Source organism: Impatiens glandulifera, chromosome 2 (assembly GCF_907164915.1).
Source record: "Impatiens glandulifera chromosome 2, dImpGla2.1, whole genome shotgun sequence".
NCBI classification, from domain to species: Eukaryota; Viridiplantae; Streptophyta; class Magnoliopsida; order Ericales; family Balsaminaceae; genus Impatiens; species Impatiens glandulifera.
This window is the reverse complement of record NC_061863.1, coordinates 35177199-35249287: the sequence shown is the minus strand read 5'-3', so window position 1 is coordinate 35249287 and position 72089 is coordinate 35177199. Positions and strand designations below refer to the sequence as shown.

The 72089-nt window shown below is 33.7% G+C and overlaps 3 protein-coding genes across 3 annotated transcripts; 2 read left to right on the top strand and 1 right to left on the bottom strand.

Moving 5' to 3' along the window:
* Positions 1 to 20092: 20092 nt before the first annotated feature.
* LOC124924606 (protein LURP-one-related 15-like) lies at positions 20093 to 20980 on the bottom strand. Its single transcript, XM_047464618.1, has 3 exons — positions 20681 to 20980; positions 20378 to 20611; positions 20093 to 20296 (listed from the first exon to the last, which is right to left on the bottom strand). Exons 1-3 carry the CDS (start codon positions 20948 to 20950, stop codon positions 20093 to 20095), a joined length of 708 nt encoding a protein of 235 aa, XP_047320574.1. The 5' UTR covers positions 20951 to 20980.
* An 11485-nt stretch (positions 20981 to 32465) lies between these two features.
* LOC124924605 lies at positions 32466 to 33104 on the top strand. The gene is made up of 2 exons (XM_047464617.1): positions 32466 to 32635; positions 32741 to 33104. Exons 1-2 carry the CDS (start codon positions 32466 to 32468, stop codon positions 33102 to 33104), a joined length of 534 nt encoding a protein of 177 aa, XP_047320573.1.
* A 3371-nt stretch (positions 33105 to 36475) lies between these two features.
* On the top strand, positions 36476 to 41763 carry LOC124925995 (replication factor C subunit 3). Its single transcript, XM_047466147.1, has 11 exons — positions 36476 to 36657; positions 36755 to 36865; positions 36950 to 36982; positions 37519 to 37690; positions 38126 to 38307; positions 38653 to 38789; positions 38912 to 39010; positions 40637 to 40706; positions 40788 to 40862; positions 41341 to 41386; positions 41606 to 41763. Exons 1-11 carry the CDS (start codon positions 36574 to 36576, stop codon positions 41662 to 41664), a joined length of 1068 nt encoding a protein of 355 aa, XP_047322103.1. The 5' UTR covers positions 36476 to 36573; the 3' UTR covers positions 41665 to 41763.
* Positions 41764 to 72089: the final 30326 nt, after the last annotated feature.

The window sequence follows — 72089 nt, the reverse complement described above, 5'->3', positions numbered from 1 at the left end:
GGGTCATTGATCAATTAGTCCCTTAGGAATCCATATCTGAGATATTCTAATGGATTTCCCATTTTGTGTTGTGATTAATGCGTATGATTTTGACTTAGCAGACGTCTTCATACTAGCCACTGATTCCTTAGCTTTTGAAGATGACTTTCTTTTAAAACTCCTTGCCTTAGAGTAAGGTTTTAGATTGCTAGACTTGTTAGCTGCTTCTAATTTATTTTTCAGCCAGCTAACGGTCGGTGGAACATAAATTATTTCATTCTTAAAAGCTAGTTCTTCATGAATGGGATCAGATTCAATATCAGTTAAACTCCCTTTAACAAAGCTTATTGGCTTAAGCTTGTTATTCATGAGTTTGACTTTTTGCAAGACCGGTTTGGGTCATCGCCATCAAATCCTAAACCGGATCTAGATCCAGTAGGTTTTAACATTCTCATCTGATATTTGACATCTTCTCCAGACCTTGTCCATGCACTAACAACATAGTTTAGCCTCTTGTTTTCAGCAGAAAGAGTTTGAATCTGTTCTTTGAGCATCACATTCTCGGATGAGATCTCTACTACTTTCTTTTCAAAAGAATTTGAATCTTCAGTTTAAGATAAAAACCGGTTGAGGCTCTTTGGGTAAAAATTTTGTTTCATTTAGGGATTCTGCTAGCTTTCTGTACTCTATGACCATGTCAAATAGTGCAACTACCAGTTGTTCCCTTGAAAACTTTTCAGAAGAAAATTCAAATACCTCAGTTTCCTGAGTCTCTTCTTCATCTTCTCTTGCCATGAAGTAAGCCACTTCTTCTTCATCACTATAACTGGATGAGAAGTAAGAATCACGGTGGTTTCTTCTGTTCTTCCTGTCTCCTACCATAAGAGCCTTCAGCTCTTTTTCTTCATCCTTCTTATCTTCACGCTTAGGGTTCCGGCATTCCGATTGGTAATGACCTGCAATGCCATAGTTATAAAATTTAACATTAGCTTTAGATTTCTTATTATCATTAGAATTTGAAGAGCTTTAGTTAGAGTTGCTCTTCTTCATGAAGTCGCCAAACTTCTTCACGAAGAGAGACATGGAATTGCTGCTCAGTTGCTGAGCCGCCGTCTTCACATCAGTAGCGACTAGTGGCTCTTCAGTAGTCACCAACGCTTTGGAAATGATAATGGATTTGGATTGATCTTGTTCAATCCTACAGTTCATCTCGAACTCGTAGGCCTTGAGATCAACAAACAAGTCAAAGAGCGGGTTCTTGTTGAGGTCTTTGGATTCCCTCACAGCCATCGTCTTTATGTCCCATTCCCTTGGAAGAGCGCGCATGACCTTAATATCAAGCTCCCTGTTGCTATAGGTCTTGCCAAATATAGATAAAGAGGAGACAATCTAGCTGAATCTGGTGTTGAACTCGTTCATTGTTTCATCGGGACGCATCTTGAAACTGTCAAACTGTTGAGTGGCAACCATGATCTTGTTTTCCTTGGTTTGCTCATTGCCCACACATAGTTGGGTGTCTGCCCCTGACCTATTTAGCAGTATCACACTCGATGATGTAGTTGAACATGCTGTCATCAAGAGATCTGTACAGAACATCTAAGGCCATGTTGTTGAGGTTGTTCTTCCTCTTGTGTTCACTGGTCCATTCGGATTTCTCCTTATCGATCTTGATAGGACCATCTGTGATGACACTCCACATGTCGTCATGAAGAGAAGAGAGATGAGCACGAACTCTCTTCTTCCACACTATATAATTTTCTCTAGAGAATGTAGGGATTGTAGTTACACTGACATCTTTGGTTATGTTTGACATTCTTGGAAAAGGGTTGAGAATAAAAATAAAGCTATGATACCAATTGATAGGATCGGCGTAATCGATAGAAATGGGGGTCTGGCTATTGATGACGGCTTAGGACAAACGATTTGATAGAAATTCTGTTATGGATTTAAATCACTTTCTATTTTGCACAAACCCTTGCAACTCTTGAACGATTCAAGTGCGGAAATGTTTGCTCAGGTTTGAAGCTAAGAACCAAGAATAAGAAGATGACAGAATGAAAAATACACAGAAGTTTGTTTATTGATGTTCGGAGCTAACTCTCCTACGTCACCCCTTCTTCCAACCACCGGAAGGATTCACTATAAGTTACTTTGAATCAAATACAGTTGCACGATTAGCTAACTGTTAAAAAGAACAGACTCAGTTCAACTTACAATATGATAAAGAATATCACTCAGTTAAAACAATGCTTTGATTCTAACTCTCTCTTGATTAAACACACAGTAAAACACAAGAAAGCAGCTCGTTTGTATGCTTATATTGAATAATTTGTAATTCCAGCAGTGTTCAGCAAATTCTTTACTAGGGATTCTTATGTTGTCCTTCAGAATCTTTAAATAAGGAACAGGTACCAACGGTCGAATCTTCCATAAAGACACACGACGAGCTTCCATTGGAACGCCTCTATAGTACACCTAAGACTTTAAGCACCAGGATCGTGGCCGTACCAATCTGGTAGTGCACCAAATATTCTTCAAGGATATTCCTACAAAAATAAGTAGTGGGAAGAATATTTGCTTACGTGACAATAATCAATTAGTTACAATTGGCTATCGTACTGATCTTCACTAGAAAGTGGAGTAGAAGTAGCATACAACTAGTTTATCGTGGGTAGACGGATGCTAGCTTCAAGCAACTACTTAAGCATAACATTAGACGTATTTCACTTAGACGACCTCGTCTAATGAAATTAGATGCCCCCGTCTAATAGCAGGATCCATTAAACCACCTAGTCTAATGGGATTAGACAACACGTCTAATAATACATCCCTTAAAACTAATCTGAAGGTGTTATACTGCACGTCTAACTTACATTAGTTAGACTGCACATCTAACTATACATCCCTTCAGACTAATCTCAAGGAGTTAAACTGCACATCTAACTTCCATTAGTTAGACTACACTAACTATACATCCCTTCAAACTAATCTGAAGGAGTTGGACTGCACGTTTAACTCTCATCTGTTAGACTGCACGTCTAACTACGTCTGTTAGACTGCACGTTTAACTACGTTTATTAGACTACACGTCTAACTATGTCTCTATTAGACTACACGTCTAACTACGTCTGTTAGACTGCATGTTTAACTTCGTCTGTTAGACTGCACGTTTAGTTGTGTCTGTTAGACTACATGTCTAACTACGTATGTTAGACTGCATGTCTAACTACGTCTCTGTTAGATTGCACGTCTAACTCCGTCTGTTAGACTGCACGTCTAACTCCGTCTGTTAGACTGCACGTCTAACTCCGTCTGTTAGACTGCACGTCTAACTCCGTCTGTTAGACTGCACGTCTAACTCCGTCTGTTAGACTGCACGTCTAACTATATATCCCTTCAGACTAATCTCAAGGAGTTAGACTACACATCTAACTTCCATTAGTTAGACAACACGTCTAACTATACATCCCTTCAAACTAATCTAAAGGAGTTAGACTGCACGTCTAACTCCGTCTATTAGATTGCACGTCTAACTCCATCTGTTAGACTGCACGTTTAACTACGTTTGTTAGACTGCACGTCTAACTACATCTCTGTTAGACTGCACATCTAACTATGTCTGTTAGACTGCACGTCTAACTCCGTCTGTTAGACTTCACGTCTAACTCCGTCTGTTAGACTGCACGTCTAACTCCGTTTGTTAGACCGCACGTCTAACTACGTCTGTTAGACTACACGTCTAACTACTTCTATTACACTGCACGTCTAATTACGTCTCTATTAGACTGCACGTCGAACTATGTCTGTTAGACTGCACGTCTAACTCCATCGATTAGGTTGCACATCTAACTTCGTCTGTTAGGCTGCACGTCTAACTCCGTCTGTTAGGCTGCACGTCTAACTCCGTCTATAAGGCTGCACGTCTAACTCCGTCTGTTAGACTGCACGTCTAACTCAATGCATTTAATGCCCCATTCTAATGAACCTCATTAAGACTTAGTCTAATATAACATGTTTTCGATACACCTGCACCAAAACCGGTTAGATGACATAGATTGAGTTATATATACATTCATCATCAAAATTCCAATAGTCAAACTACTTTGACACTTAGTCAAAATAATTTGACCCAACACGTCTTTACTTTAGTGGAAATTGGTGGCTCCTCAACAGTCACCAAAGCCTTGGTAATGATGGTGGATGTGGGGTGCTCCTATTCATTCCTAGAGTTCAACTCGAACTCATATGCCTTCAGATCGGCAAGCAAGTCAAATAGATCCATCTTATTGAGGTCTTTTGACCCCCTCATCGCCATAGTCTTGATGTCCCACTCACTGGGTAAATCTCGCATGACCTTTATAGCAATCTCTCTAATGTTGTAGGTCTTTCCCATAATAGATAGGGTGGTAAAGATTTTGCTGAATCTTGCATCAAACTTAGACATCGTTTGTCCAAGACGCATTTTAAAGTTATTGAATTGCTGGGTGGCAACCGTAATCTTGTTTTATTTGGTTTTCTTGTTGCCTTCATAGAGTTGAGTGAGTCATTCCTAAACTTCTTTTGCAGCTCACATGATATGATGTAGTTAAACATGTTATCAGCAAGAGATCTGTATAAGATATTCATGGCCAAGTTGTCAAGGTTGTTCTTCCTCTTGTCTTCATTTGTCCACTCAGATCTATCTTTTTTCTATCTTGATAGGACCTTTTGTGACAACACTCCACATGTCATCGTCTATGGACACAAGATAAGCACGAACTCTCTTCTTCCACACGATGTAGTTTTCTTTCGAAAACATAGGAATCTTGGAGGAGCTGGCATCTTTAGTCATGATTCAGGGTCTTGTTGGTACTTGAGAATAAAAAACGAGGCTATAATACCACTTGATAGGATAGATGCTACCAATAGAGACTAGGGTCTAACTATTGATAACAACTTATGATAAACGATTCGATAATAATCATGTGAAGGATTAATATCTATTTCTATTCTTCACAAATCCTTCGAACTCTTGAAACGGATTCAAGTACGGAAATGTTCGTCAGATTTAATGCTTCGAACCAATAAAAGATGAATGACAGAAAGTAAAGAACACATGGAAATTTTTATGGATGTTCACTGCAAACCCTCCTACGTCACCCCTTCTTCCACAACCGGAAGGATATTCAATAAATACTTTGAATCAAATACAACTTACTGAGCTAGTTAACTCTCTTTTGAATAGAACAACCTCTGTTCAACTTACAATATTCTCACATTTAGACAGTAAGTGAATCTTTCTCTCTCGAACTTAAAGAATGTAAGAAACCAGGAAGTGCAATTGTAAGCTTGTGAATTCAGTGATCGAGCAAGATTGTAAGCAAGTAAGTAGGATTATTCGTACGTTGTCCTTGAGCATCTATTTATAGTAGAAGGACACCAACGGTCGAATCTTCTTTGTGGACACGTGGTAAGTGTCCGTTGGAAGGCCTTCCATAGTACCAGAAATCAGTAGACTCTGAGCAAATGGATCGTGGTCGTACCGAACTAGTAGTGTGCCGAATATCCTTCTGAAATTGTCTTGTACTAAAAAATTGTTGGAAGGACATTTGCGTACGTGGCGTTCGTTCATTTGATATAATTAGTTGGCTAGTCAGACTACACAGAAGTGAGTGGAGCAAGAGTAAAAGACAACTAGTTGATCGTGGTTAGACGTATGCTTTCTTCCGACGGCTGCTGAAGCAAGGTAGTAAACGTGCTCCATTAAACCAAGTCTAAGGTAGTTAGACGTTCTAGTCTAACTGTGTGTCCCATTAGACCAAGTCTAATGGAAATAGACGTCCTCGTCTAACTGCACATCCCAATAGACCAAGTCTAATGGAGTTAGACGTCCTCGTCTAACTACGCATCCCATTAGACCACCAAGTCTAATGGAGTTAAACATCCTCAAAACTATGCATCCCATTAGACCACCAAGTCTAATGGACTTAGATGTCCTTGTCTAACTACGCAACCCATTAGACCAAGTCTAATGGAGTTAGACATCCTCGTCTAACTACGCATCCCATTAGACCACCAAGTCTAATGGAGTTAGACGTTCCGTCTAACTACGCATCCCATTAGACTACCAAGTCTAATGGAGTTAGACGTACTCGTCTAACTACGCATCCCATTAGACCAAGTCTAATGGAGTTAGACTACCACGTCTAACTACGCATCCCATTAGACCAAGTTTAATGGAGTAGACGTCCTCATCTAACAACGCATCCCATTAGACCAAGTCTAATGGAGTTAGACGTACTCGTCTAACTACGCATCCCATTAGACCACCTAGTGTAATGGAGTTAGACTACTACATCTAACTTTGTATTCCATTAGACTAAGTCCAATGGAGTTACACTACCTCGTCTAACTTCATCTAATTAGCCTGCTTAGACCACGTCTAAGTTAGCATAGTCTAATGCACCTACACAAAACCAAATAGACAACTTAGCTTCATTCACATCTAAACATCATCAAAATTCTGTTCTAAACATCGTCAGAATTTCGTTGTCTAATGTTTCATAGCTTTTGTTTATTTCTAATTTAATTACTTCTCACTTAATTAACTATTTTCTTTACTTTGTTTTTACTTTTTCCCAACAGACAATATTGTGCCTCCTGTATCGATCGTGCCTTTGTTCCTGTGCCTATTGTGCTATGCCTCCTTTACCCATCGCGCCTCTTTTAAAATCTCTTAGGTTAGATTTTTTTATGATGATCAATTCGTTCAAAACAGTTTGTGATAAAAAAAAATTGGGTTTTTGATTTTAAAGTGTAAGGAGATATCAAGTAGTTTTTAATACTATATATACTTGATTGGTACCAAAACAATAACATAGACAGTTTTTTTGAACCAATTCAAGAACTCAAAATTTTCAATTATTTTGAAATTTTTTATTTTGATCAAATATGATCCAAATAGTTGTCCAACATCATTACAATTATGTTGGAAAACTTTTTAGGCTGTAATTCAACATAATTAACCCTAGAACAACAAACCTGATTTTGGATTTTCAAAAATTCAAATTTGGGTTTTTGTTTTTAAGATTGATTGATCAGTTCTATCTTATCCAGATAGTTTCTAAATGATCCTAGGATCAATATTCAGTCATAAAACACCATAAAAAAACAAGCATACAATCTTATGCAATTTGAAATATAAAAATTTCAAATTCAAACTGTAAATATGAATTAGAGAGTTATTGGATCCTTGCCAAAGATTGGAGAACACTCATTGGACATTAGAAAAGTTATTGGGATGCTCAGATCCAAACTTTAAGGTCTTATCCAAAGTTTTCAAAAAATCTGAAAGCTTGAATCTTTAATGGCAGAATTCTGAAAAATTGAAGATTGGAAGGTGGAGAGTGGATCTCTTGCATTAGGATCAACTTAGGGGAGTTATTTATAACTGCCCAAGGTCGGTCGAAGGCTTCAAGTGTACTGAATCAACCAAAAATCATTTATGGTATTTTAGCTGATCTTCCTCAAGTTGGTCGGAATACGGATCAATCATTCCTATTATTGTAGGAGAAATGATCATCATCTTAGGGTAATCATTTCAGGCTTTAAATTATCTGAAATGGTTGACTAACGATGGAGTTCCAAAAAGAGAATATCAAAGAAGGGTCTTTGATCTTATCTACTCCAGCGTCGTGTTAGACACGAAGGTGGCGCTCAAAACAACGTCGTTTTGAGCGCATTTGAGCATTCCGTCTAACGTTGTTGTCGTTTGGGCATTTCGTTAGTGTCATGGCTAACGGGGTGTTACCCAATCCAATGGGATGCGCGCGCATGTTTCCTTGGCTACAGCAAGCTACGCGTACTACTTGTGAGCGTCTAATGAAAATCCGATGCTCATCTAATAGCTATGGTTTCGGCCATAGCCATTCAACAAAATTTTGGTTACACCCGATTACTAATTTAATTATTATAGTAAAACCTTAAGGGTTTGTTTGAAATTGATTCTTCTTTCACTTTTTTGCTTTAATTTTGATATTTTTAAATACACAAATTTTTAAAATAAATATATCAAATATTTTACCAATTTATTTAATTTTTTTTTGTATATTTTTAGGGTTTAAATAAATAATTCTTTAGAAGAAATGGAAACAACAATTCATCCAAAATTATTTATCCCTAATAATTTTGTTTGTATGTCACTTAATTTTTCTAAAATCATTTTGAGATAATATGGGTACAACATTTATCCCTAATAATTTTATTTTTGTTTTAGCCTTTACCTTTAATTAATTTGATTAATTAGTACAATAATTAATTAAGTTTTAAATGGGGTTTTGTCCATGAGGTTAATTATTTTGGTTTTATTTATTTAAAAATAAGTCAAAATATTTTTTTTATTTTATAAATTAAAGTGTCGATTTTTAGTGCTTATAGAGTGCCCCTCTCGAATCGAGTTTGAATACACCAAACTGTTTTTGAAAGAGTTGATTGGAGTATGACATCTAACATTAGGTTATCTAGTCCAATTTATAATGAGGGGGTTTAGAAAGATAGAACTTTTAGCGTGCTAATTATTGGAGTGACCTAGTAATATTGTGTTTAGCAGTTCGTCAAGGTGCTTCCAAGCGTTTCTGTAGGGATCTTGATTTGATTATTATACTAACAAGGATAATACCTAGAAATCATGTTTTAAAAAACTTAACAAAGTACCCATAAAATCCATAGGATAAAGATAATCATAGTGTTGGGAAAAAGTAAAATCAAAATAAAGAAAAAAGTTAATTAAGTGAGAAGTAATTAACTTAGAAGTCAAAAGCTATGAAACATTAAACAGGAGAAGTTTGATAATGTCTAGAACGGAATTTTGATGATTTTTAGTTATGAATAAACCTAAGTTGTCTATTCGTTTTGTGTAGGTGCATAAAACTATGCTGAATTAGACGTGGTCTAAGTAGGGTAAATAGACGTGTAGCAAAGTTAGACATTGTAGTATAACTCCATTAGATGTGGTATTCTAATGGGATACATATTTAAACGTTGACATTTAACTCCTTCAGACAAGTCTAAAGGGATGCAAAGTTAGAAGTTGTAGTTTAACTCCATTAGACGTGGTAGTATAATGGGATACATAGTTAGACGTTGACGTCTAACTCCTTCAAACAAGTCTAAAGGGATGTGAAGTTAGACGTTGTAGTTTAATTGCATTAGACGTCGCATTCTAACAGAAACTTAGTTAGACGTCGTAATCTAACAGATACATAGTTAGACGTCGCAGTCTAACAAATACATAGTTAGACGTCGCAGTCTAACAGATAAGTAGTTAGACGTTGCAGTCTAACTCTATTAGACTTGTTGGTCTAATAGAATGCATAGTTAGACGTTGACGTCTAATTCTCTTAGACTTGGCACTCTAATGGAGCACATCTAATACCTCTCTTCAACAGTTGTCTGAAGTTAGCATACGTCTAACCACGATCAACTTGTCCGCTACTCTACTCTACTCACTCTTGTGCAGTCTAACAAGCCAACTAATTGTATCTAATGAACGAACTCCATGTATGCAAATGTCCTTCCAATGGTTTGTCAATTACAAGACAATATTAGAGAGGATATTCGATGCACTACTAGTTCGGTAAGGCCATGATCCATTTTCTCAAAGTCTGATGTACTCTTGTACTATGGGTGGCCTTACAATGGACGCTTGTCACGTGTCCATGAAGAAGATTCGACTGTTGGTGTCCTTTTACTACAAATAGATGTTCAAAGACAATGGACGAACTACTGCATCACCAGTTATCAATCTTACTTGATTACACTCTTGCTCTTACTGATTTCTTACATCATTCAATCTCAAGAGAGAAAGAATCAAATTACTGTCTAGCTGTGAGAATATTGTTGATAATATTGTAAGTTGAATAGAGGTTGTTCTACTCAACGGAGTGTTATCTAGTTCAGTAAACTGTATTTGATTCAAACAATTTAGTGAAATCCTTCGGGTTGTGGAAGAAGGGGTGACGTATGAGGGTTTTCTCCGAACATACATAAACAACTTCCTGTGTTTTTACTTTCTGTTATTCATCTTTCATTGGTTCAAAGCTTCAAATCTAACGAACACTTCCGCACTTGAAATTGTTTTAAGAGTTTGAAGGATTTGTGAAGAATAGAAACATATATTAATCCCTCATAGGATCACTATCGAATCGTTTGTCATAAGTTGCTATCAATAACAAAAACCCAGTCTCTATTGGTAGCACCAATCCTATCAAGTGGTATCAAAGCCTCATTTTCTATTCTCAAGCCTCTAAAGAACCCAAATCATGTCTAAATATGCCAGCTCTTCCAAGATTCTTATGTTTTCGAAAGAAAACTACATCATGTGGAAGAAAATAGTTCGTGCTCATCTTGCGTCCATAGATGATGACATGTGGAGTGTTGTCACCGAAGGATCTATCAAGATTGAGAAAGACAAATCTGAATGGACAATTGAAGATAAGAGGAAGAACAGCCTCGACAATCTGGTCATGGATATCTTATACCGATCTTTTGACGATAGCATGTTCAACTACATCATATCTTGCGAGTCTGCCAAAGAAGTTTGGGAAATACTCACTCAACTATGTGAAGGCAACGAGCAAACCAAAGAGAACAAGATTACGGTTTCCACTCAGCAGTTCGACAACTTTAAGATGCGTCCTAAAGAGACGATGTCTGAGTTTGATGCAAGATTAGCCAGGTCATCATTACTCTTTCTATATTGAGAAAGACTTACAGCAACAAAGAGGTTGCAATAATAGTCATGCGAGCTTTGCCCAGGGAATGGGACAATAAGACTATGGCGATGAGGGAGTCCAAATACCTCAAGAAGATGGAGCTCTTTGACTTGCTTGCCGATCTGAAGGCCTATGAGTTCGAGTTGAATTCTAGGAATGAAGAGGAGCACCCACATCCACCATCATAACCAAGGATTTGGTGACTGTCGAGGAGTCACCAATTGCCACTGAAGTAAAGACGGTTGCTCAGCAGCGACGCAATGACTCTCCTCGTGAAGAAATTCAGTAAATTCATGAAGAAGAGCAATTATAACTCAAGCTCTTCAAATAATAACAATGATGATAAAGCTAAATCTAAGGCTCACGTTAAATGCTTTAACTGTGGTATTTTAGGTCATTACAAATCGGAGTGCAGAAATCCAAAACGTGATAAGAAGAAGAAAGACAATGAAAACAAGTTGAAGGCCCTCATGGCGGATGACAGCAAGGCCAAGTGGATGCAAAGCGACTCAGACTATTCATCATCCAGCGACAGTGATGATGAAAAGATTGCTTGCTTCATGGCAAGAGAAAAGGAAGATTCTGAGGGATCCAAGGTATTTAATTTCTCCTCAGAAGAGTTCTTACGAGATGAATTAGTGGTTGCACTAAATGACATGGTCTTGAAGTACAAAAAGCTATCAGAATCTCAAAATGAAACAAGTTCAAAATCTGAAAATGATGAATCTATTATTTCTCAAACCTCTAAAAAGTTTTTGAAAACAACATGGATGAGCTATCATTTAAGAATGAAAAGCTCAAGGAAAAGATTCAAACTCTTTCTTCTGAAAACCAACGTTTAACTTATATTGTCAGTTCGTGGACAAGGCCTAAAGAAGCTGTCAAATATCAGATTAATCTGTTAAGGCCTGTCGAATTCAAATCCGGTTTAGGATTTGATAGTGATGACTAAGACAAGTCCTGTAAGAAGTTAAACTCAACAATAGACAATCTTAATCCAATAATCTTTTTCAAAGAGAGTTTAACTAATAATGGAACTGATCCAAGATTTGAAGATCTAACTTTAAAGGATGAGATAATTTATGTTTCGCCAGCAGTAAGTTGGCTGAAACATAAGATAGAAGCAGCCAGCAAGTCTGGCATATCAAAACCTAACAAGAAATCAAGGAGTTTTAAACAAAAATCATCCTCTAAGGTTAAAAGATCAGTTTCTAGTAAGAAGACTTCTGCCAAGCCTAAATCATACACACTAATCACAACACAAAACGAGAAATCCATTAGAATAACTCAAATATGGATCCCTAAGGGACTAATTGACCGAGGCCCAAGTGAATGTGGGTAAAGAGCTATAAATACATTTTTATGTAGGTGATACAAGTAGCTAAACGTGGAGCACACTCTTTTGAGAACATGCTCTATAAGTTCAACAAGTGGCACATTTGCCATTTCCACAGACTAAGTGTTTATTCCTTAAAAATATTTTTGGTCTAGAGGACCTCAAAACATTTATTTATTCGTTCTTTAAATATGCATAAATTGAGGGGGAAATTTAATGTTTAAAATATTCAAACAAGATGCATGCTGACGAAAGCTTTAATTGGACTATTAGACGAGGACGTCTAACAGAAGAGCAAGTACTTAGACGTATACTTGCTTCCACAGTCTGTGCTTTTGAGTTGGATTGTCTTGGTTTAAAACTTAGGCGGTTAGACGTCAAAGTCTAATAGATGTTTAGACGTTTATAAGACTAGCGTAGTTAGATGCTAACGTCTAACTAGACACATGTCTTCCTCTCCTTGCTTCAGTAGTTGACTCCATGGCAAGACAAGGTATTCCTCTCCTTGCTTCTATTCCTATTCAATCCCTTTCACCATCCCCCAGCCCATTAAAGAAGCAGGCTAAGTCCTTTGATCCTATTATTGATCAGACGAAGGCGTTCAAGGCATCTAAAGCATCTAATGCGTCTAAGGAGTCTAAGACATCCAAGAAGTCTACTAAGGTAACTTCCTCCTCTCCTTTGGCCGCAGTTCCTAATATTGATGTTCCTATGATGGAACAAGCTGAACGGCCGACTGTTGAGCCAGTTGGTCTAAATAGTGAATGTTTTGACAGGGTTTTGTTGCATGTCCTCTTCGAAGAATCAATTGTTGTTGAGGCTACTGGTAATGCTAAGATTGTTACTAAAATAGAGCAGGTTATTGATCCAACTCCTTCTGCTGTTTTATCATCTAAATAGGCTCGCATTCAGTCGAATGTTGAGCCGATTGTGGTTAAATCTGATGAAGATCAACCCGAAGTTACATGAAAGGGTGTTTTGTCTGAACTCCTAGAAGAGGCCTTATCAAAGATTTTGTCCCTTATGAAGTTATGAGAGCACCTAGGGGATCTCCTTGCATTACTATCGGTGAACATTTTCCCACTCCCAAACCAATAGTTGTTCCTGAAAATGAAAAATGCATTGTAAAAGAAACTCTTGAGAAGGTTTCAGGATCCAGTTGTATTGTGAATATTATTATGGAGCAAGTTGAGGTGAAGGCTGATGAGAAGATCGATATCTTCGACACTTGGGTGAACTACAGGTTAGCCACTCAATTTGATGGATTATCTCGGAAAGGGAAATTGTGAAAGAATGGAAAACGTTGATAAAGATGGAGAAGAAAGTCCTGAAATAGGCTAAAACTGATGAGATCTCTAAAGACCTCAAAAGAAAGGATCTGGTGGTGGCCAATATCATGGGACGTATTCTTTTTCCCATGATTGAGAAAAGAAATGCCAACTTCAACTCGCTCGACAAGAATGCTCCTGCAGAGCAGAATGCTTTGAAGTAACTGGACCTGATTATGAACAACTATTGTTCAATAGTCCTTCAACATGTTCACAAAACTGAGACTTCCAGGTTGAATCTGTTTCATGATTTGTCTATTCAAGACGAGGCAATGGAGATCTTTGAAGATGATCAATCTATTTCAGAAGAAGATGAGCAGGTTGTTGCCCATCTTATTGAGCTGGCCAACATTTCTTTTGAAGAGAAGCGGTTAATGGCCCAGGAGATTGTTGAATAGACTCCGGTCTAAATTCAATCAGAAATCATCTTAGAAGAATAGGAGGTTGTTGTTGAAGATATTCAGAGGTCTATTCAACAGAAGGAGACATCTGAGGTGGCTCCTTCTATTCTTGAAGAGGAAGAATCTCCAGTGGTTGAAGAAAAATCAACAAATATTGTTGATCAGTCTCCTGAATTAGAAGCAAAGGGGAACCCTTGAAGGAGGCAGATTCCGAGAAGATTCCCTTTGCTGAGGGGGAACAAGCTGATAAAGATGAGTCTTCCTCATTCTCATCTTCAGAAGAATGTCCAATTCCCTCTCCTCCATCATCCCCTATCAAGACTCAGGATGTTGTTGACAAAGTGGCTGATTTACCTCTTCATTCTGAAGATATTTCGGAACGTATTCATCTAGTGTGTGTCGACATTCTCAATGATCAAAAGCGCATATTCTATGATGTACTATTCTGGCCCTCATCCAACCAAAATAGGACATGTGTCCTCTAAAGCAAATGTGTCTATTGTCTTTTGCCTATTTAAGGAGAAGATGGAGGACAATTTGCAACACCTTTGCAACACTCGATTTTTCACTACGCTTTCTTACAAGTCTTAAGATTTCTAAATCAATCTCTCAAGTGCTCAAACTCTCAAGTTATAAGAGTTCTCAAGTTTTCTGGATCGTTAAAGTTGTATTACATAATGATCATTATGTGTGAGGTTTTAGTATTGTAAGTTGACAGAATTTTTTTCTGTCAATAGAGTGTTGTGTACTAGGAGTTCGGAAATAGGTAGTGTCTAAGTCCTTGTTGTTCGACTGGGTTTGTGTACGCATTGTAATCAAACAAAATCTTCTAGTCAAATCCTTCTTGAGGTTGAGAAGAAGGGGTTACGTAGAGGAGTTTACTCCGAACATCCATAAAAACTTTTGTGTCTTGTGTTATTTCCATACAACACTATCATACTCTTTATATGTCGCTTCAAGTAAAAATAAACAGTTCCGCACTTGAACTCCGTTCAAAAGTTTGTGATGATTTGTGAAAAATATAAACAAATATTAACTTCTAACAGAGTTATTATCGAACGAAGGTTTTCACGGTTAACAATACTCGGTCAACCCCTGCTATTGTTGAATCCTTTCCTAATAATTATGATTTCCTAAAACAATGCTTGGAAGCACCTCGACGAATGCTTTGAACAACATCACCAGGTCACTCCAACCTCGACACGCTACAAGTTCCATCTTTCCTAACTTCCTCATTATAAATTGGACATGTTAACTTATTGTTAGATGTCATACTCGAATCAACGTTTTCAAAACCAATTTGTTGTATTCAAACTCGATTCGAGAGGTGCACTTTGTAAGAAATAAAAATCAACACTCCAATTTAAAATATTAAAATAATTATTTTGAATTATTTCTAAATAAATAAAATAAAAATAATTAACCCCATGGACAAAACTAGTTCAAAATAATTAATTATGATTAATTGTTGTGATAATTAATCAAATTAATTAAAAGTTAAGGCCAAAATAAATAAATAAAAATTGGGATAAGGGTTGTACTCATATTATCTCAAAATATTTTTTTGAAAAATTAAAGGACAAAAATAAATAATTTTGGTGAATTGTTGTATCCATTTTATCTAAAAGAATTATTTATTTAAATCATAGAAATATACCAAAACAATTTTTAAAAATTTGGTAAAATATTTGTCATGTTTATTTTTATATTTTGTGTATTTGAAAAAATCAAAATTAAATGCAAAAGGGTGAAAGAAAAATTGATTTCAAATAAACCCTTAAAGATTTAATTAAATATATATATATATATACATATATATATATATATATGATCTTGTGTGGCCGAAACTAAAGGAATTAGTTGCAGCACTAGCCAGGACAATCGGAATAGCGCTGAATTTTTATTCAGCACCTATAAAGACTTAGTGTAGCCTATTGTAGCCGAAGAGACGAGCGCCCGGGTCAATACAGGTGGTCGCTAGCTGGAACGTTAACGCACCTTCAAAACGCCAACGACGTTAAGATGAAATTCTAGGACGACGTCATTTGACCTCCGATCACCTTCTTCATCGTGACGTCGTCTAGATAAGCATGAATAACCGTGTTCATTTTGGGTTTTTGGAACTTAGCCATTGGTCCACCAAATGAGATGATTCAAAGACCAGAATGATCACCCTACTATGGTGATCATTCTCCCTATAAGTGTAGACATCATCTCTGCCTATTTCGGCGACTACAAGTCAAGAACAGTTAAAAGCCATTAATGGCTTTTGACTGATTCAACCAACATGGCTTCTCCAACCGACTTAGGGATGCTATAAATAGCTCCATAAAGTCATTTCTAAGCTAAGGAACTAACACACAATCCTCAAATTGAAAAAATCAAAATTTGCCAATAAAGCTTGAAGATTTCAAATTTTTTTGTTTGAGACCTTGAAGCTTGGATTTAGTATCCCGAAAGCTTCCTTAAGGATCAAGGAGTGTTCTCCAATCCTTAGTAAGGTTTCAATAAACCTCTAATTCAATTTATAGTTTGAATTTGAAATTTTTTATATTTTAAATTGCAATCTTGTATGCTTGTTGTTTATGATGTTTTATGGTTGAAAATTCATCCCTATATGATTTATAAACTATCTTGATAGGATAGAACCGATTAATCAATCCAAATAACAAAAAACCCAAATTTGAATTTCAAAAATAATAAAAAAACGGGTTTACTATTCTTGAGTTAATTCAGTTGAATCACAGCCTAGAAAGCTTTCCAACATGATTTCTTGAATTGGTCAAAACGAACAATCAATGTTCTTGTTTTGTTATTAATCAGGTATATGTGATATATAAAATTTATTGTATAGCTCCTTTCACTTCAAAATAGCTTTAAAATTAAAAACTCAAATTTTGATCACAAACTGTTTTGAACAAATTGATCATCATCCAGGTCGATTGATACCTTGAGATAATGATCAACATGTTCCTAGAAGCTTTGTGAAGCTACCCAAGCTCTTGGATCAAAGAATTAGAGTTAAAAAAATGAATTAGGACCAATGTTCTTGAGTTAGGACCGAGACCTCGAACTAAGATTTCTAACAATTGGGACCTAGAGTTCTAACCCTAGGACCGAGAGATTTAACCCTAGGACTGAGACTCCTTGACATTGGGACCGAGTATCCTTAATCTAGCACCGAGGAACTTAGCTTAGAGCTAGCCTAAGACCGAGAGATTTATAAAACTCGACTGAAAAACCTATCCCAATGTTAGTCCAAGACCAATAAGTTTCTACATCTAAACTGGTAAATTTCAGCCAAGGATTGAGTCCTTAGCACCCTGACCTAAGGACTCCAGTACTCAAACCGAGAGTCCCCGAGCCCAGACCGAGGGTCTTCAGACCCCGACCAATAAAATTTGACCCTAGCCTTAAGACTCCGGTCCTAAGGCTTGTTTAGTTCTACTTTTCAAAATTCAAAATTATTTTTATAATTTAGGAACTCACATCATTTTCTAAAAGTCCCAAAAATTAGAAAATGCATTTTAAATATTTTTGAGATATTTCCATAAAAATATTTTAACAGGCTTGTTTGGTGTTTATTTCTAAACCCCAATTCCTTTAAAAATGACTAATATTCTTCAGGTTTTTCCTCCATAGTTATCATCCGCAACAGGTATTAGCATTTAAATATTGATGTTTCAATACATTAAATAATGTTAAAACTAGAAGTATGACTAAGGCCAAAAGAATAAATAATTAAAACTCAAATGTTATACAACCAATTTTAAAAAAAACAAGTTTCATAAGTAGATACCATTCTTAAACGGGTACGGAGGACATAGCGCAAAAGCTCTTTCCTAAGTATCACCAAACTTCGAACCAAACGAAACTCTTGTGTAAAATACGTTTGTACATGTGCACCCACTTTAATTAATTTTTTGTCTATCAAATAAATAATATTTTTAAATTAATTATGTTTAATTAATTTATACTGGATTTCATAATCATCATTTGATTATAAACAAATTCTCAGATTATTAAAATTTGAATAAAATTAATTATTTTTATATAATTGATTTTAAAAACGGTCATGTATTATCAAAAAAAATGTTTTGTTTTAAAACGATGCCCGACACGCAAACTAATGTTAAAATCATCGAATATCGAGCCACTCCGAGCCCGCATGGGCACCTGCGTCGCAATGTCTGTTGCGAGATTCCCGAGGATACACTTATATGATAATATAAGAGAGAATATATAACATTTTGAGTTAATTAATTGAGTTTATAATATATTTCATAAGAAAATGAAATATGAAAGAAAAAATTAAGGAGAGAAAAGTGATAAATAACTAGGAGTTTGAGTAAAAAAATTATATATATATATATATATATATAAATTTAAAAATTATATTTTTTATTTATTTATTTATTTTTTCTATTATTCCTCATTTCGAAAACAAATAAATAAACTATAAAGCAAATGTATATTTATATTTATATATATATATATATATATATTAATAGAGAGAAATAATTAATTAAAAAATATAAGAATTTTATATTTAATTTTTTTATTCTCTTAAATATATATTAAAAGATATATATATATATATATATATATATATATATATATATATATATATATATATATATATATATATATATATATTTAATTATGTGATTTATTATTATTCCTATTATTACTTTAAATTTTTTATAAATAAATACGTTAAATAAAAAAATATATAAATATATATTTACAAATTAACCATAAAAATAAATTATTGATGAAGAACTAAAAATAAATTGTTAATAAAGAAAATAGAGAGAAATTATTAATAGATATAAATAAACATTTGAAATTATGTTTAGTCATCTGATCTAGTCGTTTATTTACTCCCAATTTCGTTATAAATATTTTAATCGTTCTATCCTTACTTATACTTAAAAAGATGTTAAATGTTAAAATACGGTCATGACTCATGACTATATAGAGTCTTATTATCTTCATAATAAACTATTATTTCAATATTCAAATAAAATAAAAAGTTTTGCTATATGTATTATGGGGTTATATTGGGTTGATTTGAGAGTATTATGGTTGGTTACATCGTTATAGTTCCAAATTTTCTGACCATTTCAGCCAAGTTTCGCTCCATATTTTTGTACGATTTTAGTTGCTTTGTTTCAATTTACTGCATGATTCGTGACAATTATATGTTGGTGGGCTACTTTAGTTTATTTTTTTCATTCTTTCTTGTCATCTCTAGTCATTAATTCATTTTATATTCAACATACATTTTTTTCATTGATTTTGTTAAAAAATATTAATTCAGTTATATATATATATATATAACAGTTTAAAATTTGATTTTTATGCTGTTCCCACACCATTCTTCTTAAATTAAGTTATTTGCATTACTCGTTTATGATGTTTGCAATTATTTTATTTTATAATGAGAATGGATAAATAAAATCTATTATATTTTAAAAACTTAAATTTTATCCGAATTTTGTTACATTAATAATCATTTTTTAAATTATTAAAACAAATAATAGCGACAAAATTTATAAATATAATGTAATTTAAGAAGAAAAATGAACAAATATCAAATGCTATTTTTTCTCCTAAGATTCAAATTACGTATTTGTTCAATAAAGTAAATGGTCGAAATTGCAAATTATAAACATACAAAAAAAATGTAAAAAATGTAAAATGTTTAGGTTAAATAAGATATTTTTTAATCTAACTAATTTGTTCCACTGATATCTAATTTAACATAAAACGTTTTAAGTGAGAATCAAAATTATGACATTTACTTTTTTATACCTAACTCTTTTAATTATAAAATCATAATATTCATACAAGTCCACTATAGAGATTAACAAAATACATTATACCATATCAATTACACTTCCCACTTCATTACACTTCCGATATAGATGTACCCAAATCGTTAGGACTGAGCGACTTTTTAAGAGGGTAGTCTACTCAACCTTTGGGCAGCCTATTTAATAAAAATTAAATAGGATTATAGTTAAATTTATTGTATTTTTAACATAATTGTGTAGAGGAGTAGTTGAAGATAAAAAAAAAATTATTTTATTTAGTTATTTGTTCAAATATATATATATATATATATATATATATATATATATATATATATATATATATATATATATATATATATATATATATATATATATATATATATATATATATATATATATATATATATATATATATATATATACACGATCTTTTATTTTTATTTGGTTATATTTCTAATTTTTTTCATAAAAATAAATTCTACAATGGGACGTGGCAATCCAATTTTCCTGCATTGGAATGAGAATGGGACATTTCCAATTCTCGAGACCGAGACCGACACTGAATATCGTCAAGAATGACAATGAGGGCGACGATGAAAGCGTAGTCTACGTTTGGATAGATGGTCACTCTGAAGTTGTCCTTCCCCAGTAATACACTTTTCACAGTATCCTTCTTATGCATCTGCCATAGCCAACCCATTTTTCAAATCATAAGTAATCATAAATCATAATAGGAAGAAATAGAAGAATTGTATTTAATTACTTGGGCAAGAATGGCTTTGGACTTGCCATCTCCGGCGTAGATGATGCCGGACCTCTCAGAATAACTGCCATCCAACCTGAAATCAGGGGTTTCTTGTTTGGTGTTATTTGCCAAGAAAACGTCCATCTTTGTCTTGAATTGCAGCCATGAGGTTGTTTTAGCTGTGAAGAGAAGGTCTTTCTCCTCATGGCTCTCTCCTTTGAACACCTGCCATCTCCCATGCATTGATCTGATCTGTAGATGGAAATATGTGAGTGAAAGCTTATATATCATCATCAAATTAATTAAACAGATAATAATTACCTTTTGTCGGAGAGTGACAATTGGATTTCCAGCTGGATCACGAAGGATCCGATGGTCGTGAAGAGACCATTGAGCTTCCAATTTGAACATTATATTCTCCTTTATATCTGTCACGGTGAAATTGCCAAGGCTTAAAGCCATGACCTTTCTCACAATCACAAGGTCAATTGGATACTCCAATATGCAGTATTGCCGTCCCACCACCGCAATCGGACTCGTTACGGCGGTGTAGCTTGGTGATGGAGCCGGCACCGGAATGGGATTCACCATCTTTTGAGAAAGAGATGTAATTAACTGATGAAAGAGATGAAACAGGAGAAATGTGGTTTCTGTTTTGTGGTCTGGTTTTCAAAAGTATTTATACTGCAAAATCATGAAAGTTCTTCTCAACTAGCAAGAAAGAAGAAAAATTCTCCTATATTTTGAATAATGGACAAAAGGGACCCCACTACTTTAACTATTATTTTCATTATTTTGCTAGAATATTAAGTTAGAATATAAAGTATTGCAATATGTTTAAATCTTAACTTAAAGTGTCTTTATTCAAAATGGGACCTAAGGATTTGTACGATGTTTATCTAACATAACCCTTACAATGGTTGATAAGTTTTCTTTTATAAAGGAAAGGATATTTTTTTGGGGTGAGTTTGAAAAATGTTTAGAAAAACTTTGAATGAAATAGGTAGATAAATGTATAATTTTGTCTATTTTTGAGAATTAGATAAATAAATAATAAATTATATTTAAAAAATTATAAAATTAAAGGATTATGTTGATTTTTAGAGTAAAAAAAAAAAAAATTTAACCCACTCAATCTTAACCTAGATCCAGTCCAACCTAGATTGGCTTTGGTCACAATCATATCAAAAACCAAGGCCTTGTTATGATTATTTTTTTTAAAAAAATTTAAAGGGTATTGATATATATGAATAAAATAAAAAATAATAATTTAAAATATATGGTATTTTAGTATTTTGGTTAATGAAATGAGTTATGTGATTGTTGAGAATTAATTGTTTGAAAAATGAATTTTGAATGAATTTTTTAAAATATACAATGAAAACAAGGCCAAATTGGTGATCCAAGGTAAAGAAATTCACATCCACAATCATATATAAAATTAGCTTAACTTAAACCATAACACTATACTCTCTTTTTAAATGAAGTTGGTCAATAATTCCTAAAATGAACATGTTAATCATTAAGCAAATTTAAATGGATCTTTATTATCTTTCAAGATTTGGAATTTTAATCATTTTCAATTCCTCTTTTGATGTATAACAAAGTGCATGACTGCATACATTACAACAAATTCATTTTTTAGATAAAAATTTTAATATCTAGACATTGAATGTAATCACGTTACACATATATAATTAATAATGCACAAATACATTAGATTATAATTAGGGATGATTGGTTGAGGAATATGAGAATAAAATAATAGAATTAACTTTTGGTTAATAAATTTGAGATCCTTTAAAAAACAATTGGGAATTACAAAACACACACACACAACAAAATAACTGGTTTAGAAACACATTCTAAATTTTACATTATTTTGTTTTTTATTTTTTTTCCCAGTTTTTCTAATAAAGAAAGTTCATTAATAATTAAGTTATCAATTATCTCCCTCTATATCTTATACCCTATACCAATATACTTCCCAAATATTTAGATAATATTGTGAATTAAATAAAATGATACTATAATGTTTTGTGCAAGTATTTTAGATTTAGTTGAATATTACTATGTATTTTGTAATATGAAATTGACAAAATATTATGCTAAAAAAATTCTTCAAAATACCATAAAGTAATTTTAGTGTAAAAATATATAATAAAAAAAATGAATAGAATTATCATATTTATTTTTAAATGTAAATTTAATTTTTGTTACATTTATATTTTTAAATTTTTAGTAAACTAAATATCAATATTGGTAATCATACATAATTTCAACTTATCGACTATACAACAATATTTGAATGATTAAATCATTTTGAACCTGCTAAAAAACTCATTCCTATTCTAATTCCAATTCCAACCTTCAAACCGAACGCCCCTATTAATTTTCTTCACACAATTAATTTAAATAATTTTCACACAGTTTGATCTCTAATAAAGAATATTACAAACATCAAAATGAACATTTAAACAAGTGTATATGTCAGATCAAATATCATAGAAATATGAAATTGTTCCCATAAATTACAAAAACATATCCTCTCGGACTTCTCTATGCCAGATATTTTGCTGAGCTCATTTGCACATTTCTATGATTATGAAAGGCAACAAGTTTATAGGATATAGAATATATTCTAATATATCACGTATAGTTAATTTCTAAGAGATAATTTTATGGATAAATGTTTGGATAACCAATTGGAAAGTGAATATTTTAATCTGAAAGTGTATTTCATGTGGAGTAGCTTTTACAAAAAAAAAAAATAATAATAATAAAAATCTCCACGTTTATTCTTTTCGGATAAAGATTTGGAAGAGTATGACAGAATATAGAAGGACGACTCTTTTCATTAATTTAGTGGACAGAGTACTATTTTAACTTCTATTTTTTAAGAAAAGGTGTCCTGTCATATTTGAATAGCATTATATTTGTACTTTTGAAAATAAATTTGAAAGAATACATCACTGTACGTCTGTATCATCACCTTCTTATTTAGATTTTTTGGTATGTATTTTCTCGTATAATTCAAACGGACACAAATATAAATAAAAAAAATATAATAATATATATTTAATGTTTAAAATTATTAATAAATTATAAATAATATATTAAAATAAAAAAATAAAACACTATCATCCCACATTTTATTCATTTCGGTAAAACAACTTATCTTCTTACATATCTCGTCACATATTTATTTTCCAATAAACATCTTCATATATATATATATATATTTATTAGTTAGTTAAGAAGTTAAACTTATATTTTTAAGAATGTCCGTCGTTAATCAAATTTGGTGTTAAATTTAAAATTTAAAATATAAAATATAATTGGTTAAAGGATTGTCATTGTTTGGATAGGTGGCAAATTCAAAATATACCTATAGTATTTTTAATTTTATTTTTAACCATTTTAAGTTTATGGGGGAAGGGGGTCAACTCACAATCCGACTAAGTATACATTTATTCTGACATATATATCCAAATTAAGCACAGACCTCTCGATCCGGCAATCCAGACAACATTATTTTATATATATATATATATATATATATATATATATATTTGAAAATATGTGATCTAAAATTATTTCAAAATCAACCCTCCAATAACACATTAAATTAGGCTAAATGCTTTTATATTTAGCGATCAGCGATCGGATGTTTGGGCTAATGGGGTTAGCGTCCCCGTTAGTTGATTGGGTGTAAACCCGGGCGCGCGCATCATTCGTTACATTTAGATGCATGAAAGCGTTTAAGGCGTTGATGATGCCTAGGCGCTCATCTGATGGCCATGAATTCTGCTGCAATATTTAAACATAATTTCTGTCACACAGGATCATCAGTTTAATTCATAATAAAAAGGTTATTTGAAATCAAACTTTAACCCTTTATTACGTTTTTTTTCACAAAATTAATACACAAAATATTTTTGATAACATAATAAAAATTATATTTATTTATTTAATTTTTTGGCATTTTGGGGTATTTATTTAATTGTTTTAAACCATAAATTATACATAATTTATGTTTAAAATCATACTTAAATTATTTTATCCTTTTTTTGGGTTTAATTAGGTAAAATAAATACAATATTTTAACCTCAAATTATTTTTGGATTTTTAATTAATTTTTCTAATTAGAATTTAATTATCACAATAATTAGCTCTAATTTGATTTTAACTTCTCCTTATATTATTTTGAATTATAAAATTCAAAATATTATTTTAATAATATTATAAAATAATAATATTATTATAAATGGGGTAAAATAATATTAATTAAACATAAGCAAAAAGGGAAAAATTGTTAGATTGAGTTAAATAAATAAAAAGAAAAATTAATTATTAAAGAAATAAATAATTAAGGAAAAATGCTTTAATTGATTTAAATGAAATTATGTGGATAAGCTTAAATCAATACGTCATAGTTTTAATGATGTGTTAATGAACAAAACTAAGTTGTGTAAATTGTATTTGTGTAGGTACGTTTGAAGAAGCGCGAAAAGATGTCTTGCTTCAATAGACGCACGAGAAGATGTATTGCTTTAACAGACGTGTTAGTCTGAAGAAGCGCGAGAAGACATCCTGATTCAATAGACGTGTTAGTCTGAAGAAGCGCGAGAAGACGTCTTGCTTCAACAGACATGTTAGTCTGAAGAAGTGCGAGAAGACGTCATGCTTCAACAGACATGTTAGTCTGAAGAAGCGCGAGAAGACGTCTTGCTTCAACAGATGTGTTAGTCTGAAGAAGCGCGAGAAGACGTCTTGCTTCAACGGACGTGTTAGTCTGAAAAAGTGCGAGAAAACATATTGCTTCATCAGACGCCCTAGTTTGAAGAAATGCGTGAGCAGACGTCCTACATCATCAGACGCCCTAGTTTGAAGAAGTGTGCGAGCAGACGTCCCACTTTATCAGACGCCCTGGTCTGAAAAAATGCGCGAGTAGACGTCTTAATTCATCAGATGCCCTAGTCTGAAGAAGTGCACGAGTAGACATCCTACTTCATTAGACGCCATAGTCTGAAGAAGTGTGCAAGCAGATGTCCTACTTCATCAGGCGCCCTAGTCTGAAGAAGTGCATGAGCAGACGTCCTACTTCTCTGGTCTGAAGAAGTGCACGAATAGACGCCTTGCTTCAGTAGCCGTCTAAAGAAGCGTGAGAAGACGCCTTGCTTTAGCAACCGTCTGAAGAAGCATCCACATATCTGCTTAAGCTGATCAACACAACGAATAGTAATGCTCGCCATTAGTCGTCTGTCAAGTCAACTTTCAACGCTTAACTGTCATAATACTTGATTATTCCTTTAGCCCGCATTGTACCTTCCAGTACACCACGATTCAATGAATATATTCTTGTGTACGATCCTATACACTTAGCGTACATCCAACGGAAAGCTGACACGTATCCAATAGACAAATCTGATCGTTGCCCGACTTCAATATAGAAGGTGATCAGAGTACAACAACGAATCTCTCGATTTCTTGACTTCTTGACTCTCACAAATTACGAATTATTAATCTCTATGTGTTTACTTTCTCTAAGATCATTTTGTAATTGACTAAGCTAAATTAAACTATTGTTTTACTGTATTACTTGATTGTATCATCAGTATTGTAAGTTGAATAGAGGCTGAATGTTCAACAAAGTGATAGCTAGTTCAGAAACAATCAGTTGTTAAGTCTTGTGTTTCTGACTAGGTTTGTGTAGTTTCTATACGAATCAAAGCTTCTAGTGAAAAACCTTCTAGAAATAGAAGAATGGGTGACATATGAGTTTTATCTTCAAACATGCATAAAACTCATTGTGTTATTTCTTTTCTGCATCTTCCAACTGTTTATCTGCTGCTTCAAATCGAGCAAGCATTTTTGCACTTGAATCCGTTCAAGAGCTTGCAAATATATGTGAAGAATAAAAACATATTCTCATCTCTAACTGTATTAAAATTAAATTGAAAGTGTCATATTGACTTTAAAAATATTCACCCCTGCTATTGTTTTACCCGATCCTAACACTACCCTTATCATTCTTCTATATTATATTATATAATGAAAATAAAATTATAAATTTTATTTTAGATAAATAATTTTATATTTAGTAAAATAAGTATTTTTTTTATTAACGTATCTATATCTATATCTATATCTATATCTATATCTATATCTATATCTATATCTATATCTATATATCTATATCTATATATATATATATATATATATATATATATAATAAATAAGTTAACATTTATTTATAGTTTAATTTTTCAATTTATGTATTTTTATACTTTTTTTTCACACATTTAATTTTAATTGAATTTATTAAAGAAATAAATAAATTAAATTTATATAAAATTAAATAAATATACTATACAATTTATTATCTATATTAACAAATAAAATAATAGTATTAACAATAAAATCATAACAAATATAATATTTTCAATTATTTATAATTAATTTGTAAAAATTTAAAAAAAAAATAGCATTTTCTAATATCATGTGATACAAAATTACAAATAATTAAAACATTATTATAATATCTACATATCTATTTTCATTTATTAATTTAATAATAATAGAAATACATGTAATATAAAAATAAAATTTATAACTTATTAGTTGATAAATAATACACATCTCTACTTAAAAAATATATTATTTTTTAATATTTAATATAATATTAATTAAAAATATTAAGCTAAAAATTACATTTAATAATATATATATATATCATTATATATATATTATATTTAAAATAAAAAATAAGAGAAATTATATAAATATATATATATATATATGAGAAATGATTAGGTGAGAGAATTTGGTGAGTGAATTTGGTGAGAGAATTTGGTGAGGGAATGACTTGACATAATTTCGCTAAAAAAATCAAATAATTTCTCTGTTTTCTCTCTTTTCTCTTTCCTCCCACTTTTACATTTTCTAACCAATGGAACCAATGGTGATGCAAGTCATTCCCTCACCAAATTCCCTCACCAAATTTCTTCTCTCTATCACTCCTCTCTCTCTATATATATATAAATTAATAAAGAAGAAAATATTTTTTATTTTTTATTTTTATTTTTTATTTAGGAGAATATGATAAAAATATAAATAATTGATCAAACTAATAATATATATATATATGTAATTTTTATTATATATAATTATGAGAAAATAGAATATATATTATAAATATTTTATATTAAGATATAAATAAAGAGAGAATATTTTTTTATAATTATGGGGAGAGATAACTTTTTTTTAGAGGAATGATAGGGCAGCGACTGACACAGGGAGGGAAGAAATGACAGAAGAAAAAAACAACAATGAAATATGGTTTTCCGCCCATTGGAAAATAGTTTCTCTCCATACTAGTCATGTCTCTTCGTTTGGTCTTGTCTCTTCCTTTTGCTCGCGTTTCTTCTTCTATTCTGGTTGATCTTCCATTATTTCTCTAAATGTTTATTTGCATGGAAAACGATATCTTAAATATTTTCTACACATTTATATTTCAAATTGCTTTTTTAATGAACAAAACTTTGTCAAGATAGATTCATTATCGTTTTTTTAAACTTTTAACATAATAAGACCTAACATATATATGGTACTAGATAACTATGTAGGAGAAGTTTTCATTCTTCATCATGTCAAATTATGAAGAAATATGTGATTGTAGTGGTTGAGATATATTTAACATTAGATTTAGGCTCCCCTTCTTTGTGGCATTGTTTTCTAGGCTATGAGATTATATCGAAGAATATTGCACTTAAATCATTGTAAATTAGAGTTTAATTATGATCTTGTTGAGGCTTGTTTATGGTGGATTTTATAATGTGTTTAGATGATTATTTGAAAACTCATTATCTTTTTATGGAGTTTACGAGGAGGTTCGGTTCTTAACTTGGGAACTAAAATGCATTGTGAAAAAGTACTTTTGAAGGAATTAACAATATAGAGTATATTTGGGTTGTTTTGCCATAACTGAACTTTATCATGGTAGTCTCATCTTCTTTTTATGACTATCTATTTTTGATATTAATGTTGTTAGAAAAACACTACATGATCTTATATTTTTTTGTTTGAAGGTTCAAATATTGAAGGCCTTCAAACAACAATTCTATTCGATCCACTCACAAACGATTTCTTAATCGACACACCCAACTACGGAGCGTTCAAATGGTGGATTGGAAATGCCGCTCTTCAAGAGAAATTCACTTCATTATTCGCAAGGTTGTTACTACCAACTTACAAATTCAAATAGAAATACACGATTGCGGACACAAAATCAGCCTTAACGGAGTAGATAAAAGTTGTATCTGCTTACATTATTAGCGGAGTAGATAAAAGTTGTATTTACTTTATATATCAGTTTCAAACATTATAAGTTGTATTTGAACATTTAATCAAGAATTTTAAATGATTTTAACAACTTTTGTTATAATATTTTATTTTTAAAACACTTAAGTAAATATCATTACATGTATGTATTATTCTTTATAAATGTGTAAATCGATTTATATGAAGGTATAAATCGTTTTATATGACAATTTGTTATATATTTTTTAGTTTTCAAGAAATAAAAGTTGTATTTATTTTATATATTTCAGGTTTCAATCAATAAAAGTTGTATTTACTTTATATAATTCAATTTTCAAAATTATAAGTTGTATTTGAACATTAAACCAATCATTTTAAATGATTTTAATAACTTTTGTTATAATCTTTTATTTTTAAGGCACTTAAACAATCTCATTACATGTTTATACTATGATTTATTTGAAAGTGTAAATTGTTTTATATAAAGGTGTAAATAGTTTTATATGACAATTTGCTATATATTTTTCAGTTTTCAAGCAATAAAAAACTTTATTTGCTTTATATATTTTAGTTTCAATCAATAAAAGTTGTATATACTTTATATAATTTAGTTTTCAAACATTATAAGTTGTATTTGAATATTAAACTAAGAATTTTAAATGATTTAACAATTTTTGTTATAATCTTTTATTTTTAAAACTCTTAAGTAAATCTCATTACAAGTCTATACTTTGTTTGATATGAGGTGTAAATCATTTTATATAAATTTGTAAATCATTTATATAAATGTGTAAATCGTTTTATATGACAATTTGTTATATATTTTTCAGTTTTCAAGGAATAAAAGTTGTATTTGATTTATATATTTTAGTTTTCAATTAATAAAAGCTGTATTTGTTTTATATAATTCAGTTTTCAAATATTATAAGTTGTATTTGAACATTAAACCAAGCATTTTAAATGTTTTAACAATTTTTTTATAATTTTTAATTTTTAAAACACTTAAGTAAATCTCATTACAGGTCTATACTTTGTTTTTGTTTTATATGAGGTGTAAATCGTTTTATATGAATTTGTAAATCATTTTATATGAATGTGTAAATCGTTTTATATGTCAATATTGTTGTATATTTTACAGTTTTCAAGAATAAAAGTTGTATGTGCTTCATATATTTCAGTTTTCAATTAATAATTGTTGTGTTTGCTTTATATAATTCAGTTTTCAAACATTATCAAGTGTATTTCAACATTAAACTAAGCATTTTAAATTATTTTAACAGCTTATCGACTTAAATGAGATAAATTTCCTTCAAAAACAAGTTTTCCAAAGAGTTGTTGATGCTACTAGTTTGGCTCGATATAGCTAGACCTGTCCATCTTCTTCCAGTCTTAAAAGCACTCCACATGGGCAAGAGACACCACATCATAACCATATTATATATATATATATATATATATATAATTAAGGACGGACCCAAAAACTAAATTTGGGAAATTTGGGGTGGACTTAAATGATATGTGTCAATGATATATATAACAAACTATTATATTATAATGTTCAAATAATTTAATTTTTTTTTTAATTAAATACAATTCAATATTAAGTGTCCAACCATAAACAAGAGAGACATCTTTCATTTTACTGGAACTTTCAATTGTTGTATTGCTAAAGTAAATAAATAACACATTTAGTTCAAGAAATTTTCATAAGTTTACAAAAAAAAATTGCATATATGAATATAATATGATAGAATTATTCTTAAAAAATGATAAATTATACACAAAAACTCGTTTAAACAACATTTCGATTAAATTAACCATTTTAAATAAAATTATAAACTTTATATACCAACCAAAATTTAGTTTTCTGCTCACCTAATGCCACATAATAATAATAATAATAACTCTTTAACAGTTTTAAATTTATAAATAAATAGGCTAAATATTTAATAAAAATAATAAATAATGATTTTGTTTGTCTTAAATATAAAAAGTTTTTACAAAAATAAAATTATTTACCATTTAGAACATCATTTATATGAAAATAAAAATTATTCACACTATTTATCTTTAAATATCATCTTAACCAATATAGACATAAAAAATCTCAATTATCCTATATTATTTGAATAAACTTTTAACTTTTCACTGTGATAATTTAACTTCATTATAAAAAATTATATATAAATTAAAAATTAAAAGACTTAATATATCTTCAGATCAAAAATAAGTATAAAAAATAGAGAAAGAGTAAAAGAAAAAATAATAAATTATATTAAGACTTAAGATAAAGAATAAATAAAAATAGAGATAGAGTAAAGAAAAAATAGTAAATTATATTTTAATATTGGAGAGAGAGAGTTGTACATCTAGAGCTAATTAACAATACAAAATTACTGTCTTCTTCTCTCTATCAACACGGATAATTATCATGAGTTCATGGCCATCATCAAGCTTCTTAACAAACAAAATTATATTTTTTTGGTGGGCTTACCTCAGCTCACACATGTATTCGTCTCTATTAATATAACAATATCATATTAGTGTCATATTCATTATTGGAGAACCGAGGCCTACTCCAAAACCTGTTGAGGTTATTAGAAAAGGCAAGGCCCTCGCAACCGAATCCAGTGAAGAGTTTTCAGAGGCAATATGTATAGTGAACTTGATGATGGATTAAGCCAACGTGAAAGCTGTTGCGAAGATTAACATCTTCGATACGTGGGTTATGAACAGGATGTCCAACAGATATGATCAGGTCATCAAAGGAAAAGGTATAAGCGAGAAATGTTGAAGTTGTTCAACATAGAGAAGCGAGTCCTGAAATGGGCTAAAACTTCTGAGGTATATGAAGCTCTAAAGAGAAAGGAGCTGGTTGAAGCCAATCTCAGAGATCGGGCTCTTTTTTCCAGTGCTCGAAGCAAGAAAATCTAATTTCAATCCAATGGAAAAGAATGTTGATGCAGAGGAGAAGGCCTTAAAGAAACTTAATGAAATCATGCAGGACTATATCTTAATTTTCCTCAGATATGTTCATGAAGCCGACTGCTCAGGGGTGAATCTGTTTGGTAATTCTTCCGACGAAGACGATCCAATGCAACTTTCTGATGACAATAACCTGATTCTACCGGAAGATGAGCAAGCCGCTGCTCATCTCATTGAACTGAGGAATTTGTCTGTTGAAGAAAAACGCCTTTTGGCTCAACCCAGATTTGAACAAACTTCGGATCCAGTTCAACATGATCCAATCATTGAAGAAGAAGAGATCAATGTCGAACTTGTTCAACCGAATGTTATTCAAGAAGCAGATGCGTTGGTTTTCCTTGTTCTTGAAATAGAGGCATCTCCACGTTCTAAGGGGGAACCCTCAAAAGAAAATGAATTTGATAAGAGTTCTTCCACTGAGGGGGAACAAGACAACAATGATACGTCATTAGAAAGTCTTAAAGTGATTCCTCGACCAACTCTAGAAATTACAGCTGCGAATATTTATGAGAAGATTGTTGACCTTCCTCTTCACTCAGACAGACCTTCTGATCAGATTCACAAGGTATGTAAAGATATTCTAGGAGATGAAGATAAGTCTAAAGATGCTTCTGAGGCGGATGAATCAGAGTAGTCGTCGCAGGTTCACACTCATGTCAGTCCAATTCAAACTGCTCCTGCCGACTCTCATGAAGTGTTATCAAATGAAGGAACATCCGTTGGATGAGCAAAGCTGTTAAAATCTATGGCAAAAATGATGAGCACTCTTCAGAAGAATGTTTTGGACTTGCAATAAAAAATGATAAGTATCGAAAAGAGTCAAAGATCAAACAAGAAGGAATTTGCCTCTCTTCTTGAAACTCATAAAGAAATGGAGAAGACCATGAAGAGGAACACGTATGAGATTAACGTCCTCAACAACCCCTACTCCAAATTTGAAAAGAACTTTTTCAAACGGCAGTCCGAAAGGTTTGATTGTGAAATGGAATTCAACATTGATCTTCATCAAGAAGTTATGGCTGGAGTGAATATGGTTCAAGGTTAAATGGTTGAGTTAACCAATCATATGAACAGAGTTGATGCTGAGCGAATGGAACAAGCTGTTTCCTTTGCAAAACAGATTCAAGCCGTTAAAAATGCTGAAGTTGCTCTTAATAAAGAGAAAAACCTTATTTCCCATGACGTTGATAATGTTAAAAGGGGGGAAGGAAGTTCAAGAGGCAGTGGAAGCAGTAGAGGAGGTGTTTCGACATGCACCAGATCCAAAAGAAAACTCGTTGATGAAGGAGGTTGCAGACCAATCAAAAGAGGTGGAGGTCGAAGCGGCGACCGTGGTGGTGGAAGCGGTGGTCGTGGTGGCCGTACTCTCCCTCCATTTCAAAACCTCTTGACTGGTGAAGGGTTTGCATACCCAAACGTGAAAAGGAAAGAACAATAATCTCATCTCCTTTAAACTATCTTTTGTTGGTTTCTGAACTTGGTTTTTGGAATATTGGTCTTTGGAATATTGGTCTTTGGAACTTATTTGTGTAGTTTGCAAACAAGTATCATTCTTACTTTAATTTGATGGGTACTAATCTTATCTAATTAATTGTGCAAAGTTTTAACATCATAAAAAATGGGAAAATTGTTGGGGAAAATTATTTTGACTAACGGTATTTTGATGATAAACGTGTTTAAAACTTAAATAAGAATGAAACTAAGCCGTCTAATTGTTTTTGTGCAGGTGCATCGAAACATGCTAAGTTAGACTGATCTTGAAATAAGCTTATTAGACGTATTGACAGTTAGACGTACATTCTAATATATATGTAGTTAGACATGCATTCTAATAGATACATAGTTAGACGTGCAGTTTAATAGATACGTAGTTAGACGTGCAGTTTAATAGATACGTAGTTAGACGTGCAGTCTAACAGATACGTAGTTAGACGTGCAGTCTAATAGATACGTAGTTAGACGTGTAGTCTAACAAATACGTAGTTTGACGTGCATACGTAGTTGGACGTGCAATCTAACAGATACGTAGTTGGACGTGCAGTCTAACAAATACGTAGTTGGACTTGTAGTCTAACAGATACGTAGTTGGAAGTGCAGTCTAACAGATACGTAGTTAGAAGTGCAGTCTAACAGATACGTAGTTGGACATGTAGTCTAAAAGATACGTAGTTAGACGTGCAGTCTAACAGATACGTAGTTAGACTACAGTCTAACAGATACGTAGTTAGACGTGTAGTCTAACAAATACGTAGTTAGACGTGCAATCTAACATATAGGTAGTTAGACGTGTAGTCTAACAGATACGTAGTTAGACGTACAGTCTAACAGATGAAAGTTAGATGTAGGGCGTCTAACTCCTTCAAACTAGTCTGAAGTGACAGTAGTTAGACGTGTCGTCTAATGGATCCATCTATTAGATGTGGGTGTCTAACTTCATTAGACTTGGTAGTCTAATGGAGCACGTCTAATGTCTTGCTTCAGCAGTTGCTTGAAGTCATCATCCATCTACCCACGATCAACTAGTTGTACACTACTCCTGCTCCACTCATCCGTGTAGATCAGTACGACAGTTAGTTGCATCCAATGAATGAATGCCACGTAAGTAAATATTCTTTCCACTACTTATTCCTTGCAGGACAATCCTAGAAGAATATTCGGCGCACTACCAGATTGGTACGGCCATGATCTTTGTGCACAGAGTCTGCTGTACTCGTGTACTATGGAGGCTTTCCAATGGGTGCTTGCCACGTTTCAATGCAGAAGATTCGACCGTTGGTACATGCTCTCTATTTAAAGATCTTTAAAGACAACGGACGAGCTGCCGCACTTACACGCTATCTTACGAATTACTTATTTGTTTACTGAGTTTGTACATCAAGAGAGAGTTAGAATCAAAGTATTGTCTAGCTGAGTGATATTCTTAAACATATTGTAAGTTGAATAGAGTCTGTTTTGTTCAACAGTTAGCTAGCACTGAAACTGTATTTGATTCAAAGAAAAGTATAGTGAATCCTTCCGGTGGTTGGAAAAAGGGATGACGTAGGAGAGTTTGCTCTGAATATCCATAAACAACCTATTGCGTCTTTTACATTTTGTCATGTTCTCTTTCATTGGTTCTTAGTTTCAAACATAAGCAAACGTTTCCGCACTTGAATCGATTCAAGAGTTTACAAGGGTTTGTGAAGAATAAAAAGTGATATAAATCCCTAACAGGATTTCTATCAAATCGTTTTTGTAAGAAGTTGTCATCAATAGTTAGACCTCTATCTCTATTGATGCCACCGATCCTATCATATATATATATAATTATAGATAAAAATATGAAGTAATTTATAAAAATGGTATAATTATATATATAAGGAAATAATAAAAAAAATAGAATAAAAAGATATATTTTATTATATATCAACTTATAAGTATATAATTAGGAAGAGTAAATATTTATATAAATATATATAGAATTATGAGATAATTAAAAGTTGGAGCATCAATTTTTAAAATCTGACCAAATTCAAATAATTTAACAAATTTTTTTATAATCTTTTATTTTTTAAAACACTTAAGTAAATCTCATTACAGGTCTATACTTTGTTTTATATGAGGTGTAAATCGTTTTATATGAATTTGTAAATCATTCATATGAATGTATAAATCGTTTTATATGACAATTTGTTATATATTTTCCAGTTTTTAAAGAATAAAAGTTGTATGTGCTTTATATATTTAAGTTTTCAATTAATAAAAGTCGTATTTGTTTTATATAATTCAGTTTTTAAACATCAATTGTATTTCAACATTAAACTAAACATTTTAAATTATTTTAACAGCATGAGATAAATTTCCTTCAAAAACAAGTTTTTCAAAGAGTTATTGATGCTACTAGTTTGCCTCGACATAGCTATACCTGTCCCATCTTCTTCCCGTCTTAAAAGCACTCCACATGGGCAAGGGACACCACATCATAATATAACCGACATTGCTCCATTATATGTTTCCTTATTTTTTTCGTGAAACTATATCCACAATTACCGACAATGCTGCAAAATATGACAAGGTAAAAACATGAAAAAAAACCATCTATATAACAATAACATATCATATTAGTATCATATTCATTACAAACAAGATTTGCAATATTGTTCTCAGTTTTATAAACATGTTCATACTAAAAACAAAACATTGTTTTCATATATGTTATTGACTTCATTATTTATATAATGATTTAAATACTTTTAAAAAACAAACTACAATACAACCTAGAGTTTCATTCTTTAAGAACATACTAACTTTTGACGACAAGATCTTTGTTTCGCTTCGCGAAAGTTGAACCTCAGGCTCGAAAGTACAAATAAGGGAGTGATTTCGTAGCGTTTTGGTTCGAAATAGTTAGGAAGAAGAGTCATGTTGAGATAAACCCTTTTGCGTTGAGAAAGAGGAATATGAAGATGAATTGCAACAGTAAACCCATTTTTAGAGAAATTTTTTTTCCCCTCAATCCCATGTGTGAATGCTTCAATTATTTACATATAATTATAGATAAAAATATGAAGTAATTTATAAAACTGATATAATTATATATATAAGGAAATAATTAGAAAATAGAATAAAAAGATATATTTTATTATATATCAACTTATAAGTATATATAATTAGGAAGAGTAAATATTTATATAAATATATATAGAATTATGAGATAATTAAAAGTTGGAGCATCAATTTTTAAAATCTGACCAAATTCAAGAATCAAATAAGCAATTTATCGAATTTATACGCTTAAGAGCGGCACCGTACACCCACATTGCATCTTTCCCGCCACTCTCAGTCTCTTACTGCCGTTTCCATCGCTTCTGATTTCCCCTCTCTCTCTCTCTCTCTCTTCTCACCGCGCGACCAAGAACAGCTTTGAGATGTTGTGGGTCGACAAATATCGTCCAAAAGCCCTAGACAAGGTTCTGGTGCACGAGGATGTGGCTCAGAATCTAAAAAAACTGGTATGATCCTCTCGCTGCTGGATCTATCAGAAGAGATATTCGAGTTTAATTACTCCTGTGCTGTAAAAGTATTTTGGTTATGTTTGTCCTTTTGCAGGTCACTGAGCAGGATTGTCCCCATTTACTATTCTTTGGTCCTCCTGGTTCTGGAAAGAAAACCCTAATCATGGCCCTGTTAAGGCAACTCTTTGGAGCCAGTGCAGATAAGGTCGTTGGACTTGAATTTCACACCTTTTTCATATATATTATATCCGAATAAAGCGGATTTATTTATTCGTTGATTTGCTTGCAGGTTAAGGTGGAGAATAAGACTTGGAAAATCAATGTAAGTTATTTTATTTGCTTGATATATGCAAAATCAGTTGGATTCATGCATAAATTGATGATGTTATGAATTCCTAAAGGGGTTAAAACGCAAAGGTTAATAAATGAATGATTTTACTCTGTGCTGAAGGAGGCCCTTAGATATGTCCAATAACTATTAACATAAAAACATAGACTACTTTTGTAGTACAATGTAGAAAGAAAAAGACTTAAAAAGAACTTCAATTTCTTGTGTATATGTTTTTGGTAATATGCAGTTTTTTTTTTCTTTTTCTTTTGCATTTGAATTGATACATCATAATTATTATATTCTTTAGAAGGTGTGTAAAAGAAGAAATATACATGGGTTCATTATGGAATCTGAAAATTTAAATTAAAACTCTCATATATGTTCATCATCTGCAATATCTGAATCTCAAATTTAAACTGAAGCTCTCAAAATTGTCATAATTGTGCTATATCCTTATCCTGTCACACCATACATAACACAGCCATGAAAAAACATGATTAATTATGTATTTAAATGTCTCCTTTTAGGCTGGGGCGAGAACTATTGATTTGGACCTCACAACATTATCGGGTACATATCATATTGAGCTCAATCCCAGTGATGCTGGCTTCCAGGATAGATATATCGTTCAAGAGGTAATTAAAGATATGGCAAATAACAGACAAATTGACACCAAAGGGGGGAAGAAAGGGTTTAAAGGTGAGTTGTTCATTATAATTGTTATTCTTTCTTTTGATTCGGGCGGATACCTCCCCTATTAACAGCATCCCTTCCAGTTCCCTTGATGAAATAGAATTGGGACCATTTGCAGTAGGGGAAAAGGATGAATAGATCACTTTGTAAAATGATGCAATTGCAACTTTTCTGTGACAATTGGACACTGTAGTTATAGTGATACCTTCACTTCTAATTTCCTTGAGGTGACATGTACCAGATTAATTTATTGTTTTTAGAAGACATGATAGCATTTTGTTTTAGGCTTGGCTTATATTAGTGTATTGAGGTCCTAACACTAATCACACTCCATTCAATGATTCAATACTTTATTAACAAAGATTTAACGAACTTTGTGTAGGATTTGTTTGATTTTTTATCTACACTGAACTAATTGCACTGAATCATTTCTGGCTCTAGTGTTGATACTGAACGAGGTTGACAAGCTTTCTAGAGAAGCTCAATATTCTCTTCGAAGAACAATGGAGAAATATAGTGCATCATGTAGGTTGATTTTGTGTTGCAACAGTTCTTCAAAGGTTACTGAGGCAATACGTTCTCGATGCTTGAATATGCGAATCCCAGCACCAACAGAGGAACAGGTTGTACTGTTTATTCCTATTGCTTCTTATAGTTTGCTAATTAGTTTCTCTTAATGTCATACAATAAATCAATAGAAGCAGAAAAAATGGTGTAAAAATGACATTAATGGGGGGAAGGGCATTGGACATGTATATTTCATCCCACCCAATCCTCATTCCTGGAACTTAAAATTTTCCCTAACGCTTCATTGGGGCGTTTTGAAATTGTCATCCCTATTTGGGATATCTATTTTTCTTTACTGATCAGTGTAAATTTCTTATAGATAACTTATTAATCTATAAATTCTTGACTCCTTTTTTATTACAGTACTTAATTTAAAGTTTTTATTGTGGAACATGTAACAGATTATTCGAGTACTGGAATTCATTGGCAAAAAAGAAGGTTTGCAACTTCCATCTGGTTTTGCTTCCTGCATAGCAGAGAAGTCAAATCGGAATTTAAGAAGGGCTATTCTAGCATTTGAGACGTGCCGGGTGCAACAGTTAAGTGTTCACCATTAATTGCTTCCTTATAGTTTGCTTTACTTTCTTCATTAATAAGCACAATATTACGAACATTCCCCCTTGATAGATTTTCTCTTTGTCATTGTTGATTTGACTTTAGGTATCCTTTCACAAGTAACCAAACCATCCCACCGATGGACTGGGAGGAGTATGTTTCCGAGATAGCTTCAGATATAATGAAGGAGCAGAGCCCTAAAAGGTTGTAAGAACGCATTTTCTTGTCAGTCAGAAGTACATTGATATTTATATTAAATGGTCTTTTGTACATTCTTTTTATTCATAGTCTATGAATAACATGTATTTTGCTCTATCCTTTTCAGAACTATAGGAAGAGTTGAAATATGTCTTGGTGTCACAAATTCTTAACAAGTACATGTTTTATTTAGGTAATTCTGAGTAGGGTTGGGGGGTTAGCAGCTTTATCCTTTCGAGTGAAGTGGGTAAACAACTAGTCTAAGCTATTAGTTCCTGCTATCTGATCCTCTTAGTTTAATACACTTTTGCCACTTTTTTGTTGTTTCTTATGTAACTGTTTTTGTTGCCTTGTTGTGTGACTTTGGGTACAGGCCTTGTTCGTTTATGGGTTATTGGAGTTATTCTCAAATAATCTTGTTAGTTTGAGGTTATGAAAAGCGAGTTATTGGAGTTATTCTCAGGTTTTTTTTGGGTAAAAAGAAATTAAGGGTATATATATAATAAAATGTAAGTTTTTTTTTTCTTAAATAAGAGAGGGTATTTTGGTTGTTGATTTGAATGATGTGATTGATTGGAGGATGTAGAATGGGATGGTGGGTTATTTAATATCAAAATAACCAAAATGAACAAGGCCTAGCTATTTTCTGTTTTTCATTCCCTTTATTGAGCCTTAGTTAGGGTTTCTTCTTGAGATCTCTTTTTACTAGTGCAGTTTCCATTGTTGTCATTTATTCTGTTTTCTCTATAATTTATCTATTTGGTAGCATTAATGCTAGAATATATGTTCACCTTGTCAACTTTTCATACTATAATCAACAACCTAAATTTTTCTTAGAATTTAATTTTGTCCCGAAACTCGTATAATTACAAAATAATCAAGTCTCCTAGACTCGATGGAAAGAACTATATCAATTGGTCTCAATTTTTTGCACATGCATACCTCAAGGGATAATGGTGAGTAGCCATCTTCTTGGAGCTGGCCTTACATGGGATGTTTTGGCCTTTGAAACGTGGGATGTTAAGATTCCATGATATATCATGGCATGGGATTCTATGGAACCAATCATTAGTGATATATTCATTTTCTTAACCTCTGTAAAAAAAAGATTATTTACATGTTCAGGCATTACACTTCTCAAGTATACAAGATTAAAGTCAAACATCAGCCACTAAAGTAAGAGATAAAACTGCTACAGAATATTCAAATACATGGTAAATGTGAGGAAATGTATTGGATTAATTCACTAGGAATTACTTTAGGAAGCATAAATTTTGTAATGTTGCCTAGGATTTCTTAAGGGTTTGTCTCTGATGCCTACACTGGCATTCAATTTCCAACTTTTGGTTTAGCACGGTACTGATAAAATGCAATTTAATATGCAAAGCTGCATTCTTCAATCAAGATAATAATACTACTGTCTTGGTTACAACAAATATCTTTATCATTGTTGACCTATTTAACCCTAGCTGTAGAACCGTTCATACTTTCTTTGGTTGGTTTATCTAATATTTGTTGAATTTTTTTTTCTGAAAAAAGAAATATATTTGTAGAATTGTTCAAGCATTGTATGGATGATATTTGTCTTTGCTTTACTATGATATACACTTTTAAAATACTGTTTTGTTGCAGGCTTTTTCAGGTTAGGGGCAAATTATACGAGTTACTTGTGAATTGTATTCCTCCAGAGATTATTTTAAAGGTTAGTAAATGATGAATCTCTATTTCTTTCATCTTGTCCTTCACATCGCTTCCATCTAACGATGAAATGAATTGATTGCAGAGGCTGCTCTATGAATTGTTGAAGAAACTGGATGATGAGTTGAAACATGAACTGTGTCACTGGGCGGCCTATTATGTATGTTAATGTTCCGCCATTCTTAAAGCTTGTTTGATGTAGGCTTTTTTTATGAAATAATATAATATTTTGGAAAAAAATATTGTTTGATGAAAAGTGGATTATTTGGGTTAAATGACTAAAATATACTTAATATTTTAAAATAATATAAAATCAATGACTTGATTGATATTGGGATTATTTGGATTTCTAGTTTATTTTCCCATGTCAAGTTACATAATATGCACTGTACTGACAACAGCAAAATTAACTAACAATGTTTCCCTTATTTCTGTCTTCATGAATGTTGTTTTCAACTGTGTTTCATTATTTACAGACTTTCACCCAATAAAAAACATATATTAAGCTTCTTCTCCCCCCTACAAAACTCAACTCTAAAGTATTTGTAAATCCTTGTACACTGTTAGATTCAACATAGTTTTATAATTTGTTTTGATAATAGTTGTTGAACCATTTGTCTTTCTTTTATATGATTCAGGAACATAGGATGCGCCTCGGACAGAAAGCGATCTTTCATCTAGAAGGTACTGAACCCCACCCCCTCGGTCTTCATTAAATATTTACAAGAAATCACTTTGCTTTTAAAAGGAGTAGTGTCATTTAATGACGTTGATATGATATTAGTATTATTGAGGAGAATTATTACTATTACTATTGGAAAGGTAAAACAGTTAGAGAGATTATCATATTTAATATCGACCTTTCTAATGTTAATTTTTCTTTTAATACTATGATATTTGCAGCATTTGTGGCCAAGTTCATGAGCATCTACAAGGGTTTCCTAATCGCAACATTTGGCTAAGTTTGAGTATTTCTCGTTTCTTTTAGGCAAAATTTATCTGCTTTTTCACAACTTCATATTTTTGGTATCAACATTTGAAATGAATGGTAGTGGTTCAAGGATATGTCTAAAGCCTTTTAATTCAATTATTGTCTTAACTCTTTAGCATCTGAAAATTTTCTGTTTTTTTGGTATTATCATATGCAATGTTGAACCTTTTTATCTTGGATATATTATCTTCTTAACTAAATTACTTAACCAATTGCATAATTAGTTGCATTTTTATATTAACTGTTTTTCTTTCATAATATTAGTTTATTGTAGATGATGTATATATATGTAAAATAAAACAAAAAACGTAAAAATAATTAAGAAATTGAGGTAGTGGCCATATTTGGAATTTTATTTATTTATGTATGTAGATCATATAAAGAAGAGTAAATGATGATATTTCAAATATGCTAATTAGATGACATTCATTAGTTATGACTTATGATTATAATGTTATATATGTTAAAAGATGGTACTAAAAATATTTTGATTTATATAATCATATACTGCACTATAAGATTTAGAGAAAGATGGATATTAAATATCAAATTTTCTTTTTTTATCATGGTGGTGGCTCTTATTCCCAAATACTTGGATATGAATATTAACTTATAATTGTTTTTAATATTATTGTTATTTGGTTTTGAATAAGTTTGATCTCTTTAATAGCATGTAAATATGACAATCAAACAAATAGAAAATAAGTTATATTTTAAATAAAATACTAGACTAACCCTAAATTTAACCTTAAGTTTCTGGGTTCGAGTCCGTCAGACGGCAAGTTTTGCGTCCGTTATCCCATTTTTTTTTATAAATAAAATACAATGACACATTAAAATATAAATAAGAAAGTTGACAAATATAATTTAATTAAAAAAAATTAGACTATATTAATATGTTGTTTATTATATCTATATATATTAAACATTTTAATTATATGAAATAAAATCTAGTGCAAACTGATAAAATCTCAGCATAGTCCATCTCCACCTGAATTACTTTGCTTAGTATGGCTGTTTTTCCCTGTAATTTCTTGACATATGACAACCTAAATTTCTTCTCTTTCATTAAGAAACAAAATAGGAAATGAAGAAATCATAGATCACCTATTCGGAAGCTGTCTTTTATGCATATGAAATGAAGAAACCATAGATCACCTATTCGGGAGCTGTTGTATTGCTTCGGAGCTTTGGGACAGATTCTATAAAAGCCTGGAGCTGATCAGTTTCCCGAGCGAATGGAATGAAATCAAAGAAGCGACACTACTCAAAGCCAAAGGAAATAGATTTGCAACAAGCGTGTTCAAGTGCGGCTTTGGAGCAGTGGTGTATAACATTTGGCAAGAACGGAATGCAAGGATATATGACAGAACCCGCAGGAGCATTGACGAGTTATGGAAAGATATTGTATCGGATTGCAGCGCCCTCGCGGGAACGTGGAGAGGAATTTCAAGCACGGAGCAGAACTAGAATATCTGCGGGAATTGGAATTTACCGTTTTTTAAACTCACTAGAATTGAAAATATTGTAAACAGATAATTCATTTACGTTTTTAGCTTTTATTCAGAATGTTACGACTTCAAAATTATTCTAGGCCTATCTAGAATGATCTCTTAAACTCGTGATTTTTTTTCCCGTTTTTGGGAATTTTTAATGAAATAACGCTAAGTCGTTTTCCCAAAAAAAGAAACAAAATAAACATAATTAGACTAATAAATTCTTACAAATAAAGAGTTTAATTCAAATTAATAAGAGTTTATTTAAAACAATATTAATAAAATATAATAATTAATTATTTATATATATAATTTAGAAAATAATAAATAATACTAAAAAGTAATATTTATAAAATTAATTATACCGATTCCTGTAATTTGAACAATTAAGAACTTGATTTTGAATTTACAAATTTAAATTAAATTTATTTATATAAAATCAAAATAATTTATAAACTCTAATAATTTAAGATTATAAATTTAAAATTATAAAAATTTAACTAAATTAAAAGTAGATGGCATTGAAATCGTATATGCTAATTTTGAAAGATAAAATCCTAATATTTTAAAATGAACTCAAAATTTGAAGAAGTAATTAAGTGAAAGAAGACAGTTTATTAATCTGGAGTCTTTTGTGTTATAGGTAGAGCCGGCCCAAGTTTTGGGTTGCTCCAGTATCCAGACATGTAAAAAGATGTGATTTCTTTTTTTGTCTCAGGTATAATTTAAAAAATTAATAATTTTTTTTAAAAAATATTTGAATTTATAACTAAATAAAATATTTCAATCTTTATCTTGAATCACAATCCTATAACATTTTATAGTTTAAAAAATAATATTTTTTTAACTAAATATCTTATAATTTTAGTAAGTGGGCTAGGGCAACCCGAAGCTTGATAACTTATCTTAGGGCCAGCCTGGATATAGGGCTGGGGACATTTGTTTAAACTGCATCCCAAAATCCATTTCCTCAAAATCAATTGTCCGTTTTTAAAAAAACTTTCAAATATCAATTTTTCCTTACATATGTAAGAAATGAAAATTCTTTTTAAGATTTTATTGTAAAACCATTTCAATTCCAGCCTTGCATAGCTAAGACCAATGCCCATGCCACAATATTATTAAACAGGCCTACTTCCGGGACAGTCTTTTGCCGGGTTTACGCTGGCCCAACCCATTTACTCACATCTAATTGTCAGCATTTTTAAAATAAAGGTGGTGCTTTAAAGGAGTATAAATGTTTATGAATTTTGTGAAGCATTCTTTGTTGTTTTGAGCACACAAGGATGTTGTTTTCATATCCAAAACTGGAATTAATAATTAATCTATAGACAGTCGCCAGCAAGTCCACGTTACCGAAGTCAACCATTTAATGATTTTTTTTTAATGAAATTTATTATATATTTTTTTTAACATAAATGAGTTTAGCATAATTATTCATTATGAAATTTAAAGTTTATTTATTGGTTAGTTCAAATCTATAAAAAAAAATACTTTTAATTAGAACCGAGAAGATTCTTGTGCGATTCACACAGACACAAATAAAAATATAAACAAAATAAATTTAACAAAAAAATTTACATTGATTTAAAATATGTATTTAATGTGTCAAATACTTAAGAAATCACGAATGATATATTAAAATAAAAAATATAACTCTCTCATACCACAATTATCCACCGATCACAAACGACTTTTGACCTTAACTTTTACTTTGGTCAAACAAACATGTACTCACATATTTTAACCACCAATATTCATTTTTTTTCTCAATGGACAATGACAGAACCAAACCGGGGCCAGCATGAGCTTGGACACCGACTGACTCCTGAATTATTAAGATATAAAGAACGTGATAGGTTTATGTAACATCAATTAGTAATAGTATAGTGGTAATTAATCATGCTTGTCACTCGAGTGACCTAGGTTTATGCCCCGACAATGGTGTTTTTTTAAACCAATGTTGAAATTTGCTCCTAGTTTCGCCACTACCATTTGACATCTCATCTCGTTAGCATACACTTTTACTTCGATCAAATCAACAATCTTAAACATTATCAATCTCTTTTTTACCCTCACATTAGCTCACTAATCCCAATCGACCTCTCATCTCGTGATTTTAAAGCATTTTGACTAACCAACCATCTCATTCCCCATTTATCCACCAATCCCAATTAGATCTCTCATCTCGTGATCTTAACTTTCACTTCGGTCAAACAACCATTACTTCTCACATATTTTAACCACCAATATTAATTCTTTCTCAATCGACCTCTCATCTCGTGACCTTAACTTTCACATTAGTCAAACAATCATTTTTCTCGCATATTTTAACCACCAATATCAATTTCTTTCTCAATTGTCCTCTCGTCTCGTTATCTTACTTTCACTTCGACTAATCAACCATCTCATTCCACATTTATCTGTCAATCCCAATCGACCTCCCATCTCGACACCTTACTTTCACTTTGTCAAACAACTCATCCCTTTACATATTTCACAATATACCAACCTAACCTTTTTATCCTCAACTTCGGCTAAGCATCCATCACATTCCACATTTATCCACCACAATTGATCTCTCATCTTGTTACCTTACTTTAATTTCAACTAATCAACCATCTCATTCCACATTTATCCACTAATCCCCAATCGACCTCTCATTTCGAGATCTTACTTTCACTTCATCAAACATATTTTGTAGTATACAACATGACCTTTCTAACCTCACGTCGGCTAACCATCCAATATCATTTCCACATTTATCCACTACAATTGACCTCTAATATCGTGACCTTACACTTTCACTACGATCAAATCAACTATTTCCAATATTACCAATCTCTTTTATTCTCACTTTGACTCATAAATCCTAAATCATCCTCTCATATTGTGACTTACTTTCACTTTGACTAACCAACCATCTCATTTCATATTTTTATCCACCAATCAAAATCAACCTCTCATCTTATGACCTTACTCTCACTTTGATCAAACAACACAAGTCCTCACATATTATACAATTATATAACCTAACATACTAATCTTGTAACCTTACACTATCACTTCGGTTTAATCAACTATCACCAACATTACCAATATCTTTTACCCTCACTTTGTCCACCAATCCCCAATTGTTCTCTCATCTCGTGATCTTACTTTCACTTTGACTAACCAACCATCTCATTCCATATTTTTATCCACCAATCTCAATCGATATCTTCTCTCGAGACAATACTTTTACTTCGATCAAACAACGCATCTCCTCACATATTTTACAATATACAACCCAACTTACTCATCTCATGCACATACACTTTCACTTCAATCAAATCAACAATCTTCAACATTACCAATCTCATCCGTTTTGATGGGCCAGACTTTTTTATGCACCGCTTTACCCGAAAATAAGTTTTTCTCCTTTAGGCACCCTCACTTGGCTCACCAATCCTTAATTGACCTCTCATCTCGTAACCCATATCCTCAATAAAAAATTAATAATATACAATCCAACTTTCTTATCCTTACTTCGTCTAACCAACAATCTCATTCCACATTTATCCACTATAATCGACCTTTCATCTCATAACCTTACACTTTCACTTCAGTCAAATTAATCATCTCCAACGTTAACAATCTTTTTCACCCTTACTTTAGTCCACCAATCCCTAATTGACATCTTTTCGCGTGACCTTACTCACTTTGACTAACCAACCACCTCATTCTACATTTTATCCATCAATCTCAATCAACCATTCATCTCGAGACTTTACTTTCACCTCGGTTAAACAACTCATCTCCTCACATATTTTACAATATACAATCCGACTTATTTATCCTCACTACGAACCCATCTCCTATACAAACTGACTTAGTTATCCTCACTTCGACTTTTACTCACTTTGACTAACCAACCTTCTCTTTCCACATTTTTATCAACTAATCTCAATCAACCTCTCATTTCGAGACTTTACTTTCACTTCGGTTAAACAACTTATCTCCTCACATATTTTACAATATACAACTCGAATTATTCTCACTTCGACTAATCAACCATCTCATTCTATATTTTATTTATCCACTTCAATCGACCTCTAATCTCGTGATTTTACAATTTCACTTTGGCAAAATCACGAAACTTCAAAAAAATTCTCATTCCATATTTATCCACCCCAATCAACCTCTAAGGTCAAATTATCAATGTCAATATTATAAATCTCTTTTACCCTTATTTTGGCCCACCAATTCATAATCAACCTCTCATTGCATGACGTTACTTACTTCGACTAACCAACAATCTTTTTCCATATATTTATCCACCAATATCAATCGAAATCTCATCCCGATGACTTTACTTTTACTTTAATCAAACAAATTATTATCTCCTCACACATTTTACAACACAAAACTTGACTTACTTATCCTCACTTTGACCTTTACTCATTTCGAAGCCACCTCCTCACATATTTTACAATATACAATCCGACTTACTTATCCTCACTTCGACTAATCAATCATCTTTTTCCACATTTTTATCCACCAACCTCTCATGTAGAGACTTACTTTCACTTTGGTCAAATTACCAATGTCATTTACCCACCCACATATTTCCTTACATATTTTAACCACTAATATATTTTTTTCCTCACTTTAGAATATTTTTTACATCCAATTATCTCCTCACTTCGATAAACATTTTAATAGTTTAAAAGTTGCGTTTATTGAGGTTTGAACCAAAACCTTTGTACACTTTAGCCACTAGATTACTCAATATTGTTGATTTATATTTATAATTTTGTGTATGCATTTATAATTTATATGATTAGCAATTAAAAATAATTCTCATATATATATATATAATATTTTTATTTTTAAAATATTTGTTAGATTAAATTAATCTAGGACATTTACTATAACGATTCTACTAGGTTTTAATAATTTAGCTAAATAATCAAAAAGGGAAAAAATGTTAGGTTAAAGTCTTTTACTAATTTTAAGTATATCAATAAGACTGAGTTATGTTAAATTGATTATGTATAGGGTAAAAGTGAAGAAAACCAAAATGGAAATCTGTTCGGTAGTTGATCAAATTCGATATTGGATCAACTTCGGTATTTTGGAGAAGCGCTTCTGGATTTATGTTCACTTCGGTATTTTGGAGAAGCGCTTCCAGTTTTATGATCAACTTCGGTTTTTACAGAAGCACTTCCGATATTATGTTTGGCTCGATTTTTGTAGAAGCGCTTCCGGTAGTTTGATCAGATCAGCTTTTACAAAGCGCTTCCAGTATTTAACTAGTTCGGTTTTATACAAAGCGCTTTCGGTATTTAACTAGTTGGGTTTTATACAAAAAGTTTTCGGTATTTAACCAGTTCGGTTTTATATAAAGCGCTTCCGGTATATAACTAGTTCGGTTTTATACAAAACGCTTCCAGTATTTAACCAGTTCGGTTTTATACAAAGCGCTTCTAGTATTTTAACTAGTTCGGTTTTATATGAAGCACTTCCGATATTTAACCTCTTTGGTTTTATAAAGCGCTTCCGGCTTGTCATTATCTTCGGTATTTTAGAAGAGCTTCCGGTTTTTGCTCAAATTCGGTTTTATGAAGCATTTCTATTTTTTGCTCAAATTCGGTTTTATGAAGCGTTTCCAGTTCTTAATCAAATTCGGTATTTGATTAAGCATCCGTTATTGACAGTCTGATATATCAGCTGAGCTAAACCTATAGAAGACTGTCACGTGCCAAATTAATTCAGAATTCATGTAATGTACATTCCCAGTACACCACGATCTCTTAAAGAGTATTTGGCACACTTCCTTCATCTAGTACATCCACGACAAACACATACTCTCTGATGTACTGCCCTGGCACACATCCAACCGAATTAGGACACATGTTAGTTAAAGAAATTTTTTCCGTTGATGTGTTATCTATTTAAGAAGAAGTTGGAGGACAATTTGCAACCCTGACTCTTACACTGGTTTTCTGAGTTCTTACTACTTTCACTACTGCTTTCTCGAGTCTTAATCATTTTGTGTGAACTTCCATCAAACTCTTAAGCTATCAAGTTCTAAAAGTCTACAAGTTTGCTAGATCATAAAGTTGTATTACATACTGTTCTTTCTATGTGATTTTTCAGTATTGTAAATTGACAAAATGTGTTTTGTTCAACAGAGTGTTGTGTGCTAGGAGTTCGGAAATAAACATTGTTTAAGTCCTAGTTGTCCGTTTGGGTTTGGGTAAGCGTTGTACTCAAACCAAATCTTCTACTGATTGTGACGTAGGAGAGTTTGCTCTGAACATCCATAAACAAACTCTGTGTCTTGTATTCTTTTCATTATGTATTTTCGAACTCTTTTTCTACCGCTTCAAGTCTAAAGAAACAGTTACGCACTTGACTTTGTTCAAGAGTTTGTGAAGACTTGCGAAGAATAGAAACATATATTAACTTCTAATAGAGTTAATATCGAAGTGAAGGTTTTTCGCGGTTAATAATACTTGGTCAACCCCCTGCTATTATTGACTCCTTTCCTAACAAGTGGTATCAGAGAAAGGGTTTCTATTCTCAAGCAATCAAATATCATCATGTCTTTCGTCAACAAGCTCCCATGTTCTACAAGGAAGAGTATGATGATTGGAAGATTTGCATGCAGGTGCATCTAGCCTCCCAAGATGACGACATGCGATACGTTATTACGAATGGTCCTATAAAGATCTATAAAGCCAACTCATCCACCACTGCTGCTGATGGTGTTTCTCACCCCGTTGAGAAGCCTCGACATGAGTGGACAAATTAAGATAAAAGGAAGGCCAAACTTGATAACATGGCCAAGAACACCTTGTAAAAAACTCTTAACAAGATCAAAGCATGTTCCACTACCAAGGAAATATGGGAGAAGATTATCCAACTTTGTGAGGGCAATGAGCAAACAAGAGAGAATAAACTCATGATTGCTACTCAAAAGTTTGATAATATCAAGATGCGTCCCTAGGAGACGCTGAACAAATTTGACGAACGCTTCACCAACATTGTCATTGAACTTTCCACTCTGGTAAAGGTCTATGGAAACAAAGAAGTCATCATTAAGGCGTTGAAAGCTCTTCACAGTGCTTGAGACATTAAGGCGACGATGATGAAGGATTCCAGAAACCTCCACAAAATGAAGTTGTACAACATGTTTGCCGATCTGAAAGCCCATGAGTTCGAGATGAATTCAAGGAATGATGACGAGCCCTCATCTTCGACCTCAACTAAGGCGTTGGTGTCCTCTATGGATTTAGTAGTTCCTTCACCCATCAAGTCAGCTGAGCAGCTCAACGAAGATACAATGACACTACTTGTCATGAAGTTTGACAAATTTATAAGGAAGAATCAACCCAACCCATCTGTCAATGACAATAATAACTCTAATGATCATAAGGATAACATCTGTTATTTTAACTATGACACTTTAGGTCACTACAAGTCGGAATGTCGGAAGCCAATGAGATATGATAAAAAGCCAACTAATCAGAAACATAAGGAGCATCACAAATCATCCAAGCATAAGAAGGATCAGAAAGAAATGTTGGTAGAGGAAAGTAGAAGCAAGTGGACCCAAAGTGATTCGGACTCCAGTTCCTCAAGTGATAGTGATGTTGAAGAAATCAAGTGATTCATGGCTAATGATGAAGAGGTATTTGACTTTGCCTCTGAAGAGTTCACTCGAGACGACTTGATTGTTGCACTCAATGACATGGTCATTGAGTACAAGAAATTGTCTGATCTCTTTTCAGATCAATTAGACAACAAATATAGTAAAACCAATGAACTATCCTCTAAAATCGAGAAGCTCAAGGAGACAGTTCAACTGTTGACTAAAGAAAATGAGAGAGCCAACTATATGATCTCTGCATGGACGAAGTCTAGGATGAAATCAATCAGATGACAAGTCAACTAAGGCCTGTCAAATGCAAATTTGGTCTAGACTATGACAACAACAACCTAAACAAGTCATGCAAGAAGTTGAACCCACGAAAGGCATACTTCCTCCTATAAGTTTTGTCAAGGGCACCTCAACTGACTCAAGTGAATCACGATGTAGATGAGTGAATAACTAAAAAGGAATTAAAATATGTCGAGCCAACTAACAAGTCAAGGTGGCTTAACCCTGAGAGAAGGAAAGCCAGCCGATCAGTTGGACATAAACCTGACAGACGACCAAGAAAGCCTCATCAAAATTCATCCTCCAACATAATGACTCATCGAAAGGCAGATAGAGAGATGTCAAGCCTAATGCAAGTAAAATTATTAAGACAAACACTATGAGATCCATCAAAGTAACACAAGTATGGATCTCCAAAGGTCTGATTAACCGTGGACCCAATATAATATGGGTACCAAAGGTTGTAAATAGTTTTATTCGCAGGTTAAATAGGTCAGCTGCCTAAAGGATTCATAATGATACTTGGATAGTGGATGCTTAAGGCATATGACCGGAAATAACAAGCTTCTAACCAATGTTACAAAGGAATCTAGATCAAGAATCACATTTGGTGATAATTCCAAGGGTAAGACTGTGGGAAAGAGTAAGATTGTCCATGATAACCTCACCATAAACAACATGCTACTTGTTGAAAATCTGTGCTACAACTTGCTTTGTATAAGTCAAATGTGTGATATAGGATATCTTGTTGAATTCCATAAGCAATCATGTATATTCAATGATCAACGGGGAAGTACTCTGTTGACAGTGCATATGACAGGTAATATTTATAAGGTCAACTGGAAAAATAAGTCATCTAATCCTATTTGCATGATAGCTAAGAACTATCAAAACTGGCTTTGGCATAAGAGACTTAACCACCTAAATTTTAAGACAATTAAATCTATCTATTCTAAGGAATTAATAGTAGGTATTCCTAAGTTGAAGTTTTCTAAAGATAAAGTTTGTTCTGCCAGATGGGCAAACATATCAAATCAATTTTTAAAAGTAAAGGTAACATTCAGTCTAATAGGTGCTTAGAGCTTTTGCATATGGACCTCTTCGGTCCAATCAGGGTAACTAGCTTAGGAGGGATGAGATATACCTTAATAATTATTGATGACTACTCTAGGTTTACTTGAGTTATTTTCTTAGCTTCTAAAGATCAAATTACCCCTAATTTGATTAAAATACTTAAAAGAGTACAAAATAAAAAATCGGTAAGTATAATTAAAATTAGAAGTGATAGGGGTACTGCGTTCACTAACAGGACTCTGTCTTCTTACCTTGAGGAGTCTGGTATTAGACAAGAGTTGTCTAGTGCTAGAACTCCACAGTAAAACAGTTTGGCTGAAAGGAGAAACAAAACCCTTAAGGAGGCGGCTAAATTAATGATAGCCGACTCTAGAGTGACTCAAAAGTTTTGGGTAGAGACTATCGACACAACATGTCATACTTAAAATCGGTCAATGATCAATAAGAGATTTAATAAGACGCCTTATGAAATTTACCATGCAAAAGATCCTAATGTTCTACATTTTAGGATCTTTGACTGTAAGTGTTACATTCATAATAATGGCAAGAATCATTTGACCTCTTTTGATGCCAAATCCGATATTGGTATTATGTTAGGATATTCCTTAGTCAGTAAAACCTATAGAGTGTATAATAAACAAACTCTAACTGTTGAAGAATCATCCAATGTTGTGTTTGATGAGTCTGTCGAAAGTGACACCACTATATCCACTGATTTGTCTAATAGATAGGAGAATGTCACTCTCCAATCTGACATAAAAAATGAAGTACATGTCAACTGAAACATTGCTTCTGACCGGACGGTTGAGAATGTTGAAGCTCAACAAGGCCAGACTGTATTTTGGCAGGCGAATGACAGTCTGAATAATTCTAAGCCAACCGGTCGGTCAGATCTTGATCAAACAACCGGTCGCTCAGATCCCTCAGAGCCAACCAGTCAGTTAGAAAATGTTTTGGGACCAAACTTCAAATGGAACAGAAATTATCCTTCTGAGCTCATAATAGGTAACCCCTTTACGCCTTTTAGGACCAAACATCAGCTGTTAGATGAGTTTGCGAACTCTGCTTTCATATCTAAGATTGAGCCTAAAAAGGTTGACGAAGCATTGCTTGATCCAGATTGGATCCTTGCACTGCAAGAGGAGCTAAACCAGTTCGAAAGAAACAAAGTATGACATTTGGTTCCAAGACCAGCTAATCAATCTATCATTGGAACCAGATGGGTCTTTCGCAACAAACTTAATGAAGATGGTTGGTTACAAGGAACAATGCTAGATTAGTATCCCAATGATATAAACAGGAAGAATGCATCAACTTTGAGGAGTTTTTCCCCCATGTCGCCAAATTTGAGGCCATTCGAATTTTTTTGGCATTTGCTGCTTTTAAAAACTTCAAGGTCTTTCAAATGGACGTTAAGAGTGCCTTTCTTAACAGAATAATTAATAAGGAGGTATACATTGAGCAACCTCCCGGTTTTAAAAATCATACATTGATGAACCATGTTTTTAAACTAGATAAAGCATTATATGGTCTTAAACAGGCTCCTAGAGCCTAGTATGATACACTTACCAAATTCCTATTTGATCATGACTTCACCATAGGTTCTGTTGATAATACATTGTTTAAATTTGTCAAATACCCTCATATTTACTTGTTCAAATATATGTTGATGACATTATTTTTGGGTCAAAGCACCTCCGGTACTTAATTGGTACCAAAATATGAGCAATAGTTTCCTTATACTTCATATACTTGATTGGGTCAAAACATGGGTCAAAGCGCTTCCGGGCCAATAGTTTCCTTATACTTCATATACTTGATTGGTACCAAAACATGAACACTGGTTGTTCATTTGGACCATTTTAAGAACTAAGAATTTTCAATTATTTTGAAAATTTGATTTTGATCAAACATGATCGGGATGGATCAAACATGATTCAAATAGTTGTCCAGCATCATTAGAAATATGCTCGAAAAGTTTTTAAGGTGTTGTTTATAAGGATTACCCCAAGAATAGAAAACCCGTTTTTTAATTTCTTAAAATTCAAATTTGAGTTTTTTGTTTGAGATCGATGGATCGATCTTGGCTTTCACAAAAAGCTCATAAATGATTGTAGAATCGATTTCTAATAAAAAATCAAATAACCAGGCACCATACAAGCTTATGAAAACTGAAATATAAAAATTTCAAATTTGAACTGGAAGTTGATTTAAAGAGTGATTGGAAGTATACCAAGGATTGGAGAACACTCATTAGGCCTTAAGGAAGCTTTTGGGATGTTTGGATCCAAGCTTTAGAGCCTTATACAAAAATTCTAAAAATTAGAAGTTTTGAGTTTCGATGGCGGATTTTCAAAATTCTTTGATTGAGGCCTGAGATGTTATCTCTTGCCTTCGGAAGTGTTGAGGGAGAAGGGATGCTATTTATAGCCTTCCTGAGTCAGTGGAGGTTTCAAGTGGATTGAATCAGCCTAAAATCATTAATAATGTATTGACTATTCTTCATCCAATTTGCTGATATAGGTAGTGATTATGCATAGATGTGTAGGGGAAATGATCACCGGAGTAGGATGATCATTTCACTTTCGAATCAGCTGAAAATATTGAGAAACGGTCGAGTTCCATCTTTGAAAAATCAAAGATGGCGGCTGTTCTTATCCTTCCAGCGATCGCGATGAAAAAGATGGTCGGGGGATGAAACGACGTTGTTTCAAGCAAAAACACGGATGCAGAGAGGTCCGTTAGTGTTCCATCACGGTTCTAATGCGTTCCGTTAGCTCCATTGCAATTTAGCTAATGAGACGTTAGTTGATTGGCTACTACGCGGGTGCACACTTCTTCGGTTGTAACAAGTTACGTGGGCGCTTCTTAGGCGTTTGATGAAAATCCAGCATTCATCAAATGGTCGATGTTCCGACTGTAGTAATAAATCTGTATTTCGGCTACACCCGATTATAGATTTATTTTTATTTTAAAACCTTAAGAGTTTGTTTGAAATTGTTTTTTCTTTCACTCTTTTTAATTTAATTTTAATCTTTTAAAATACAAAAAATATTAAAAATAAATATGAAATATTTTTCCATTTTTTTAAAAATATTTTTGGGTTAAACAAATAATTTTTGTGGATGAAGTGAGGACCTCATTTCATCCTAAATTATTTTTTATCTCTTGATTTTTTCTAAAATTATTTTGAGATAAAATAAGTACAACATTTATCATAAATAATTTTATTTATTTGTTTGTCCATTATCTTTAATTAATTAGTTTTTTAATTATCATAATAATTAATCTAATTAATTGTTTTAACTAGACTTTAGCCTTGGGTTTAATTATTTTGATTTTATTTATTTAAAAATAAATAAAAATAATTATTTTAATTTTATAAATTGGGTATGTAGATTTTTAGTGTTTATAGAGTGCCCCTCTCGAATCGAGTTTGAATACAACAAACTGGTTTTGAAAATTCTGATTCGAGCATGACTTCTAATACTAAGTTATCTTATCCAATTTATATTGAGGGTGTTTATAAAGATAGAACATGTAGCGTGCTAATGTTGGAGTGACCTAGGGATGTTGTGTATAGCATTTCGTCGAGGTGCTTCCAAGCATTGCTTTAGGAATCTTTCGTAGGAGATTATTCTAACTAGGATAACTATTGGAATCCTGTTTTACAAACTTTAACAAAGTACTGGTAAAATCTAGAGGATAATGATAAAGAGATAATCATAGGTATTGAAAAATCAATTCATGTTTAAAATGAATATCAACAGATTATTCAAAATTAGTTATGTATAAATGACTAAGGTTATTTGTTAGGAGATATGAAGGGAACATGAAAATCTTAGAAACGTTTCATGTGAGTTACTAACAAGTAACACTCAGGACAATCATATGTATATGATCGCGAGACTATCAACAAATAATTCTTAGTGAAAGCTAACAAGCTTATTTATAGGGCTTACTAACAAGTAATTCATAGGGCGATCATGCATAATTGATCGTGGTACTGTTAACATATATGTTTGTCGTGAGAGTTAATAAACTTACCACGAAGGTTACCAGTATGTGAGGTTGAAGGCGATCATATACATATGATCATGGTACTATCAATAAATAGGTTCTTGTGTTTGTGAGTTGGAAGGAGAATACCTATTGAAAAATAGGATTTTGTTTGGAGTACCTATCAAGAGATAAGGTTTTGTTTTGCATACCTATTCAAGTGATAGAGTTTTGTCAGGATCATGTACAAATGATCACTATGCTTGTTGATAAATAAGGCTTGGATTCTTATTGAGAGATATGATTTTTGTTTGAGTACATATTGAGTGATAGGGTTTTTGTTTGAGTACCTATCGAGTGATAGAGTTTTGTTTGAGTACCTATCGAGTGATAGCGTTAGGATCAGTGTTGACAATAGAGATTAGGTCTGACTATTGTGAACAACTGATGACTTTCAATTCGGTTTTAACTCTGTTAGAAGTTAAAACCTACTTCTATTCTATGCAAATCTTCACAAACTCTTGAACAAGTTTAATTGCGGAAACGTTTGTTGGATTTGAAGCTTCAAATGAACGAATATAAATGGCATAAAGTAAAGAACATAAGGAGTTTTATGGATGTTCGAAGATATAACTCCTACGTCACCCATTCTTCCACAACCGGAAAGATATTTACTAGAAGAATTTGGTTGATATAAAACACACTACACAAACCCAGTCAGAACCACAAGGCTTAATAATTGCCTGTTTCTAAACTTCTAACTAACTCTTTGTTGAACCGAACAACCTCTATTCAACTTACAACACTGAAATTTCACACAAAAAAGACAATATATGAATTACAGTATGATCAAAGCTATACAATAAGTAATTTGCTCTCGAGCTTTAGAGAGATAAGACAGTCAGATGGCAAGAGCAAATGTGTGAGCAAGCAAAAGTCAGTCGGTTGTCCGTTGTCCATGGGATTATATTTATAGTTAAAGTGCACCAATGGTCACAACATAATTTTGATGATATGGTTCAAACAAAACTAAGTTAGGTTATTTTCCGATTGTGCAGGTACAGATCTAAAGAAGAATGTCTATTCGGCTGAGGTCTAACTCCTTTAGATATGGTTTAAAGGAAGGCGCAGTTAGACGCTGTCTAACTCCTTTAGACATGGTCTAAAGGAAAGCGCAGATAGACGCAGACTAACTCCTTTAGACCACGTCTAAAGGGAAGCGTAGTTATACGCGTTCTAACTCCTTTAGACGTGGTCTAAAGGGAAACGTAGTTAGACGCGGTCTAACTCCTTTAGACATGGTCTAAAGGGAAGTGTAGTTAGACGTGATCTAAAGGAAAGCGCAGTTAGATGCGGTCTAACTCCTTTAGACGCGATCTAAAGGGAAGCGTAGTTAGACGCTGTCTAACTCCTTTAGACACGATATAAAGGGAAGCACAGTTAGACGCGGTCTAAAGGGAAGCATAGTTAGACGCCGTCTAACTCCCTTAGACACAGTCTAAAGGGAAGCATAGTTACACGCCGTCTAACTCCTTTAGACGTCCGAGGGAGCGTCTAACTTTGTACTCTCTCATCCCATATATAGTTACCGTTTTCAACAGTCTAACAACTTAGCTCCAACAACAAATGAACAAATTCCACGTACTCCAATGTTCAAATTTCCCACGACAGTACACAAAATATCAAAGGATATTCGACGCACTACCTGTCTGGAACTGCCACGATCCCAATGCTTAGAGTTTGCTGCACTCTCGTACTATTGGCAATCGTCCAACAAAAGGAGGACACGTGTCCTCAAAAAAGTTTTGACCGTTGTTTCACTTCAACTATAAATAGAAGTCCAAGGACAACAGACAACACACCAAACTTTACTTTCCTTCTTTCAACCTTGAATTTACGCGTGCTTCATACACTATCGTTTAAGCTCTCTCTCTTTGATCATTCAATCTCTCGAGCTCAAGAACAAAACTACTCACTGTGTGATTACTCTGTAATTCATTCACTATTCTTTGTGTGAAATCTCACTGTTGTAAGTTGAACATAAGTTGTTCGGTTCAACAAAGAGTTAACTAGAAGTTCAGAAATAGGCAGTTGTTAAGCCCTGTGGTTTCTGACTTGGTTTGTGTAGTTTGTTCTTTACCAACCATAGTCTTCTAGTGAATATTCTTCCGGTTGTAGAAGAAGGGGTGACATAGGAGTTATATCTTTGAACATTCATAAAATTCCATAGTTCTTTACTTTATAACATTTATATTCGTTCATCTGAAGCTTCAAATCCAACAAACATTTCTGCACTTGACTTGTTCAAGAGTTTGTGAAGATTTGCGTAGAATATAAACAAGTTATAACTTCTAATAGAGTTAAAACCGAATTGAAGTCATTAGCTATTCACAATAGTCAGACCCCGGTCTCTATTGTTAACACCGATCCTAACAAGTGGTATCAAAGCCCTATTTTCTATTCTTAAGCATCATTAGATCCAAAATCATGTATATGGCTGCCACCAACAAGGTTCCTATGTTCTATAAGAAAAACAACAATGGATGGAAGGTGATAGTGAAAACTCATTTATCTACCATAGATGATGACATGTGGTTTTTCATTACCGATGGTCCGATAAAGGTTGAGAAACCAAAATCTGAATGGACTAGTGAAGATAAGAGGAAGAACAACCTCAACAACATGGCTAGAGACATCCTCTACAAGACATTGGATGATAACATGTTCAACAAGATCATCACATGCCCCACTACTAAAGACATCTGGGAGAAGCTGACTCAACTGTGTGAGGGCAATGACCAAACCAAAGAAAACAAACTCGTGGTTGCCACACAATAGTTCAATAACATCAAGATGCGTCCTGGAGAGACGATGACTAAATTCGATGAGAGATTCAATAAGATTATCACCACTCTCTCCACTTTGGGCAAGACTTACAACAATAGAGAGGTTGAAATCAAAGTCATGCGTGCTCTTCCAGAGAGTGGGATATTAAGACGATGGTGATGTGGGAATCCAAAGATCTCAACAAGATAGATCTCTATGATTTTCTAGCCGATCTGAAGGCCTATGAGTTTGAGATAAACTCTAGAAACGAAGAGGAGCATTCCACATCTATCATCTCAACCAAGGCACTAGTGATTGCTGAGGAGCCACCTACTGCCACTAATGTGAAGTCTATTGCGGAGCAGATCAAAAGCGATGTCATGACTCTCTTCGTGAAGAAATTTGTGAAATTCATAAAGAAGAGCAATCCTAACTCAAGCTCTTCAAATATTAACAATGATGATAAGAGTAACTATAAGGATAAATTGAAATGTTTTAACTTTGATAAACTAGGACACTTCAAGGTGGAATGCAAGAAGGCAAAGCGAGATGAAAAAAAGAACCCAAAAGAATTGAAGGCTTGCATGGCTGCTGATACCAAGGACAAGTGGGCTCAAAGCGACTAAGATGACTCATCATCCAGCGACAACGATGATGAAAACGTTACATGCTTCATGAAAAAAAAAATCTTAGGTATTTGACTTCTCCTCTAAAGAGTTCACAATAGATGAATTAACTGATGCACTTAATAACATGGTCATTGAGTACAAAAAGTTGTCAAACTATTGTAATGAAATGAGATTGAAATATGAAACTGATAATTCTCCTTCCTCTCAAACTTATGAACCAAAAGATTTTGAAAACAAAGTGGCTAAACTCTCATCTGAGAATGAGAAGCTCAAGAAAAATGTTCAAACACTTTCTTGTAAAAACCAATGTTTGACATATGTGGTCAATTCATTGACTAGGTCTGGAGACGTAGTCAAACAACAAATAAGTATGTTGAGGCCTTCCGGATGCAAATCCGGTTTAGGATTTGACAATACTAGCCTAGACTAGTCGTCAAAGAAGTTAAACCTGGAGAAAGACAAGTTTAAACCAATAAGCTTTATTAGGGATAGTTTAACTCATAAATGAACTGATCCAAACTGTGAAGATCCAACCTTAAAGGATGAGATAGTTTATGTTAAGCCAACTAAAAATTGGCTGAAGCCTAGAAAGGGAGCATCCAATAAGTATGGTAAACCAAAATCTGATAGGAAATGAAGGAGTTTTATACAAAAACCATCCTATAAGGTTAATGGAACAACTACTTGCAGGAAGACGTCTTCTAATCCTATATCATACGCACTAATCACAACACAACATGAGAAATCCATCAAAATAAATCAATATGGATTCCCAAGGGACTGATTAACCGAGGACCCAAGTGAATGTGGGTACCAAAAATCTGTAAATATGTATTTTTATAGGTACAACAGGCCAGCTACATGAAGAAATCTGGGAGCACGTCAGACATAAGCATATCCATCTAGAATATGTTCTAACAAATTAGCAAGTAGCAGACGTGTTCACGAAGCCACTCCCCGAGACTAAGATTTCATACTTTAGAAATATATTGGGTCTTGAAGACCTAAATTAATTTGTTATTTTATTAAACATGCACAAATTGAGAGGGGAATTTTTTTTAAAGTGGTTGAACAGACGTGAGTAGATGGAGGTCTCAATCAGACTAATTAGATTAGTCGTCTAAAGAAACCATGTACTTAGACGAGTGATTGCTTAAGTAACTTGCATATAAGCTTGGTAAGACGTCTAAATGAAGGGAAGACGTCTAAAACGCATTTAGACGCCATCCAAATAGACGCATGTTAGACGTCTGTAGACGAGCGTAGTTAGACTTCGTCCGAACAGACACATTACATGTCTGTAGACGAGCATAGTTAGATGCTGTCCGAACAGACGCATGTTAGACGTCTACAGATGGACGTAATTAGATGCCGTCCGAATAGACACATGTTAGATGTTTGTAGACGGGCGTAATTAGATTCCATACGAACATGACGTCTACCCAGCTTAGACGTGAGGTATGCGGATGACTTAGACATCTAACTACGTGTATACTTAGATGCCTCATCTTCGAACGAGTGGGACAACTGTCCAACCTGCCATTACCTGTCCATGTACTTTTTCTCGCCCAAAAAATGAATAGTCACATTTCAATTGCTTGAAGACACATGTCTCTCAATGCCAAAAATATGACTAATATTTATGACGGTTAAGTTTTACATGTCTTTTAAGTAATGATGACCTTTTATGATAATCTTTTAAAATGATGTACTTTTAAATAATCACCATTCTTGGGAAGACGCTTTAAATTAAATGACGGTCTATTTAAAAAAAAAATTGTCTTTTAGACACGCGACCTTTCACATTCTATTTAAGGTTGCCCGGTATGCCAAAAAGTAATTTTCACGCCATCTTTGAGAACTTTCTGAAAAACCACAATCTCTTCTCTGCCTTCTCTTTAAAGAAAACCTAACTTCTTCATCGTATTTTCTTCAAATCCAAGATGTCTGATAAGAAAATTGTGTCTCTCTCTCAAAACATCTTACAGGTAGATTTTGAATCTATCTATTCTCATGAACATCAAAATGTTGTTCATATGTTCAAAACTTTTGATGCGTCTGGCCTTAGGAAGTTCCTCGGCGGTCATTTTATTCTCTATGAAGAAGAAGTCCGAGAGTTCTTCAAGTCAGGGAAAGTTGTTGGTGACTCTATCGAAGCGACGGTGAACGGTGGAAAAATTTCTTTCTTTGAAGCCTTATTCGACGAGTTCTTCGAGCTTCCATAGGAGGGTCGTGTCTTTGACATCGCGATTCCGGCTGAGACTATTTCAGAAATGTAGACCCTCTTCTCGGACATAGGCGGTCCGATTAACATCAACATGAAGAAGAATGTTCTAAAATACCATTTCTGCATTCTTAACGATATTATAGCTAAATCACTTTAAGGATGGGCATGTTCTTTTGATCTCTATACTCAAGACCGGTTTGAGTATATGGTGGCTATAACTAAAGGGATGTCAGCCAATTGGGTGTCCGTTCTTTTCTCAACTCTTTGCCAAATGGTTTCTCCATAGAGCAAGTAGTGTGTGGGCTTTTCAGTCCAACTCGGCTGACTCTTGGAGCATCTGCATGTCCCGATAAGAAGGGGTGCGGCTGTTAACCCCTGCCGAATATTGACGGATGTTTCCGTGAAAGGATTCTTGGCATGGATGAAACTCGTGAAGGAGTTGAATTCTGAACCTTCTGATCCTCAGACGAGTGGTCAGTCGATCACTAAGTCCAAGCGCCCAACGTCCTTTATCCGCAAGACTCCTACTAAGAGGGCTAGGCCTTCCTCTATGGAGTCCACTGTCAGTTCAAATAGCTAGAAGAGGGCACCGATTAGAGATTACGGAAAAGTTGACTCCAATCCAAAAAGGGCAAGATTCGAAGGAAGCCCTATCGCGGTATTCCCTTGTCCTCGATCTCTCCATCACCATTAGCTAGCCTAATGAAGGAGCGGGTTGTGACGTATGCTTCTAATGGTGACAAGTCGGAGGTGTCTACAGTCGTTAGGACATCCTCTAAGGTTTCTCCAACGTCAATCTTTGATCGAGATTCTGGCCTGTCAAAGCGAGTGGGTGTTGGAATAACTTTCCCAAGGTGGCGTTCAGCCTATTTCCAAGATAACCCCTTCTGTCCTTATGGCCGTAGTGCCAAATGTTGAAGTTTCAATGGTGGAACAAGCTGATGGACCAATTGTTGAGCCAGTTGGTCAATATATTGAAAATATTCAGGGGGAAGACACACATGTCTTCCCTGCTAAACTAATAGCCGACAAAGCTGCTCTTGTCATTGAAGTTACTATTCCTAAAGCGGAGCAGGAGGCTGTGCTATCGTCTACTGCTGCTATTATTGAGGAAGCACCCATTCAGACGGATGCTATCCCTATTGTTGTCCTTGCTGCCACTCTTTCGGAGAATACCTTTTTAAGGTAAGTATCTCCTTTAGCTCTACTTAGAGTATCCTAAGGAGCTCCGGGCATCGTATTTAGAGATCCAGTTTCTACCCTTAAACTTGCCGAAGTTCTAAGGAAAGGAAAGGATGTGGCTGTGTTTGTTCCTGAACTCGCATACGAAGCTGATCAAATGATCGACCTTATCACGTAACAGGTTGAAGTGAAAGCAGCTAAAAGAATCGAAGCTTTCGATACGTGGATGAGCCTCAGACTCCACTCTCCATTCGCTGAGGTGATAACTAGTAAGAATATAACGAAGGAATGGAAGGAAATGTCGAAAACGGAGAATTTTATATTCTCTTGGACGAAAATAAAGAATGTCCATGAAGCTCTTAAGCGAAGAGAGCTTGTCGTGGCAAACCTGAAAGGGAAAACACTTTATCCATATTACTATCAAAGGAAAGAAAAATTCAACTTCTTTGACAAAATGGTTAAAGAGGACACACAGATTCTAAATCGCATCCTCTTACTCATGGAGTCCTATTGCTCCACTTCCAGCTGATTCGTTCACGGCACAAAGTCGTCTAAATCAATTGTTCTTCGGATCAAACCATCATGTGTAGATTTCAACTACTCAAACGACTATGAGGAAATGATATCCTTTGATGACATTCCATCTTTTCAAGGAGAGCCTCGATAGATCTTTAGAGCTGCATAGTTAGTTTCTGAAGATGAGGAGTAGGCGACTCTTCATCTCATCGAGCTAGCCAAATCATCTGCTAAGGAAAGGCAATTCTTGTCCTTTCACTATGATCAGAAAACACCCCTCCCGTTTGAAGCTCAACAAGAGATTCTTCGCTTTGAGGAAGAGGAGATTTTTGCTTCTGAAGTTGAGAAGACGTCGTCCATTCAGAAAGAGACGTCTGAAATAAGGAAGTTGTAGTCTGTTGAGGGGGAACCCTCAAAGCCATCCAAACTAGAACAAACTCCATCTGCTGAGGGGGAACTCTCGAAGCCGTCTAAACAAGAGTAGACCCCATCTGCTGAGGGAGAACGTCTTCGTTCCCAATGGACTCTTGAATCCGAAAATGCTAAGACTTCATCTTCATCCGAAGAAAAGGCGTCTGAAGAAAGGATGCCCACTCCTCCAACCCTTAATCAATTATCTCCTATAAGGATAGTCTGCTCCATTCATGAACATCTTGCTGAACATCATCTTCGCTCCAAAGACATATCAGGTTACGTTAATGATATGTATGCTGAAATTCAAGGGAACGGAAGCGACTCAAGGGAAATGATAAGTGCTTCCCAAGCGCCCCTCCAAGACAATGAACTAGAGCAATCGATACAAGTAAGTCTTCGTGCCAATCCTATTTAATTTGTTTCTGCTGGTTTGCAGATTGTCTCCTCTGCCCCTCCTTCTTCTAAGGAAGCCTCTCCTAGAGATTCGAGATTTCGCAAGGCGTTTATGGATGCACTGGGCACGATGCAGCATAACTTGCTTGATATATCCTCCAAACTGCAAAATCTTGAAAGGGGATCTACATCAACAACTGAAGTTATTTCTGTCGTAGCTGCCGCTCAGAAGGGCACCGATAAAAATCTTCTTCACACTGTGCATAAGAAGATGGAGCAGAATATGCACAAACAGAACTCTGATATTCATGCCAAGTCGAAGTCCTACAATCTTGAGCTTCACCATGAGACAAGTTTTTTTTATTAAATCCGTAAATCTTCAAATCATGGAGGTTACTAAATCTCCGAGGACAACATAAGCCAAACAATTAGATCAAGTAGAGGCTATAGTTAGACGTTTCTAGGACGAAGAAGACGTTGAGGCTGAAGCTGCCAAAACCAGAGCCCTTGCCATTGTCAACTCTAATAATGTTAAAAAGGGGGAAGGTAACAGTAGAGGGGGATCAAGCACTCGTGGCACACGCTCCAAAAGAAAACCTGCTTAAGGAAGTCAATTTAACTACTAAACTGATCGAGGCGGTCGTGGAGGAGATAAAGGCGATGGTGGTGGTCGAGTAGTAGGTCCGTTGCATAACCTTTGAACTGAGGAATCAGTTCTTCAAGACGTTATTCTAAGAATTAAAAGGGAAGGATCTTAAATCTATAATCTTACGTTATGTATATTGTTTTATTCTATTTAAATACATTGAATAATTCTTAAGTTCGTATTCTTAATTGAATTTGTGTTTTTAACTTGATTGTTCTAACTTAGTTTTAACATCATAAAAGGGGCAAATTGTTGGGTTAAATTAATTAAAAAAGAAATAATTAATTTACGTAAAAGAATATACACAACATAATTTTGATGATATGGTTCGAACAAAACTAGGTTAGGTTATTTGCCGATTGTGCAGGTACAGATCTAAAGAAGACTGTGTATTCGGATGCGGTCTAACTCCTTTACACATGGTTTAAAGGTAGGCAAAGTTAGACACTATCTAACTCCTTTAGATGTGGTCTAAAAGAAAGCATAATTAGATGCGGTCTAACTCCTTTAGACGCGGTCTAACTCCTTTAAACGTGGTCTAAAAGAAAGTGCAATTATACGTGGTCTAACTCTTTTAGACGTGTTCTAAATGGAAGCGTAGTTAGACGTGGTCTAACTCTTTTAAATGTGGTATAAAGGAAAGCATAGTTAGACGCGATCTAACTCCTTTAGACGTGGTCTAAAGAGAAGTGTAATTAGACGCGGTCTAACTCCTTTAGACGTGGCCTAAAGGGAAGCCTAGTTAGACGCCATCTAATTCCTTTAGACATGATCTAAAGGAAAGCACAGTTAGACGCAGTCTAACTCCTTTAGACGTGGTCTAAAGGGAAGCGTAGCTAGACGTCGTCTAACTCCTTTAGACATGGTCTAAAGGATAACGTAGTTAGACGCTGTATAAATTCTTTAGACATGGTCTAAAGGAAAGCATAGTTAGACGCCGTCTAACTCCTTTAGACGTGGTCTAAAGGGAAACACAGTTAGACGTGGTCTAACTTCTTTAGACGTGGTCTAAAGGAAAGCGTAATTTGGCGTCGTCTAACTCCTTTAAACGCGGTCTAAAAGATAACACAGTTAGACGTTGTATAAAGGGAAGCGTTGTTAGATGCCGTCTAACTCCTTTAGACGTGGTCTAAAGGGAAGCGCAATTATACGTGGTCTAACTCCTTTAGATGTGGTCTAAAGGGAAGCATAGTTAGACGCCGTCTAACTACTTTAGACGTGGTATAAAGGATAGCGCAATTAAACGTTATCTAACTTCTTTAGATGCGGTCTAAAGGGAAGCGTAGTTAGACGCCGTCTAACTCCTTTAGACGTGGTCTAAAGGGAAGCATTGTTAGACGTGGTCTAACTCCTTTAGATGCGGTCTAAAGGGAAGCGTAGTTAGACGCGGTCAGCGTAGTTAGATGTCGTCTAATTGTTTTAGACGCGGTCTATAGGGAAGCATTGTTAGACGCTGTCTAACTCCTTTATATGTGGTCTAAAGGAAAGCGCAGTTAGACGTGGTCTAACTCCTTTAGACATCCGAAGGAGAGTCTAACTACGTACTCTCTCAGCCCATCTGGAGTTATCGTTTTCATCAGTCTGACAACTCAGCTCTAACAACAAATGAACAATTGCCACATATTCTAATGTTCAAATTGCCCACAATATTGTACAACAGAATATCAAATGATATTCGACGCACTACCTATCTGGTACGACCATTATCCCAATGCTCAGAGTCTGCTGCACTCTCGTACTATTGGCGGTCGTCCAACAAAAGGATGACATGTGTCCTCAAAGAATTTTGGACCGTTGGTTCCCTTCAACTATAATTAGAAACCCAAGGACAATGGACAACACAGCGAACTTTACTTCCCTTCTTTCAGCCTTGAATTTACGTGTGATTCAAACACTATCGCTTAAGCCCTCTCTCTCTTTCTTTGATTATTCAATCTCTTAAGCTCAAGCACAAAACTACTCACTGTGTGATTACTTTGTAATTCATTTACTATTTTTTCTGTGAAATCTTAGTGTTATAAGTTGAATAGAGGTTGTTCTGTTCAATAGAGAGTTATCTAGGAGTTCAGAAATAGACAGTTGTTAAGCATTGTGGTTTTTGACTGGGTTTGGATATCCTTCTGGTTGTGGAAGAAGGGGTGATGTAGGAGTTTTATCTCCAAACATCCATAAAACTCCCTGTGTTCTTTACTTTCTGCCATTTACATTCGTTCATCTGAATATTCAAATCCAACAAACGTTTTTGCACTTGACTTGTTCAAGAGTTTGTGAAGATTTGCATAGAATAAAAACATATTTTAACTTCTAACAGAGTTAAAACCGAATTGAAGTCATAAGTTGTTCACAATAGTCAGACCCTAGTCTTTATTGTAACCACCAATCCTAACATATAGGGTTTTGTTTTGAATACTTAACGAGTGATAGGGTTTTGTCAAGATCATGTATCGATGTGCTTGTTAATAAACCATGCCTGGATTCCTATCAAGGATATGGTTTTTGTTAGAGTACTTATCGAGTGATAGAGTTTTGTTTGAGTACCTATCGAGTGATAGAATTTGTGAACAGAATTATGCATGAACGATTTACCGACCTATCAACATATAGAGTTTTGGTGGAATTGTATACAAACAATGTCTCAACCTATTCACATATAAGATTTTGATACAGAATTGTATACCAACAATGTCTCATCCTATCAACATATAGGGTTTTGATACGGAATTGTATACAAATAATGCATCGACCTATTAGAGTTTTGATACAGAATTGTATACAAACAATGTCTCGACCTATCAATATATAGAGTTTTGATACAGAATTGTATACAAAATTTTTATCGACCTATCCACATATAGGTTTTTTTGGCAGAATTGTATACAAACAATGTCTCAACCTATCCACATATAGAGTTTTGATACAGAATTGTATACCATTAATGTCTCTACCTATTGACAAATATGTTTTTTTGGATAGAATTGTGTACAAATAATGTCTCGGCCTATCCACAGATAGAGTTTACTTAGCGGAATTGTATACAAATAATGTCTTGACCTATCCACGGATAGGGTTTTCAAATGGAATCGTGTACGAACGGTTGACGCACCTATCAATAGATAGAGTTTTAGACGAATCACATATAAACGATGTCTCGACCTATCCATAGATAGGGTTTTTAGACGAAATCGTGTACAAACGATTAGAGCATCTATCAATAGATAAAGTTTTAGACAGAATTGTATATAAACAATGTCTCGACCTATCCACAAATAGGGTTTTCATATGGAATCGTGTATGAACGATTGGCACACCTATTAATAGATAGTGTTTTAAATGGAATTGTATATAAACGATGTCTCGACCTATCCACATATATGGTTTTCAAATGGAATCATGTATAAATGATTTTCGCACCTATAAATAGATAGGGTTTTAGACGGGATCATATATAAACGATATTTCAACCTATCCACATATAGAGTTTTGATATGAAATTGTATATAAACAATGTCTCGACCTATCGACATATAAGATTTTAAGACGGAATCGTGTACGAACAATTGGTGCACCTATAAATCGATAGGTTTAAATTACATAATGACAATTATGGTTTTTATTGGATCATGGACGTATGATCTTAGGTCCTTGTTGACCGATAATAATTTTAACGGATCATCTATAGATGATCTATATGCTTGTCGACAAACAATGTTTTCAACATAATTGTATATGAACGATTTCTCATACCTATCAACATATAGGGTTTAGATTATCTATTAATAAATAGGTTTTAGAAAACAGGATCGTGTACGAACGATCTCATGTCCCTATTGACAAATATGGTTTTGGTTACCTAATGACAATTAGGATTTAAAAACGGCATTGTGTATGAACAATCTCACATACCTATCGACGGATAGGGTTTTGGTTACCTAATAATAATTCGGATTTAAAAATGAGATCGTGTACAAAAGGTCTCACGTACCTATCAACATACAAGTTTTGGGCACCTAACAACAATTAAGGTTTTGATACCTAACTACAATTAGGGTTTAGGACGGGATCATGTACGAACAATCTCACGTGCCTATTGACATATAAAGTTTTGGTTATCTAATGACAATTAGGATTTTAAAATAGTATCGTGTACGAACGCTCTCTTGTACCTATCAATAGATAAGATTTTGGGTACCTAACAATAATTAGGGTTTTGATGCCTAACTACAATTAGGGTTTGGAATGGGATCGTGTACGAACGATCTCACGTACTTATCGACATTTAGTGTTTTGGTTACCTAATGACAATTAGGGTTTTAAAACAAGATCGTTTACGAACGATCTCTTGTATCTATCAACACATAGGGTTTAGGTTACATAACAAAAATTAAGGTTTGATACCTAACTACAATTAGGGTTTTTAACAGTATCATGTACAAACGATCTCTCGTACCTATCGAGGATAGGGTTTTGGAGACTCAATTTTTTTCTTATTTTGTTTTTATAGTATCGATATTGACTCTATTCCTTTTAAAGTAATATTTAATGATAATCGTCTTTCCTATTTCTTTCAAAAATGTCCTTCGCAACTAGTTGAAATTCGTCGGTCGACGATTTCAAGCTCTTTTATGCACATATGACTCATGTTTTTGGATAAATGAATATTTTTTTGCTCCCCCAATTCATATCATTGTTTTTCTCTCTTTTGTTGATAATGGAATGAACATTGATCCTTCTAAATGAATCATGACATTTTTCGGATTCAAAACATATTCAGGGTTAGACTTTGAACATTTTTTCCGTCCTTTGTGATGATTTTTTTTATTAAGGAATAATATTTATTTTTTCCTAAATTTGGAAATATCAGAACAATTATCTAAAATCATAATCCTAGATGAAGATACTCAAAACTTTGATATTTTGATAGGTGTGCAACTATTTTTGGTTGCTAGGACTTGAACCACATTTCTTGAAAGTCCACTCATCGTAAAATATCTTTTAGAGAGGTTTATCAATTTTCTAATTTAGGTTTTCATTTGCCATTTTTCTTTTTTTCCTTTAGTTGACTTGCAGGTATATTTTGTAGAATTGGTACATCATTGCCCTTGTCATAGAAATCAAGACTAGAGTATGAGTGAGTAATGGATGGTGATTTTAATACCTCAACCACTTGAGCCATTTTCTTTTTTCGTTTCCAAGTTGTATCTGATAGAATTCGTACATTATACTCTTATTGTAGATGTTGGGTCAAATTATTTTGACTAAGTGTTGAAATAGTTTGACTATTGGAATTTTGATGATGAATGGATTATCTATGCATCTAATTGTTTTTAATGCAGGTGTATCGAAATCAGACTTTATTAGACTTGGTTCTAATGAGGCTCATTAGACCGATTTGGCTTTAGATGCACAAAGTTAGACGTGTAGTCTAACTAGAGGAGTTAAATGTGCAATACAACTACCAGATTCAGCAAGATTGTCTCCTCCTTATCTATCATTGGCAAGACCTATAGCAACAAGGAGCTTGTTATTAAGGTCATGCGTGCTCTTTTGAGGGAATAGGACATAAAGACGATGGCTTTGAGGGAATCCAAAGATCTCAACAAGATCTCTCTCTTCGACCTGTTTGCTGATCTCAAGGCCTATGAGTTCGAGATAAACTGTAGGATTGAAGAAGATCAATCCACATCCATTATCATTTCCAAAGCTCTGGTGACTGCTGAAGAGCCACCTGTAGCTACTGATGTGAAGATGGCGACACTTTAACTGAGCAGCGATGCCATGTCTCTCTCTGTGAAGAAGTTTGACGACTTCATGAAGAAGAGAATCCCTAACTCAAGCTCTTCAAATTCCAATGATAATAAGAAATCAAAGGCTAATATTAAATGTTATAACTATAGTATTGCAGGTCATTACCAATCGGTGTGCAGGAAATCTAAGCGTGAAGATAAGAAGGATGATGAAAAGGAGCTTAAGGCTCTTATGGCAGGAGATGGAAAGAATAAAAGAAGCATCCGTGACTCTTACTTCTCATCAAATGACAATGATGACGAAGAAGTGGCTTGCTTCATGGCAAGAGAAGATGAAGAACAGACTCAGGAAACTGAGGTATTTGACTTCTCTTCTGAAAGATTGTCAAGGGAACAACTGGTAGCTACACTAAATGACATGGTCATTGAGTACAAAAAGCTAGCAGAATCCCTAAATGAAACAAAATCATCACCTGAAGTATCTTAACCAGTCTTACCTCAAACTCTTGAATCAAATGTTTTTGAAAAGAAAGTTGCAGAGATCTCATCTAAGAATGAGATGCTCAAAGAACAGATTCAAACTATTACAACTAAAAATAAGAGGTTAAACTATGTTGTTAGTGCATGGACAAGGTCTGGAGAAGCTGTCAAATATCTGATCAGCATGTTAAGACCTGCTGGATCTAGATCCGGTCTAGGATTTGATGGCAATGACTCAAATCTGTCGTGCAAAAAGTCAAACTCATCGAATGACAAGCTTAAGCCAATAAGTTTTGTTAAAGGAGATCTGACCGACAGTGAATCTGATCCCATTCGTGAAGAAGTAGCTTTTAAGAATGAAATTATTTATGTTCCGCCGACTGTTAGCTGGCTGAAGAATAAATTATAAGCAGTTAACAAGTTTGGTAATCTAAAACATGACTAAAAGTCAAGAAGTTTTAAAAAAAAGTCTTCTTCAAAAGCTAAGGGATTAGTGGCTAGCAGAAAGTCGTCTACTAAGTCAAAATCATACGCATTAATCACAACGCAACATGGGAAATCCATTAGAATATGTCAAATATGGATTCCTAAGGGACTAATTGATCGAGGACCCAATTGAATATGGGTAACAAGTTTGTAAATAGTTTCTTATGTAGGTGATGCAGGAGGACTGCAAGAAGGAAACATGAAGAATACTCTTTTGAGTATACATTTCAGAAGATCAACAATGGCCGTTGTCATTCCAGAAGATTAAATTTTTTTTCTATGTTTTTGTATTAAAATACTTTTGGTCCGAAGGATCTCAAAACATTTGGTTATTAATTTTCGTACTTGCACAAAATG

Coding starts and splice junctions, on each gene's coding strand:
- LOC124924605 (XM_047464617.1), top strand. CDS start 32,466: ATGATAAGTATCGAAAAGAGTCAAAGATCAAACAAGAAGGAATTTGCC. Junction 32,636..32,740: donor TTCAAACGGCAGTCCGAAAG/GTTTGATTGTGA, acceptor TCATATGAACAG/AGTTGATGCTGAGCGAATGG.
- LOC124925995 (XM_047466147.1), top strand. CDS start 36,574: ATGTTGTGGGTCGACAAATATCGTCCAAAAGCCCTAGACAAGGTTCTG. Junction 36,983..37,518: donor ATAAGACTTGGAAAATCAAT/GTAAGTTATTTT, acceptor GTCTCCTTTTAG/GCTGGGGCGAGAACTATTGA. Junction 37,691..38,125: donor GGGGAAGAAAGGGTTTAAAG/GTGAGTTGTTCA, acceptor TTCTGGCTCTAG/TGTTGATACTGAACGAGGTT.
- LOC124924606 (XM_047464618.1), bottom strand. CDS start 20,950: ATGGTGAATCCCATTCCGGTGCCGGCTCCATCACCAAGCTACACCGCC. Junction 20,612..20,680: donor TTGTCACTCTCCGACAAAAG/GTAATTATTATC, acceptor TTCCATCTACAG/ATCAGATCAATGCATGGGAG. Junction 20,297..20,377: donor CCAAAGCCATTCTTGCCCAA/GTAATTAAATAC, acceptor TGGCTATGGCAG/ATGCATAAGAAGGATACTGT.